This window comes from Mustela erminea, chromosome X, assembly GCF_009829155.1.
Source record: "Mustela erminea isolate mMusErm1 chromosome X, mMusErm1.Pri, whole genome shotgun sequence".
NCBI lineage: Eukaryota > Metazoa > Chordata > Mammalia > Carnivora > Mustelidae > Mustela > Mustela erminea.
This window is the reverse complement of record NC_045635.1, coordinates 51492367-51564455: the sequence shown is the minus strand read 5'-3', so window position 1 is coordinate 51564455 and position 72089 is coordinate 51492367.

The following is a 72089-nucleotide window of genomic DNA, read 5'->3' as shown; positions in this document are numbered from 1 at the left end:
TGAGAGAGAGAGAGAGAGAGAGAGAGAGATGTGTGTGTGTGTGTGTGTGTGTGTGTGCACGTGAAATCATGGGAAAATGTAAGTTTAAAGGAAACAGATGAAATTCTAGAATAAAGGTAAGTGGCCTATTTATTTTCTTTCTTTATTTATTTTTAAGATTTAATTTATTTGACAGAGAGCTAGAGAGAGAGAAACAATAGGGCGGGGGTGGGGCAGGCAGAGGAAGAGGGAGAAGCAGGCTCCCCACTGACCAGGAAGCCCTACTTAGGCTCAATCCCAGGACTCAGATCATGACCTGAATTGAGGGCAGACGCTTAACTGACTGAGCCACCTAGAAATCCCTGGACTATTTCTGCAAATAAAGAAAATAAGATTGTTGATGAGTTCTATGTCTCTAAAGGCATTGTTTAACTTACGAACCAGGAACATCTCATCAAATTTATTGGAAGCACACACACATCAAAGATGGTAGACGAACAAGAGTAAATTTAGTAGATCTGGGTTGCTAAATTCTTATATATTCCAAAGGAAAGCCATCTTCAGAACTGGCCTTTGGATGGCTCCTGAGAAGCAACCTCAGAACTCTTATGATACTTTGTTTGAAAAAAGTATTTTTTGTATGCCTGTAGGCTTGGGTCATACTCTACTAATCTGACCAGGGGCTTGTCCTAACAATGTAATTTATGATAAATGTCTGTTTTTGGTTTGGGGTAAAAGATGGCTGGAGTCTGAGAAGTTGAAGTCAGTCACATGGGAATATTTTGCATATATCATAATGCCCTGTTACTAGGGCATACTTTTCTGTATGACTCCATTAGTTAGTGGCACCTGAAAGCTTCCACTGATTTATCTGAACTTCATTCACCCCACGCATCTTTTTACTTTGTTGATTTTAAACTGTCTTTTTGTGTGATAAACTATAACCATGGGTATGAGGGTTTTTTTTTTTCTTTTTAAAGGACTTCTTTTATTTAAGATTTTTATTTTATCCATTTGACAGAGACAGACAGTGAGAGAGGGAAGACAAGCAAGGGGAAAGGGACAGCGAGAAGCAGGCCTCCCACTGAACATGGAGCCCAAAGGGGGAGGGAGTGATTGATCCCTGGACCCTGGGATCATGACCTGAGCCAAAGGCAGAGGCTTTATGACAACCACCCAGGTGCCCCATAAGAGTTTTCTTTAAAGACTGGTGAGTCCTAGCAACTTATGGAGACTGAGGTAGGTCTCAATGTGAAGGAAAAAGTCCATAGATGAGGAAAAGAATATTATAGTATAATGACATCTATTTTTCTCTTACTTACAAATAAAATGTATCTTGCTTAAAGAAATTCCTAGGTTCCGATTACTGATTCCATGAAAACTTAACATCAGTCAGTCAATTAAAGTTAACCAAAAATTTAGAGCAGTGATTTTTTTTTCTCCCTAGTTCTGTATGCTATACACAAAAAACAAAGATAATCACATTCACTCAAAAATAAAAGCATTAGGGAAATTAGGGCACCAGGGACTTTTTGTCCCATAATAAAATTTGATACAGATTTTTTCCTATTTCTCACAGGAACACACCTTTAAATATATAATATAAACAGCAACTGGGTCTTATATACACAATTTCAATTTATAGTAAACTTTACAAAATTATTTTTAAAGATGTGACAGAAATGTTGTATGTATTGATGCTTAGCAGCCACCGTGTTTCCTTCTAGTGTGCATTCATATTTGGAGAGGTTCAAGAACTGCACTTCTTAGATGTCTCTGCAGCTGGTTTTCTGGATGCAATTTATTTGCTCAGGCAGATAAACTTACATGAAATAGACTCAGAACTGAATTAAAAGCAAAGGGATATGAAACTTGAGGCATCCCTTCTGCTGCCCCAGATCAGGACAGAGAGAATGCAGGTATGCCATCTCTGCTCTCTGATTCTAAGTTGTTTGTTTGTTTCTGAAATGGAGAACATGATTATGGTAAAGGTAGTTTAATTTGGAAGGTGAAATCATTCCTGGAAGTGTGGCCAGGATCTTTTATAACCTACTTCCAATAATTTTATATCTTCCTAATATTTGCTAATAAATCCCTTTTGGTTTAAATGTGCTAGGAAAATTTCAATTGCCTGAAAGCAAACCCCAAATTCAAGGGATTCAATATTTGGAGGAAACAATTCACCTTTAATTTATGCTGTTTCACGGCTTTGCTTGAAAAACTTTAAAAAAATCAATATTTCACCGAATTTTCATGCCAGTGTTTTCTTCTTCTTCAATAGAAGCACAACCAATTGCAGTGCCAATTTACCTAATAAATTCCCAGCCTACCAGAGTGAGCTCCACTCACATAAAAGGCACAGTCAAAACCTATGCACAGCTTTGTTCCAAGAGGTTCTTTATGTTTAGTTTAACAATGCAGGAAACTCAAGATGAAATGAGATTATTAACTGGATATAGATAGTTCTCTATTAAAACCATAAAACAGTTATGCCAACAGGAGAGCCACTTTTATATACCCACCTCAAACCATTTATTTCTTCACCTCTGTCAGCATCTCTAGAGAGCATCAACATCGATACAGAACAGATCAATCCCATTTTCTGTAGCCGACAACAAAGAAAACAGCCAGGAACACATGCTGAATCATAGGCCAGCAAAACTCCTGCTATTCACTCTAACTCTTTCCTGCCTTAGGCACTTGCTAACCTAGAATTCTGAGTGAAGGACAACAAGAATTCATAATTCTGCTTCAGGTAACTCCAAGGATTTAAGAATTTGTAAAGCATCCAAGGAGTCAGATTGTTGATAGGTCCAAGTCTCCCAAAAACTCATATTCATAAAGGAATTTGCATTTCTATTTCTGTGACCTGTAAATAAAACAAAAGAGTCACTAGAATGAAAACATGTTATCTTTGGGAAATTGTTTTATAAAATCGGCATGAGAGGGGCCTGAAGCTGAAGGGTCCTTGCAATTTTTTACTTTATGTTTTATAATCTTGTTGTCAAAAGAAGAACATGTTTATTCATGTTCTATCATTTATTTATACAAGAATTATTGTTAAAATTAGGTTCTGAAAATAATAAATGTAAGACTTTAAAATTCAGTCTCCAATATATATTTAATTGCACTGATGAATGAGAAAAACACCTATCAAGGAAGCAGAGGCAGTTTTAGTTACCAGATAGAAAAAAAAATAGAAACTACAAAATGTAATGAAAAAGCAAGATGGCAAAATAGAGCTGTAATCTTTAAACAACCCAGGTAATGTATGGGAGTTGAAAAAAAGAACAGTGTTAAAATATGTGGAAATAGTGTTTGAACATTTGTTTGTCTCTCTAAGTAACAGAGAATGTAAGAAAAATGGTATGTGTGCATCATCCCAACTCTAAGAATAAAGTGTATGTGCAATTGTCTTCAGTTTCTGATCACCATATCATGCTATAAAGTGTCTCTTCCTCGTGTAAGTCCCACTTTAAGTTGAGCTGAAAAATCATTCAGATACATTTGCTTTGGATTTCCCCCCAGAATATAAGTAATGTTATATTTTATTTAAGGGAGGAACTAAGGGAAAGAATTGATTAAGATACTAGATAAGAGAATAAAGCAGTAACAAGTCAAAGAAGAGATCATAAAATCTAAAATTCCAGTAGCATTAAGCCTGTATTTAAAAAACAAAGGCAGTTCATTTTTGTCTTGTGTTATGTGCTAGACAAAGTACATAGGTCAATAAAGCATTTTCCTGGTTTTCACATTTTGAGAGTGAGGACAGGAGAGCTGATACTTTTCCTTCCCTGGAAGCTCACACAGCTCCATTTGGCCATCAGATCTCACCTGAATTTCTTCAGAAACTTCAGATCTGGGATCCTTGCCTCTGTCTCATGCTGCTATCTCTGCACAATACAAACAAAGTAAAAAAACATTTCTCTGTTGCTCCTAGCATTCTCCTTTCAAATAAATAACAAGTAATTATATCAGTTACAGTTTATTAAAATCCATCTATGGAACCCAAGTTTCTGGAGAATAGATGCCGTTATTTGACTTGGTTACACAAATGGCATTGTCACTTAATCCCATACTCATTTTGGATTGTTTGAGTTGTGTGTTGAAGTAGCAACGGTTTTGTTTGTTTGTTTGTTTGTTTGTTTTTTGTCATGAAAACCCATACTTACTTGAAAGTATGATTGATAGGTAAACTAGGGTTATACCTATTTGAGTATTAATACAGTTTATTCTTTTTTAAAAATCAAAGGAGTGCTCCTTTCACTTTGAGGAAAGAAAGTAAAAGAGTTTGAAGTTAATGGTAATTTTAAGGTTTTCAGTATATTTTAGAATTTTGAGAAACTCATAATCTCCCACCAAAATCTTTATATTTTTAGCCCCTTAAAGATTTTAATATGATTTTGTATTATTCTATAAAATCTCTACATTTGGAAGATCTGTGTACTTTCAGTGAGTCAATACTTTCCAGATAACCAATTCAAGATGTTAAAAGTAATTAGTATAGATAAATAATCAAATAAAAGTCCAAGGTAGACCAATGGGTTGTTAATTTTACTAAGGTTATTTTTTAAGAGATGTTTTAGGTTCACAATAGGGGAACATACAGGGAGTTCCCTTATGCCCCCTTCCCACCCCAACATGTGCATAGCTTCTCCCATTAGCAACATCCCCTACCAGAGTGGTACATTTGTTACAATTAATGAACCTACATTGTCACATCATAATCACAAGAAGTTCCTTACTGACCATTCATTCTTGACTTTGTGCATTCTATGTGCTCATGGATGAATGTCTAATGACATTTCCGTCATTATGGCATCAGAGTATTTTCTGAAAATACTCTGAAAATCCTCCATGTTCTACCTATTTATCCCTCTCCTCCACCATCCCTAACAACCACTGATCACTTTATTATATCCATATTTTTCCTTTCCCTGAATGCTATGTATTTGGAATTATACAATATGTGGACACTTCATATTGGCTTCTTTAACTTTTACTAAGTTACTTACTGATGCATTTAAGTTTCCTCCATGTCTTTCATGGATTTATAACTCAATTTCTTTTACTGCTGAGTAGCATCTTGTTTTCTGGATGTATCACAATTTATCTGCTCACTTACTGAAAGATCTTGGTTGCTTCCTAGTTTTTTCAAGTATGAATGAATAAAGCTATTATAAATATCTGTGTGAAGGGTTTTTTTTTGTGAACATGTTTTTAACTTCCTAGGGTAAATATCAAGGAGTACAACTGTTAGATTGTATGATAAGAATGTATTTAGTTTTGCAGCAAGTATTTTATGGATATCAACAAACTTATTCTAAAGTTTATATAGAGAGGGAAAATATCCAGAATAGCCAACACATTATTAAAAGGGGAAGAATGAAGAACGAAGTTGGAGGACTGACACTATCTGCCATTAAGACTTACTATAAAACTACACTAATCAATACAGTGTAGTATTGGTGAAAAGTAGACAAACAGATCAATAGAAAAGAATCAAGAACCCAGAAATAGACCCCCATAAATATAGTTAACTCATGTCTGATAAAAGATAAAAGGTAATACAATGGGGAGCAAAGATAATATATTTAACAAATGACACTAAAATGTGCACATACATGTAAAAATATGACCTGTAACTTACACTGATCACATAAATTAACTCAAAATGGGTCACAAATATAAAGCACAAAACTGTAAACGGCTAGAAATTAATGTAGGGGAAATACTCAATGACTTTTGATATCAGGATGACTTTTAATTCAGACAAATAAATCTGATTAAAAAAATGACCCAAGACCTTAGCAGATACCTCATCAAAGAAGATGACAAATAAGCATATGCAAAAATGTTCCATATAATATATCATCAGGGAAGTTCAAATTAAAATAACAATTGGATATCATTACCCACCTATTCGAATAGCCAAAATCTACAACTCCGACAACACCAAATATTGGTGCGGATGTGGAACAACAGGAAATCTCAATCAATGCAAAAAGATACAGTCACTTTAGAAGACTATTTGGTAATATCTTACAAAATGAAACACATTTCTACCATATAATTCAGCAATTAATCTCCTTGGTATTCATCCAAAAGAATTTAAAATGTACAAAACCCTGAACAAGGTGTTTATAACAGCTTTCTTTATAATTTCTCAAATTCGAAAGCAACCAGGATGCCCTTCAGTAGGTGAATGGATAAATAAACTGTGGTACATCAAGATAGTGGAACATTCAGCACTAAAAGTAAATAAGCTATTAAGCCATGAAAAGACAAAGAGGAACTATAAATGTGCATTACTTATGTTAACAAGCCAATACAAAAAGCCTATACTTTGTATAATTCCAACTATATGACATCCTGGAAAAGAGGATAATATGGATATTATGAAAGATCAGTGATTTCCAGGGGTTTAAGGAGTGGCTGAAGAGATGACTAGGCAGAATACAGATTTCTTGGTCAATGAAAATACTCTGTATGCTATTATAATGATGGATATATGTATTGTATGTTTTCCAGGACCATAGAATGCACAGCACCAATAGTGAACCCAAAGGTAAACAATGGACTTTCAGTGATTATGATGTTTCAGTAGAGATTCATCTTTGGTTAAAAAAAAATACTATTCTGATAAGTATCATTGACAATGGGGAAAGATATATATCTATATAGAGAGATATATAGGGACAACGTGGAAAGATCTATATCTATAGATATAGATATAGATATATATCTCCATTTAGATATATAAAGGAACGAAGTATATGGGAGATCTCTGTACCTGCCTTTCAATTTTGGTGTAACCTTAAACATCTTTAAAATATAAAGTTTTTTTAGGGGTGGCTGGGTGGCTTAGTGGGTTAAAGCCTCTGCCTTCAGCTCAGGTCATGATCCCAGGGTCCTGAGATTGAGTCCCGTATCAGGCTCTCTATTCGGCAAGGAGCCTGCTTCCCGCCCACCCCCCCCGCCATCTGCCTCTCTGCCTACTTGTGATCTCTGTCTGACAAATAAATAAAATCTTTAAAAATACATAAATAAAATAAAATATAAAGCATTTAAAAAAATACTTTATATTCCAGGGCTCAAGGTGTGCCTGGATGATTCAGTTGGTTAAGTGTCTGCCTTTGGCTTAGGTCATGGTTCCATGATCCTGGTATTGAGCCCATGTCATGTTCCCTGCTGAGCAGGGAGTCTACTTCTCCTCCTCCCACTGCTGCACTCCCTACTTTTGTGCTCTCTCTTTCTCTCAAATAAATAAAATCTTAAAAAAAATACTTCACATATATTTTTTTAAGATATATACATATTTACATGTATAAATACTTACGGGTATATTTTACATGAATCACCTATCATAAACTGGTCATGTCAGTCCCACCCGATGGTAAGATTGGGCATGACAAGAAGCAATTTATCATTAATATTGAAATGGTACATATAAGAAGTGACCTGAGCAGGTCCAGAAGTCAAAAAGAAACCAGTGGAGGAGGAGGGACAAGATGGCAGAGAAGAGCCCCTGTTTCAACCAATCCCCTAAAGAGAGCTAATTATCTAACAGAACATTCTGAACACCCATGAAATAAACCTGAGATGTAGGATTATACACTTCTCAATCTCTACAGGGGCAGAAGACACCAGTGGAGATGTAAAGCAGATTGGGAAAGCCGGACTGATATCGGAGGATTAACAGAAGTGGGAGAGAGCCACCAGAGTAACGCATTAGAAAGTAATATCCCAATATGAGAATGCCCTGCGAATGGGCACCAGCATTAACTTGGAAACTGGCTAAAAGTACTCAAAAAGAGCAAATGATTGAAAGGGGCAACTGGTGGAATCAGGTGATTAAGGGCATGGGGCTAAGCCCATGGAACCATGACGGCCACCTCTGGTGACCATCTGGGGAAGAGAGAGTACAGCAGAGCTTCCAGTTCCTGGTCCCTGAGTCCCCAGGGCTGTGCAGCACAGCTTGCATTACCACTTGGCTGGGCACATTCGCATCCCCACATGAGGAAGTCAGGTGTGGATGCCAGCCTGTGCTCTCTAGAACTACAGCCTTTTGCAACTCTGTGAGTACTGCAGGACCAAGCTCTGACCCACTCCCCACTCTCACCTGAGAAAGCTCCATGTGGCCAGTAGCCAGTGGTCTCTAGGAGAAGCAGAGGGTCTGGATGTTCCAGACCCTCCTGAAGGAACCCATCTGGATCTCTGGTTAGTAGCCCTCTGTGGTGACCTGTGAAACCCTGAGGTCTGGACCCCAAACAGCTGTCCTGGCAAAGAAACCACCATAAGTGGCCTCCCTGGACCAGTATTACTCATGGTTTTAGTGGCATGGGGGTGCAAAGATAAGCAGGCACTTTGGGCGACCCCTGGGATGGTGCCAGGGGATGTGCACTGCCTGTGGGAGGTAACAGCGTTTAGCAGAGTTTGCAGAGGGAGACTCTGTGTGTTTTGGACCACCCAGATGGGTGCAGACAGGCTTCTCTCTGAGACAGAGTTCTGGGTGCAGTTTGCTTTCCACTAAACCTCTGAAAAGCGACAAAAGCTGCCAAGAAAAAAACTTCCAGAGAACAAAAGCCTGAAAAACCTGTATCCACAGAGCCAAGCCCCTTGATAGGGGACAGGAGACCTCAACCCAAGCAAGACTGACTGAAAAACATGTGGCAGTCCCCTCCCCCAGAAAGCAAGCCAAAAGAACTAGAGGACAACCATCACAGGATTTCCATAAGAACGTAAAACCCCAACATCAGGGGAAAACAATATATTAAGCTCCCAGTATTGCCCTAAAACCTGGATATTTCCTAGATGCAACTTTTATACTTAATTTGTTCTCACTATTGATCTTTTTAATTTTTTAACCTACTTATCATTACAATTAGAGGTTTAATACAACATATTCCATAATAACCTTTTAACTTGAGCTTTTTTAAATACATATACCTGTGTTTTTCTTTTTTTCCTAATTTTAAAAATATACATATAGATATAAGCTGCAAGGTAATCCTCTTTCCCTAATCAATACTACCCCTATATATAAACCAGTTTTAACCTCTTTTATCTTTGAAAAGTTGAGTCCTTTAACAAAGATATCAATATAAACCAGGAAGAATCAAAATAACCTTCTTCACCCACACTGAGGATTTATAAGCACCCTACTATCTTTTTCTTCTGTCAGTGTTTCTGTGCATTTGTTTTTGTTCTGGTATTATATAAATCTTATCTCTGGGGTTTATTTTGGCTGTTTTTTGTTTTGTTTTGTTTTGTTTTTTGTTTTTTCCTTATCATTTACATTGGTCACTCTTTTGTTTGTCCATCTTTGTTTGTTTACCTTATAAGCCTTACCATTTGGGTCCATTCTAGCTGGGTCTTCTCTTCTCTCTCTCTCTCTCTTTCTTTCTTTTTGGTGGTAACTTATCATTGCTCAGAAGCATTTCAAAGTGTACTTTGCCTAGAGCATGGTTGATATATTCAGCTATACCTCTCCTCAACCACCTTTCACCAAAATGACTAGAAGGAAGAACACCCAACAGAGGAAAAATTCAGAAACTGTGTCCTCTCCATCAGAACTATTGGATATGGACATGAACAGTATGTTGGAAAGGGAATTCAGGGTAACAATTATCTAGGCAATGGCTAGGTTGGAGAAGACCATTAGTGACAATATAGAATCTCTAAGGGCAGAAGTGAAAGCTGCCTGGGAAGAAGTTATAAATGCTATCAATGAGATCCAATCAAATATAACTACTCTAATAACTAGAGTATCCAAGACAGAAGATAGAATTAGTGATCTAGAGGACAAACACATAAAGAAAAATGATCAGGAGGAGGCATGGGAGAAACAAATTAGAAGCTATGAAAGCAGAACTAGGAAAATAAATGATGCCATAAAACATTCCAGCTTCAGAATTATTGAGATCCTGAGAGTGTAGAGAAAGAGAGAAGGCTAGAAGATATAGTTGAACAAATTCTCCATGAAAATTTCCCTAACCTGGGGAATGGAACAAGTGTTCCTGTCCTAGAGGCAGAAAGGGTACCCCCAAGATCAACAAATCTAGAAAGACCTCAAGGCACTTGATAGTGAGACTGATGAATCATAATTTAGACAAGAGCTTCTGAGGGCAGCTAGGAGGAAGAGATTCTTTAGGTACACAGGAAATTCCATCAGAATAATGTCAGACCTGTCCACAGAAACCTGACAAGCCAGAAAGGACTGGCAAGACATATATTCAGGGCACTAAATAAGAAGAACATGAAGCCTAGAATATTTTATCCAGCAAGGCTCACATACAAAATGGATGGAAAGATAAAGAGCTTCCAAGACCCACGATGTTTAAAAGAGTATGTGACCACCAAGCAGGCACTACAAGAAATGTTAAAGGACGTTCTATAAAAGAAGAAACCAAGAGTGACATAGAACAGAAATTTATAGAGCCAATCTATAGAAACAAGGACTTCTCAGGAAATATGATGTCAATAAAAACTTATCTTTCAATAATCACTCTCAATGTGAACAGCCTAAGTACTCCCATAAAGCAGCACAGGGTGGCAAACCAGATAAAACGACAGGACCTGCCCACATGCTGTCTACAAGAGACACAACTGGAACCTAAAGATACATCTAAATTGAAAGTGAAGGGATGGAGAACCATCTAAAATCAACAAGTCAGGAAATGACAGATGCTGGCGAGGATGCAGAGAAAGGGGAATCCTCCTACACTGTTGGTGGGAATGCAAGCTGGTGCAACCACTCTGGAAAACAGCATGGAGGTTCCTCAAAATGTTGAAAATAGAACTGCCCTATGACCCAGCAATTGCACTACTGGCTATTTACCCTAAAGATACAAACGTAGTGATCCAAATGGGCACGTGCACCCGAATGTTTATAGCAGCAATGTCCACAATAGCCAAACTATGGAAAGAACCTAAATGTCCATCAACCGATGAATGAATAAAGAAGATGTGGTATATATACACAATGGAATACTATGCAGCCATCAAAAGAAATGAAATCTTGCCATTTGCGACAACATGGATGGAACTAGAGCGTATCATGCTTAGCGAAATAAGTCAAGCAGAGAAAGACAACTATCATATGATCTCCCTGATATGAGGAAGTGGTGATGCAACATGGGGGCTTAAGTGGGTAGAAGAAGAATCAATGAAACAAGATGGGATTGGGAGGGAGACAAACCATAAGTGACTCTTAATCTCACAAAACAAACTGAGGGTTGCTGGGGGGAGGGGGTTGGGAGAAGGGGGGTGGGGTTATGGACATTGGGGAGGGTATGTGCTTTGGTGAGTGCTGTGAAGTGTGTAAACCTGGCGATTCACAGACCTGTACCCCTGGGGATAAAAAATATGTTTATAAAAAATTAAAAATTAAAAATTAAAAAAAAAAGGAAAGAATTGCCACACTACAGTTCTCATTATTTGGGTCTGTCCCGACTTAATAGAATGAAATGGCAAATTTTCCATTGTTCAGTTTATATATAAAGTACAGATTTTCTGACTGGGTTATTTACCCAGTCAGATTGACCAGCATTAGCAGACTGGTTAAACTTTCAGATTAACTCCATTGACTAGATTAGGAAGCTCATGACACTACACTACATTAGGAAGTTCTGGCTGACAACTTACCTAGAAGAACTGGAGTCAACGCCACCAATATACTTTTAAAGGATTTTAGAAATATTTCTCTATAAATATTCATTTGCATAATTTTCAGCTCATAAATAGTGGTTATTCTTCCTTGTTTTCTTAAGTAGTACTATTGAGTAGTAGGTGATAAACTTGATACACTCACAAAAATCTCCTTATCCACAATTTCCACAATAATAATACAGCTATTAAAATTTATTTCTGTTATTCCTTATAAGAGAAATTAAATTTAATCACGTTACCCAAATAAGGTAGAGATATAATAGTCTTTAGGTATTGTAGAGACATCCAGATTTGGTTTGACCTCACCTTTAGGCTGTGAGGAACTTAGGGTATGAGAAAATAAACAATACTATAGTCTCTAAGACAACAAAAGAAAATAAGTAGGTAATGTACCTTGGATATTTACACAGATTAATGAGACAATTCATAAAAAGCAATGGCTCTAGCAAAGTCCCTCCTCCATAGCTCTCGGATTGGTTTATCATAGAAGATGGCACGTTAGCCCTTAGCACCAAGGTTATTTTTCCCGCTTGAGTTCCAGGCCCAAGAGAGAAAAAAGTGAGAGAGCAACTCAGATTTCTCCACTTCCCCATCCCACTTTAGTAATCTCTTCTTCTATGCTTCTATGCTTAATAATCTCTTCCTCAATGCTTCTATGCTTTAGATGAGAAAAATCCTCGTCTAGTGTTTGAAACCATCCCCCACAGGTGGTGGCCTCTTGGGCTTTAGCAGAATAACTATGCCTTCAGACAGCACCACCACCATATTCATGTAGAAGATATGAAGCCACATGGCTTGTGTGTGCTAATCCTGGCTTTGCTCCCTGTGATCTGCAGAAATGCAATGAAAGCAGACTGCTCTAAACTTGACATGCTTTGCTAACTCCTAGTGTGTAAGTTTGCTACACTATTTTAGAATATATACAAAATGGGGTACTAGAGAAAACAACCACTTAAAAATAAAATTTGGGGGTGTCTAGGTGGCTTAGTCGGTTAAGCATCTGCCTTCGGCTTGCATCATGATCTCGGGGGTCCTGGGGTTGAGCCCCACACTGGGCTCTCTGCTCAGCAAAGAGTCTGCTTCTCCCTCTATGCTCTCTCTCTCTCTCAAATAAATTTAAAGATTTAAAAATAAATACATAAAAACAAAAGTAAAATTTTATCAAGTTCATTGGATGTCTGGTATACTCTTCCCCAATTGCATCTACTTAACTTCCTGATAAGAATTAATGCTATTTTGTATTTGGTATGTATCACTACTATGCATTTATTTTTTCCTTATTCAGCCTTTTACACTGGCTAAAAATTCTCACATGTCTATATTAGGATGATTAATTTTATTTTATAATAAACTAAATAAAAGGAGTGAATTTTAATTAAATATGAAAAAATATTTCTATAGACAATAACATGTTATAATAACTTTGCTAACAGTCTTTAAAAGTATCCAAATATTCTATTTTGGAAACTTAATCTTATGCTAAATATACTGCCCGTTAGATCACATCACTTAGTTATTCTTTTAATCCAATTTGCAATTTTAGCAAATTTTGTGTCGCGGCCGGTGTGACAAATTGACCAGGAACCTGAGGGTAAGAGGATGGTGAAGAGAAATTAAGAGACAAAGAGATGGGGACAGGAGGAGGATGTCCAACAGTGCCAATTTTATTCCACATCTTATAATCATTTATAAGGCAGACCACAATAGAAGGAGTAATACATCACTATCTAGTCAGATAACCGTGAGTTCCTATAACAAGTTTGCAGTAACTACAAACAAATCTTGTGATGCCAGGTAGTCACGGCTGATGCCATTAGCTACTATTGATGCAAGACAATCAACCAGGGAGTGGGTTATGGGAAGTACAGGAACAACAAGGACCAACTAAGAATTCATGACCCTTACCAAAATGTTCCCTTCTGTAGGGAGAGCATATGGGAAGTCACGTAGGCGAGCGCACGACACATAGCACAGACCCTTTCTCAGTACTATTCAACCTTTCCTGTCCGTAACCCTTTATTAGGGTATTTGGATTTAAAGGGCGACAAGTCAGGGCCTGGTTTGGTCCTTGTCTCAAGCCTTATCGTGGCCTCCCACACTTTTGAATGCTAAATCACACAGAGTTTTTAAAAGGAGGAAAACTAACATTAAAAAAAAAATCTTATTTCTGAAAGAGCTGCCTGGTATGAAAGAGAAAAATAGAATGATCTAGAATTAGAGAAAGGTGTATTTAGAAAAAATTAAATACAAATAAAATCTAAATAAAAAATAAAATCTAATTCATTTAAGAGCAAGTAAGGTGACTATGAACATATATTTAAGCCAAAATATAGGTGATTAGAAACCACTTTATTTTAGCAGTGTTCTTCCAGAAGGTTTTATAAAAACAGAAAATTAAATGAAAAGAAATTCAGAATAAGTGCTTATCAATACTCTTTGAAATCCATAAAGGCAATTCCTTTCTAAACGTCATTTACCTTTTCTCATGAAACATTCCAAGAACAGACTAGGAGTTATTGAAATTATTTATGATTTTGCCCCTTTGGAAAAGCAATGCCACTTTAGAGTGGAAGTGTGGTGAATTTCCACTTATTAGAGCTGGGAAATCAGAATTTCCAAGCTGGACTGTGCCTTTTAATAACTGGCTCCAGCCCAGCACTCTAGACCTTTTTAAAAGTTGTGTGGTTGAGCAGAAGAGGCACTGGGTCTAGCAGGGCTTTGGAAGAGGTTGACATAAAGCTAGAAGTTCACCCCACTCTATTTGATGGGAAGTGTTAATTTCTTACTCGGCTGCTTTGTGTAAACATAAAAACTCGGTGACGATAAAAAAGAAAAAAGGTTTTCAGACGACCAGAATAAACATAAAAAATGAAAATTATCTGGAATATATGATGAATTTGTTTTTTCTTCATTCAACTTCACTGGCTTCACCTTTTTCTTCCCTTTCATTCTTCTCACCTTTGCACATATAAATGCATCTATTGAAATGACTACAAGACTTAAACAAAGTTTACTTCCTTTGAACATAGGCTTACACTGAAAACTTGACTAAGGAGTATGTATTTTAAAACACTGAGAGGCTATTTAGGACTGGGCTGTCCTAACGTCAACTCATAAGACATTATCATTCATGCACATCTCAGAGGTGTGGTACAAATAAACTTAAGTATGGAAGTAGTATTTGCTTTCACATTAGTCACTGCTCAGTTCCTCAGAGATGTAAATTAGAAAGAACATCTCACTTGTAAAATTACCTTACCTTTTCTAATTGGACTGTGAAATATCCAGCTCCATTTTGAAGTAATCTTAAGGCAAAACCTGAGGGCCACATAAAACTGTGGCTGCTGCTCAGGGATGCTGCCTCCTGTGGAACTGAGGTGTTTCCTGGTTGATGTCACCAGACTAAGCATCTGTGGTGTGTAAGCTGCAGTGGGGAAATGTTAAAAATCATGGTACAGGGGTGCCTGGGTGGCTCAGTGGGTTAAGCTGAGGCCTTCGACTCAGGTCATGATCTCAGGGTCCTGGGATCGAGTCCCGAATCAGGCTCTCTGCTCAGCAGGGAGTCTACTTCCCTCTCTCTCTCTCTGTCTGCCTCTCTGCCTACTTGTGATCTCTGTCTGTCAAATAAATAAATAAAATCTTAAAAAAAAGAATCATGGTACAAAGGTTAATGCATTTAGGCAAGCAATACAGGGAATGGATTAAAATTGCACTTCTTTTAATGAGAAAAAGTTTGTCACACACCCACAGAATTCATGAGGAAGTTCTGAAAGAATATTATACTCCCTGAATTTAGAATAAAAGCAATCCTAGTTATCATATTTTTCACAACATTCCTTTGTAGGTAGGAAAACAGGTCTAAATTGGTGAAGCCAGGAGTCAAATGAGGACTATGGAAAATTCAGCATTTCTCTCTCACACCTGGAAATCTCATGTCTAAAGATATCTACCTCCCCACAATTCTCACCCAGGATTAGGAAAATGTAACTGGGAAATTTACATTTCACACTGTTCTCATATGGAAAGAATGCTTTTCATGCCCCATGCCATTGTCTCACCAAGAGAGCATCATACATTTTTGCAATGTTATACTTGTGTGAAATAATTAAAATCCATGGTTTTGAGGGTCATGGGCTTGTTTTATTTTTAATTAAAAAAAAATCAGAGCACTCACCATAGCACATGCCCTCCTCAATGCCAATAACCCCACCACCCTCTCCCGACACCCTTCCCCCCAGCAACCCTCAGTTTGTTTTTGTGAGATTAAGAGGCCCTGATGATTTGTTTCCCTCCCTATCCCATCTTGTTTCATTTACTCTTTTCCTACCCCCAAACCCCCCACATTGCATCTCCACTTCCTCATATCAGGGATATCATATGATAGTTGTCTTTCTCTGATTTATTTCCCTCGGCATATTACCCTCTAGTTCCATCCATGTCATCACAAATGGCAAGATTTCTTTTCTTTTGATGGCTGCATAGTATTCCATTGTGTATGTGTGTGTGTGTGTGTGTGTGTGTGTAATCCATTCATCTGTTGATGGACATCTAGGTTCTTTCCATAGTTTGGCTATTGTGGACATTGCTGCTATAAACATTCAGGTGCACGTGCCCCATCAGATCACTACATTTGTATCTTTAGGGTCAATACCCAGCAGTGCAATTGCTGGGTCATAGGGTAGCTCTATTTTTAACTTTTTGAGGAACCTCCATGCTGTTTTCCAGAGTGGCTGCACCAGCTTGTATTCCCACCAACAGTGTAAAAGTGTTCCCCTTTCTCGGCATCCTTGCCAGCATCTGTCATTTCACAACTTGTTAATTTTAGTCATTCTGACTGGTGTGAGGTGGTATCTCATTATGGTTTTGATTTGTATTTTCCTGATACCAAGTGATGTGGAGCATTTTTTCTTGTGTCTGTTGGCAATCTGGATGTCTTCTTTGCAGAAATGTCTGTTCATGTCTTCTGCCCATTTCTTGATTGGAGTATTTGTTCTTTGGGTGTTGAGTTTGCTAAGCTCTTTATAGATTTTGGATACTAGCCCTTTGTCTGATATGTCATTTGCAAATATCTTCTCCCATTCTGTCAGTTGTCTTTTGGTTTTGTTAACTGTTTCCTTTGCTGTGCAAAAGCTTTTGATCTTGATAAAATCCCAATAAGTTCATTTTTTCCCTTGCTTCCCTTGCCTTTGGCAATGTTCCTAAGAAGAAGTTTCTGAAGCTGAGGTCAAAGAAGTTGCTGCCTGTGTTCTCCTCAAGGATTTTGATGGATTCCTTTCCAAAACCGTAAGATACCTAGGAATAAACCTAACCAAAGAGACAAAGAATCTATACTCAGAAAACTATAAAGTACTCATGAAAGAAATTGAGGAAGACACAAAGAAATGGAAAAATATTCCATGCTCCTGAATTGGAAGAACAAATATTGTGACAATGTCTATGCTACCTAAAGCAATCTACACATTTAATGCAATCCCTGTCAAAATCGCATCCATTTTTTCAAAGAAATGGAACAAATAATCTTCAAATTTATATGCAACCAGAAAATACCTTGACTAGTCAAAGGAATATTGAAAAAGAAAGCTAAATTTGGTGGAATCACAATTCCAGACTTCAAGCTGTATTACAAAGCTGTCATCAACAAGATGGTATGGTACTGGCACAAAAACAGACACATTGATCAGTGGAACAGAATAGAGAGCCCAGAAATAGACCCTCAACTCTATGGTCAACTGATCTTTGACAAAGCAGGAAAGAATGTCCAATAGAGAAAAGACAGTCTCTTCAACAAATGGTGTTGGGAGAACTGGACAGCCACATGCAGAAAAATGAAATCGGACCATTTCATTACACCATACATGAAAATAGACTCAAAATGAATGAAGCAGAGAAAGACAACTATCATATGATCTCCCTGATATGAGGAAGTGGTGATGCAACATGGGGGCTTAAGTGGGTAGGAGAAGAATCAATGAAACAAGATGGGATTGGGAGGGAGACAAACCATAAGTGACTCTTAATCTCACAAAACAAACTGAGGGTTGCTGGGGGGAGGGGGTTTGGGAGAAGGGGGTGGGATTATGGACATTGGGGAGGGTGTGTGCTTTGGTGAGTGCTGTGAAGTGTGTAAACCTGGTGATTCACAGACCTGTACCCCTGGGGATAAAAATATATGTTTATAAAAAATAAAAAAATTTAAAAAAAAAGAATGAAGGACCTCAATGAGAGAAAGGGCTTGTTTTCTTCTTACCATGACTTCTGTTATTGCTCATCATGAGATCTCACGTGAGTACGGAATGTAGCTTTTGGCTGTCTTACATCCTGTATCTAAAATACAGACAAATGTGACAAAAAAAAATTCTGAAAACCCAGCCCTGCTAAAGGCAAAACAAACAAAAAAAAGAGACTTCAGTGACTGCTCTCTGTTTTATGTAAAAATAATTCCAGCTTTTTTTTTTCTTCCATTATAATTTCTTTGCTCCTCCAGGCAGATGTTTGAAACAGAGCCCATGTTGGACACAAGCCATATCTTGGCGTTTGTTGTCATGTGTAGGATGTTCAGAAAATCTGTTTTGGTTTATTTTGCATGATGTCATATTACATGAAACAGTCTTAAAATATAGCTATTATGAGAAATTTCCTGAGAGAAGTTATAAAATGTACACATGACTTGAGTTAACTATTGAGGCTTAAAAGTTTTTTTTTTTTTTTTACAAAATTAAGACAAAACTTTTCCATTAAGTTAAAAAATAACCCTGAGGCATGTACAGCCTTGGCCAGCTTTGATGATAATTACTCCGGTCTCTGATCTTTCAGTGGGGTCTGACCATGCTGGCATCACCAACAAGAAAAGATCCAAATTGTACTTTCAGTGAATGGCCTTTTGAGTGAATAAATGTAGGTAAGATTTGATGATCAAACCTAGAGTACATCCTGTATGAAGTAATAAGTCTTAACAGTCATTGTCTCGAGGCTTTTGGTAGCATTTCTGGGATATTACTGATAGCTCCTGCTCCAGGGAAGTGACAGCTACTGTTCACCATGTGTCGTCCTAAATTGCCAACTGCAGTTGGCCTTGTGGAGGCTTAATTTCTTCTTAACATTTTGTCAGGCTCCCTTTCAACAATTTATGTACTTGACGAGTTGTGATTTTCTTGGTGTTTTGTGATTATCACTGAATGAGGGAGAGAAGGTTTGTCCTTCTAAGGCCCTGATAAAGGAGAGTCCCATTGACAGAAGAAGAGAGGACAAGGGGATTGACCTGAGTAACCCATCAGTGGATTATGATTTAGGGGGCAAGAAGATGAAAAATAGTTCTTTTGTAATCCAAGGAAGCTTGTGTGATAAACAAAGGAAAAAATATCTTAGGGTTTACTCTTCTATGAAAAATAGTACAAGGGAACCTCCAAGAAGGTAAAATTAAAGATACCTCCTGGATCCTTTAACTTTGACTGTCATTCAAGAGATAAATAAGCACATGCGTGCTCCTACCTGGCTCTACTCTAGCACTGTGGCAGAAATTCAGGATAAATAACAATTAGACTTTTAGAAAGATATTACTGATGATGTGCTGGAAGTCGATTTACTTCTCATAACTGTTCTAGAGTGAACTCCTTGTGTATTCTTGTGTGGGTAGATGTTTTCATTAAGATCACCATATCCAAGACTTTACTTGCATCCATGCTTGTCTCATTTTTCTAAGGTAGCACATTCCGCTCTCTTCTGGGGAGTGTCTTATTTCAGTATGGCAGGGCTTACTTCTTTCCTGTTCCTTTTCCATCACATTGGATCCCTTGGCCCATACAGATCCTATCCCACAGATGTTTAGGTCTCAATTGGCCTTCCTGGTTGGCTCTTCCTGAAAAGTCACATGAAGGCCTGAAAGTGCCTTAAAAGCCTATATGTGTCACTTCTTTCCAATTTAATCATGACTGGTTTCCTACTTTACTCCTTCCCCCACAAAAAAAGGTGGGGGTAGAAGAAGAATGATCAAAAGATTCCTGATGACTTCCATACTGTGGTTTTAGGTCTACAGATTATGTTAAGGTTGGACAGCTTCTGATTTATTTGGTGTCTTGTGATTGCCATTGGCCATAAAGAGTTCAGGTGTCATTGAGAAGTTCTAAATAGGAGGGAGGGTAGCGTCATGAATCAGGAGGAGGTGGATAAGGAAGTTAGCATTTGGCTGGAGACCCACAGAGGGTTGTGTTTGACTGGCTGTTGACCACAAAAGCTCATTCCAGGGCATAAAGAACAATCCAGACACATTGCTTGCTCTTTTATGTCACCTACAAAGTATAAGAGGTAGATGCAGGCTGGGATGCAATATAGGTAGATGTAAGCATCAAGGCTGGGAAAAAGCTATGCATTTGTTGACATCTACCCCAACACAGAATATGAATTCCAGGAGCCAGCAACACTGCCAGGGACATTCATGTAAGGGGCAGCTTTCCTTTGTGATCCCACAAGTTGGCCAGAGAGATGTAATATTTGTAAACATCACTTCAATTCACTCTACAGCATCCATGGTATTGAGGAGATTAGAAACAAAACAGGACAAAAGCAAAAGCTGTAACTATTGCTGCTTTTGAATCATTTCCGTTGAAGAGGGTTGGCCTGACCATGTGTGTAGAGAGACCAGCTGCTCCAACAATGTCAGAACTCTGGTGTATATTTCTACTTTTAATTAGTCTTTTGGCAACACATTGAAATAAGTTTAGGTAGCACGCTCACTTCTATACATAACGTCCAAGAAATAGCTTATCAAATTGCAAAAGAAAACAAAGTCAAATATGTTAAATTTTGTCTTTAGGAAGAGAAAAATTTTAGCCTACAAAAATTGTCCTGGTTGATACATGACAGGCTTCCCTTTTATAGCTGCACTACCTCAGGCCTTAAAATTGTTTCAGGAATTACTGTACAAAGTTCACTGGATCATTTTTCTCCAGAGACCCTCTCTGACCAATGCAATCTATCTCCTGATTCCCTCTGTCTGATAAGATATGTATATTATGTACACCTGTATACATATACACACACACACCAATATAACCCTCACTCAGTCATTGTGAAGATAAATTTTTCATAAAGCTGAACTACGCTACAAAGTCCTAACATTTTAAAGAAAATACTTGAAGCTATTTAAAGCTGCATATCTCTTTTACAAAATAAGCATAGCATCTAACTTAAAAATTATTGTACAGATTTGAGTAATATATGTAAAGCACTTAGGTCATTCTCTCACTGCTGGCAGATGCTATGTAAATCACAAGTCATTGTTATATTATTAAAATGTTTTCCAGTGTGCAAGTAAGCCCCATCATATAGAGCACCTCCAAGCTAAGTGATGTTTTGTGAAATTACCATTTCTGTTATACCTAGTATGTTCATCATTACACATGCAGATTTATGCTGAGCATACATTTCTGTGGGCCATGGTCAAAAATCTTTGAGACCAATTGAGAGAGAATAGGGTGGAGAAGTAGCAGGCTGGAAGATGTGTCTAGAGTCTCATAGCAAGGAATCGTGTGGTCCTTCCAGCTTTGCCCTTTGTAGGAAACTGGAAGACAGGGCTTTCCGAGGCCAAAAGCCTATTCTCTGCAGGTGTTTCTGTGGCTGAACACCAGGGAAAATAGAGAAACTCAGCCTTGGACGCAGTGGTCTAGGTGGTGCCCAAGCTCAGGGCCAACCAATAGAGTGGCCATACACATGTCCACAGACCCTAGAGTGTTTGGGATGGGTGGGCCAACTGCCAGGTGCTCTTGGTGATCCTGCTGCTGATACAGTTGCCAGGAAGCTCTAGAATTTGCCTATGAGGTTCCTGATCCAGGATTTGCACACACTGTCAGTGACACTGGAGGAGAAGCTGGGAGGAAGAGAGATCTAGATCTGTGGTTGGAGGCATCAAAATATGTGTTCCTCTTGCCTGTGCATCAAAGGCTGTGGTGTTAGTTCTTTCATGGGGCCAAAGCAAAAATCACATTCTCTGTATTTTCTGGCTGAGAAAAGAAGGAGACAGATGTTTTGTAAATTCCAAAACAGGGGTGAGATCCAAAACCCTACAGCGTTCTAGGGAAAGAATGTTTAATCAGGACACAAGCAACAGAAAGTGATGAATGTCAGGCATTATCAGAAAATGTAATAGTATTGTTACCATCCAAGAAGGTGGAATTGTCCTTACTAACAAAAGAAACACTCAACCAAATGAAGAACTCGCATGTGAGAGGTTTCTGTGGGAGTGCGGGCAAAGCTCAGCATACTCCTCGTGGTCAGTAAGCCAGCTCTTTTCACATCTTGGGCCCTCGGGAAGCTGAGGCTCTCAGAGGAACCAGCACAGAGGGGAGGCAGCTGGCTCACCTCAATGTCAAGAGATGATGCCCTGGGACATTCTGAGCACCACTCAGCTTTAGCCTCAGCTTCAGTTTTTAAGTCCACAAGAGCAATTACTTGAAGTTTAGAGTCTGCCCTGGTGCCCAGTGCTTTGGAAATTATGGGGAAGCAAAGCTAGGAGGCCCCATGTGTGGAGCCAGCCCCATCTCCTCGCTTCTCCAGACTTTAATCACAGACCCGTCAGGCTTGAGCAGCCCCCGCCACTGTGCCGCCATCTTACTGCCTTTCTTCTGCTTTGTTTTCTGAATACTTCTCTCCTCCCTTCTCTCCTCTGGCTTAGGAGGAAACAGAAGAGAGAAGGGGGGACACACTGGTTGCATGAAGAGTCACGGAACACCTGTAATCATCCTGCTGTGAGTACGTTTCCAGAAGTTGTCTGGGTATTCCTTCAGAAACCCTGAAATCACTCATTCCTGGTGTCTGGTGACTGAGAGTAGAGCAGAGAGGAGAGGAAGCCCACAGACGATGCCACCGTCCCTACTTGGGAGGATGAGAGTGCTTTAGTTTCACCCTCTTCTCCTTCCAATTGCACAGGTGTGTGCCCCCACCACTCAGGAAGGTTATTAGACATCTAACTGGGTAAAGGGAAAAAAAAGTGACTAACCTTGCAGATGTAAGTGAAATTCATGCATCTGCATCATAGAAAGTGATTAGAGAATGCATCATTGGCATAGAGTTGCTCCATTTCCCAAAGCATGTTGCTAGAAGGTGTTTTACGTGCATGCATACACACAAGCACCGTGTACACTCCCCTAGCCACTAGAAGAAGCTTTTCCAAGTTACACGTCAGAAATCCTGTATTATTCAGGGTGATATTTGTGCAATTGTGCAACTGGCTGCCCCTTGGGCCACTCCACAAATTTCACTCATAATTAACTTTTGATCACAGGGCAGTCATACCAGGAGTTGGCTGTGTATTTTTAGTCCTAGACATTTTTGAATAAGAAACAATTCAACTTCTTGTAGATTCTGTATATTAAATTATCCTGCTACCCACCTTTTTATCTTTTTTGATACATTTCATGCTTCAAATCAAGGGACATTTTTGCCAGAAATTTCCCTTATAACTTCTTTAAAAGTTTATGCATTTGGAGATAAATGTGTTCCCAAGTTACTCTATCTTTTTCTTTTAAATCAAATTGTTATTCTCTTTAAAGTACTTGATCACCAATAAGTTATATGAGATTTTTAAAAAGCCTTTCTTTTATAGTAAAAGGAAACCACATTTTATCAATAACACAGTTAGTTATAGAGTCAAAGTTGCATAAGGACTTCTGAAAATACATTGCTTTACTATTTATCTTTAATAAATTAGGCTAGAGAATTTTGGGAAACTCACCAGTTACTGTCAGAAAAATGCACACTATTTTTTTTCTTTTCACAGGTTAAAAGCTCAGTTTTTTGTTCATAAGATTTATTTTATCTTCTCATTACAGTGATTTTCAAAAAGAAATTGGTTTCTAGCTCTATAGTTAGAATCCATTGAAAACAAGTATGTAATGTAACTATCTTATATTTGAGTACATATGCACATAAAGACCTTTACAGAAAACCCCTAAATCTGTAAACCTGAGCACACAGTTTGTATTTCAAAGTTATAAATACATAATACAATAAAGGAAGTAACTCTCAGATAATGAGCTCCCTAAAGGCATGAAGAATGTCTTCCTTATTATGATATCTATGCATAGTAGGCCTTGTAAAATATTTGGTGAACAAAGAAAACATGATTAAAAATAACAGGAAGAAACGTAGTTACAGCAGAGTCTGGTTTTAGACTGCAGAAGGATGGCAGCTGAGCAAGGAGGACTATGTCAACAGGATACAATAATAAGACCAAGCCCTACTTTAATCCATCTGCAAAATGAATTGAAAGTACATGGTGGAGGGCAAAAAGGAGCTGATAATGTGTTCAATCACGCAGCTGTTCAGCCTGTGTCCTTCCCAGCACCTTCCTTTTTGTGAAGAGGAGCTGGGCTGGACTTGGTTCCAAGCCTATAAGTTAATTTATATTCAAATATCTAGTGTTAACATAATTGGTGTGCTTCAGAGGTAAATATATTTCTGTTTGTCTACAAAGAAATATATATATATATACATATATATATAATATATATAAATATAGACAACTTTAATGTAACAAATACATATTTGTTCATGTATGTTTGTTCAGTATATATTTTTACATTCTGTGTATAAATTTGGGTATATATAACAAATTAGATTTGTGATGTTATATAAATTGCTCTATATAGAGAGATTTACAATATTTATAAAGGAGACCAATATCATTGCAGTTCACAAAGTCCTTTTCTATCATATATTATTGACCCAAAGAACATTCTTTTTTTTTTAAGATTTTATTTATTTAGTTGACAGACAGAGATCACAAATAGGCAGAGAGGCAGACAGAGAGAGAGGAAGAAGCAGGCTCCCTGCTGAGCAGAGAGCCAGATCGATGCAGGACTCGATCCCAAGACCCTGGGATCATAACCTGAGCCGAAGGCAGAGGCTTTAACCCACTGAGCCACCCAGGCGCCCAGAACATTCTTTTCTTATAGACTTTTCAAGGAAGCTGGTGATGTTCTCTGATGTCTGAGGTTTACTTGTACCCAAACTTTATGTAAATTCCTAAAGAACATAACATGAAACTCCCTAGGGACATTTAGGAAATGTGAACTCTCCCTAATTGATAGAATCAAATTTCTAGAATCACAGAAGAATAAAGAAAACTTGTTTGAAGGCTACATTCCTTACCAAAGATTTTAGGTGGATTATTTTTTTAAGCCGCAAAGACTATGAAGTGGAAACCAAAATGGGATCTGAGCTCCAATTATGCTTTCCCAAGGACTACACATTCCTGACTTCTAAACACAAAGTCATAGATAAGAGTTTCAGGCTCATGGAATTCTAAGCTTACTGTCTCCACAAAACCCACATTCACCTTTACAAAAATTGTATTTGTTGATTCCTAATGTAGACATTGTGAAGGATAGTTAAATGTGTAAGCCATTTTTTGGTGTTAAACACCTGATATCCTAATGGCCCATACTTAAAACTATTATAATCTTTCTTCTTCCATGTTATCTTTTCTCTTATGCTAAAGAACCTGGTGATTCTGCCAAGACAAAGACACGGACAACTCCCCCCACACATGCACACACCTCGCAGCAATAAACAAACAGGCAGAACTTGGAGAAAGTTGTGTAGTATAAATGTGGAGGAAGGAATCTATGAAAAAACAGGAACTGATATACTTTGCTATGGGACAGGTCATCAAAATGCAAATAACAGAAGAATTGAAAATGCTATTAATCATTCAAACCTGAGTGGATATTAGCTTATTCAGAGATGGTGTTATTCTCATTAAAACCAGCCTCATCTTTTAGTTTTTCTTATTGCCCATTCCTCCAAAAAGTTTGCAGTGATGGGGTAGACCAGCAAAAATTCACTGTGGGGTGGGAAGTTGGAATGAATAAAAACAGTACCACAAAGTTTGGGACATATATATTGGCTTTTCTGGTTCTGAAGAGCAAACAATGTTGACAGAAAGCCCCACCCCATGATTCATGTGTCAGAGAAGGCCTTAAATCATTCTTCAGTAGAAGAATTTCCAACATTGTTCCTTCCCATAAGCTTTATATTTAAGATATTCTGCTATTCCCATGGTAACCAAATGGGTGGGGGGGAAAACATAGTTCAAATGTCAACTGTTATGCTGTTGAGTCCCAAGCACTGAGTGACCCTCACCAGAGCAGTGTCTTCTGGATGGCTTCAGTATTTCTCATTTGATTCTGGATATGACTTATTTTTTAAAACAATGAAAAAAATACTGCAAAGAAATAACAAAATACATATGTTCTGCATGCAGCATAATAAAAGTTAGATTTTTGCATCTAGCTATATTGTTTAATTTTAAATAATCTGAGGGAATTGTGCAGCAGGAAGCTCTCCTAGGAAGAACACAAGTGATTTAAGAAGATTTTTGAAATAACGAGATGAAGAAATGCAATGAATTATTCATTGAACTGGGTTGCTGAGACTAATAAGGCATGGGAAAGGGAATATTAGTAGTAAACAGGAAATATTAAGACAGGAGAGGAAAAAACACCTAGGTTATATAGGCCATTGGTCCTACCAATTCTTTTTTCTTCAAAGAAAACATAAGAAAGTGAGGCAAACAAATCAAAACAAAAAGACTGAGAAGGACAATAAAGCATATGCCTTGTCTCTGTTTATTAAATGGGTCTATGTTTCTGGTATTAGAGTTGGCTCAGGTCTCATTATCTGTTATGGGAATGTTATGGGTGGGTGTTTCCATAAAGTTCTGCCCCATTCTGGCAAAGAAACAATGGCACAACCTAATCAACACAAGACATTCAATACATCTATTGTGTCCTCAGGATGCTTGACATTGTATAAGGCCCACAGTTGGGTGTAATTGAGTCCTTGTTCTCTGGGAACACACAGCTTAGCTGAAGAGCTAAACACCTTAGCTCTTCTATCTTTTGTTGTAATTGGATTTCGTTTTTGGTGCTTGTACAAGGGATGAAGTGAGAGTATGAAGGACAAAGAATTCATATCTATTTGGAAAATTCAGAAATTAGTTATTTGGAGACTTTCCTTGAAAGAGTAGAAAGGGCAGGATTTGCATAGGTGGCAACAGAAGGGCAGCTTATTACAAGCAGAGGACATAGCACCAGCAAAGGTGTGGGAGCTGGTAGTGGTCCTAATGAGTTTGGAGTTAGTGTTCTAGAAGGGGTAGATCACAGGTCGGAGAAAATTAGTCAAAAAATAAGTAGAGTCATTCTATGGATAGCCTAAAATGCTGATTCAGTAAGAATGCATTTCAATCTGTAGATAATTGAAAGTCATTAAATGGCTTGTTAAAAAGGTTGAGTTTTTAAAAATGCAGTCCTGACCATATTGTATCTTGAACACAAGGAACATTGTCTACAGTAAGTGCAAAGTGGGGGTTTAAGAGGAGGTGATCTTCAGAAGGATCTATGTGGGGAATGGACTGGACTGTCATCTCCTTAGTCTTTATGTTGCCCCACATTTCTTTCTTCACTCTGAATGGCCCCCCAGCCAGTTTTCCTGTGCTGGCTGTCCAGATAAGCCCCTCCAACATTGATTCTATTCTAATGGGAGGGTTTCATAAACAGTGCATGTGCTGGGCCACATATCTGTTTCTCCAGGCATTTAGATAAGGAACCAGGAGACAATTAGCCTGGTATCAGCAGATGATTTCTGGCTAGTCTAGTGGTTAACTGCAGAGAAATGTTGTCTACATTTCATTGTTTCCCCATAGCCCTACCTCTGCCAAGAAACCTCATGGACATTCCTGGTACTTCCTAATGCTGAGAGGTTATAAAGTGAAATGCACCATGGCTGAGAAGGCTGTGGGGTGAGGCACACAGGAGAATATCTCAAGTAGAAAATCTAAAGGCTAGAGACCCTTGCTTATGTCAAACTCAGAGCCAGTCGTAACTTGGAGACACAAATCCACAGAGTGTGCCAATTATTGGGGATGATATCACCTCCAAAGGGTGAAGATTGGTTCTTAGGAAGGAAAAGCCTCATATTTGTGGTATGTATAAAACACAGAAACACATACGGTGTATAAACAGAATGGTATATCAGTGGTATTAAAGTATCATGAGGGAAATTTAATTAACTTACTAATTTTTTTAAACATTTTATTTATTTATTTGACAGAGAGAGATCACAGGTAGATAGAGAGGCAGGCAGAGAGAGAGAGGGAAGCAGGCTCCCTGCTGAGCAGAGAGCCCAATGTGGGACTCGAACCCAGGACCCCGAGATCATGACCTGAGCCGAAGGCAGCGGCTTAACCCACTGAGCCACCCAGGCGCCCCAATTAACTTACTAATTTATTAAGGAAAATTTAAAAAGCATGTCTTACGAAGCACCTTAGGAGAACAAGGATGAAAAAAAGATTGAGAAGCACTATCATAGAAGCATAGGAGCCTCAGACTTGCCCCTGTGGAAATGGGCCGTGGGAGACAGGGAAATCTGTAAGCCCACATTGATTCTATCCTCTGAGCCAAGGCAGAACTGTCCTGATACTTAACATCTTCTCTGATAAGGCTGAGGTAGGTGTTCAGAGAGCTGAGGGCAGGATATGAGCTACCCGGGTCTTCCCAGGCTCTGGAGTGAGCTGGCTGAGCCTCGGATGAGGAAGGGGCAGGCTCCGCCAGCTTACAAATGTGTGTTCAACTTGAAGGTGGGAATTTTCTAGGGCCCGCATTAGAGTTCAGGCTTACAAGACAGGGCTGGGTTTCCCCGATATTGCTCTGTACTTGGGGATAAACGTGCAATGCTGAGCTTAGCCATGAATGCTCTCTCTCTCCAGAACCAGCAAGTCTCCCTTCTCATGGGGTAGGGAGAGATTCAAGAAGCAGGCTGGAATGGAAGAACATTTTGGTAACCAAATTCGGCATGGAGTGATGACATAGTCTCTTCTTTGTAACTGAGGGACAAACAAATGGAGATAACCAGCAGAGGTCTGGGGCCATTCATGACATCAGACAGGGAGTCTTCTTTGTTTCTATTAGAATTTCTATGTAACTGTTTTGTCCACCTACAAACAGCTGGAGTCTTGCCCAGTATCTGAGACTCGAGAAGAGGGTGGGAGAATGAACAGAAGCGGAGAGGGAGGAGGAAGGTGGGCCTGCAAGGAAGGCATAAAATATTAAGCATGGTGGAGGAGAGCTGACAGCGGGGAGTGGGGAAGAGTCAGACTGCTGAACATGGAGGTTGCCGTGTGCTTGTAGAGCTATTTTAGCTGACGAGAAAGAAAATATGAAGAAAATTGCTCTGAAGACTAATTGGCTAGATATGTAATAGGCTCTAATGATGTTGTAGGAGAAAATTATGCATATTTCTATATGCCGAGACTGTATATCCCATCTAGACATGCAAACACATGTATATCTCGTCTTATTAGAATGTGTGGGATATCTGGATATGTAATTTTCTCATTGATAATTATTTGGTGAAGTTCTTCTTTCAAGGTGCCTTCCTTTGAATTTCTTTTTGTGTTCCTGTATGTGAAGCAGAAAGTGAGAGGATACTTCCGAAAATGGAAATGCATCCAGGTAAGCAATGAAAACTTGATAAGGCTGTCATCCCTTAGATCTTAAAGGGATTTCTTGTGAAGGGTTGAATAATACGCAATATAATTACTTGTGGAAGGATTAAAATTATATTTTATTTATTATATGTATTAAGATTATATTTATTATATATTATATGCATTATTATGTACAAATTATATTGTATTGTATCTAGTTAGGATACACAGGTAAATGCATATGGGCTTGTGCTGACAAGCTCAAGAGAGGTAAAGAAGTTTTAAGTTGTATGGGAGGAGAAACAGGTCCATAGAAGAACATACTAATGTTATCCCACGTTGTTTAATGTGGGATCATCTTAGAAATTTACGTTCATGCCGTTTACGCTGAAAAAAAAAAAGGTGACTTGATTTACATTTGTAATATGTGCTCAAGTTCATATACTGATAAGTTCAGCTAAGTCACATGCCCATGTCTTCCTAAGACAGGTGCCGATGAAACTAAGGCTTTTCTAAGTTGTTCAGACCAGCTTTGTAGCTATGCCTGCAGAATGCAGTAGAAGGACAGAGATTTTTACCCTGTGAAGTTCAAGAAGGAGAAGACCCCAATTTTCCACATGTCTGATGTGTTTGAAACTAGGTTGTCCACACCAAGTAACGACTTTGGGAAAAAAGAATTCTGGCACTGCCAGAAGCCAGGCTCATTCCTAACAGCACAGGGGCTCTGGCTTTCAGGTGCTGATTCTTGCCTTCAAGGGCATACATACCTAGAGATGAAATCTCTTTGCGTGAGATGTGCCTCACAGCTTGTGCTTCTAAATATGCTTTTCTTTCTTTGGTTGGTGTCTCGTGTTCACTGCTAGTCTGCACATAGCCTATGTGAAAGAGTCCCATAATGTCAATTCTCAATGAAAATTTAAGTCTATCAAAGCTAAATCATGGAAGATAAGTGGGTTTGATCCAGGCTCAATAAATGTACTCTGCCATTTCTTTGCAAACATTCCTAAAGAGTTGTTTGCAATGAAGACCCTTTGTTCACAATTTTTCTGATGCGTTTTTATTGATGAAGGAACAAGGGTTAAAAGAGATGAGCAAATGCCAAGACTAATTTTCCCCCCTTTTTGGCTGCATTTTTTCTTTTGTTATTTCAAGAGTTTGGGGGTGGTTTTGTTGTTGTTTTCTGTTTTCAAAGTCCAGTTGATGCAAACCCTCTTCTAATTGCAGAATTTGGCTTTGATGTCATTTGGTGTCATGTCATGAGCCATTTCTAAGGAACTACAAAGTAGAAATAAGTGAAGAGTTATGCTTCAGTTACTAAATAATGTTTCCACTGTGATAAAGCCCCATATATGGTAAAATAAAAATCATCAGTTCTGTATGCAGTGAGAGAAAATAAGGTCTCTAAAAACACTAAAAAATGTCCACATGTAACATTGTGATATTTGTGGCTTTCAGTATAGGATCACTCATTATTCAGAAGAAATATTTTGATGAACAAACAATTTTCCAGATACAAATATCTATACAAGAAATATATCTTTTCTAGAAATTGTTAGGTTTAAACATCCAGCACCAGTACTGATGGGCTTTCTTTTAATTAGTCAGACATTTGCCCCTCCCTGAGGAAAAACTAACTGCATGAATTATTGGTTTTCACAATATTCCACTTTCATTGGAATTGAAGCTAAAGAGACAAGCATAAGAGTCAGATTCGAATTGTCCTTTTTTCACACCTGGGTCACTATGGCCACCACAAAAACAAGGTCAGAAGATCCTGAATCATAGAGGAATGAGCGCCAAATGTTTTCTCTCCACCTGAGGAGACATTTGAATAGGAAACAATAGCTTGTAAAGTATGCCATATGCCCTGTGTAATCTGACTAATGTATGAAAATATTCAGTTGTAAAAAGGTCACCAGAAGAAAACCTATTTCTTCCATACCAAACCAATAAATAAATAAGTAGAAGCAGAATATCACAAAAGAAAAACAGGCATCTCATTTGCTCTAAATAAAAGGACTGAACCTATAAATGTGGAAGAATTTCCATTTCTGCAAGGGGAATTGCAATGTGACTGAGAATTATTGGCAGGCAAAATACCCACTGAGCATCTTACACCATGGAGTGAATGGTTCATCATGCATTTGAAAGCTTTACAAAGTGACCTATGCTGTAGGAGCCCACTCAACCAAAGCTTATTAAAATTTAGCGTTAAAAAATATTTTTTAAGATTTTTAAAATATTTATTCATTTGAGACAGAGAGATACAGAGAGAGAGAGAGAGAGAGAGAGATTGAAGGGAAGCAGTGGGAGAGAGAGAAGCAAACCCTCCACTGAGCAGGGAGCCTGGACCTAGAGATCATAACCTGAGCTGAAGGCAGACACTTAGCTGACTGAGCCACACAGGTGCCCCTAAAACTAAGCTTTTATGATGTTGCTGCAATGTGCATTTTTTAAAATTCAGGCAGCCATTGCAAAATATATTCTAGAAAGATCATTCCACAAGGTTATTCCCTATTCATAATAATCACCCTTTAGTTGACTGACCTGGTGACCCTTCCCATGTTCTTCCAATACAGTCTTTTACATGGACTGCTTCCAAATATTGACACAATCATTAGTAATAATCTTTGTAGGATAAAAGAAAACCCTTGCAACACAGAATTGAAAATCTAGATGGTTCTTCAAGCTTCCTTACTTCTTATCTTTTATGTAGATGATGCCTACAAACAGCTTGCTCAATTCCAAGCTGGTCTTTAAAGTCAGCAGATCAAATTGCCCAAACTCATACAGCTATTTGATAATCAGTAACAACCACTAGCCATCTATTCCTTCATATGTAATATTAGAAGACTAAATGGATTGACCTTAAAAATTCTTTCCAGGTTTACAGTTCTTGTTCTAACAGCAAAAGAAATACAGAAGAGTTTCAAACAACGTTGGATGGGAAGCTAATATTTGTAATGTCACATGGAGAGATTAGCTCAGCAATTTCCAATTAATAGGAGTCATATGGTGAAATCCCCCAGAGCTGTTTAGAAACAAATCTCTCATTGCTTAGAAGTATAGGTAGAGCAAGTTTACTTGGACTTTTTATAATTATTATTAAAAAATTCAAGGTATTCAAAGGTTATTTTCTGTCTTTCTAGGGATGGGTAAAAGATATTTAGAAAAGAAAACTTGCCAAGGTCAGCACTTTACCTTCTACATGCAGCAGAAGTTTCCTTGAAAGTCTTTTTCAGATGAATACTGGAAAAGAACTGAACCAAGCAGGGGATGGGGTAGAGAAGAATGGAAAATGCTATAAAGGTCACAGGAGCAGAAGAGGGCTGTGGATTGCCATGCAGTAAGTGTTTCAGTGCCTTGTGGTTTCTTGTTGATGGTAGGCTAGCCTTCCAATTGTATTTCACACCTCAAATAATGGAAGAGGTTTTGAGATACTATGAGCGGTTGGAGTCATCACTTTATGAGTTTGTTGTGGAATAGTTCATGCAAGACAAAGCAAATGCCAGAGTCAGAGAAGGGGAGCCAATAAAAGAAAGTTTTCAGTGATTTAAAAGAAACACTTTATCATACTTTCCTCCTTTAAAGTGGGGATGTTTAGATGGAGGGACTGTGTAGGGTGTTGGGAGGGAAAGTTATTTTTCATATAACATGATTTGATAAATTGTTCCTAGAAAATATTGCTAGATGGGTCATATTTCGGTAAATATGAAGAATTTCAGATTATTAAAAATTATTAAGTTTGAAATATTAGAGTATTTTATTTTCTATTATGTTCAATTAGCTAACATATGGGACATTATTAGTTTTTGATGTAGTGTTCAATGATTCCTTAGTTGTGTATAACACCAAGTCCTCATCACCTCGCACATGCCTCCTTAATACCCGTCACCTGTTTACCCCATCCTCCCACATCCCTCCCTTCTGTGACCCTCAGTTTCGTTCCTGGAGTCCAGAGCCTTTCATGGTTTGTCTCCTTCTCTGATGTAGAACGAATACTTTAAAAGTGAAATAGGTTTTGTGTTTCACATTCATATGACTCACTCTTTAATTGTTCTTTAAAAAATCTACATGATTTAATGGCAATAAGATACATACACTTTGAAGAACTTGCTTACTAAAATTTTGAGAACAATTTTTAAAAATGAAATATACTAAGGTGTTGCAAAATATATTTGATCCATACACTATTAGCATATAATAAGAATTCAACAATTGAGGCAAACTCATGTGTCCAAAAAAGTTAATAACTCATAGAAATCACAAACTAGCTCTTTCCTCTCTCTGAGTTCTTCTCTGATAATGATAACCCACAGGTATTTTTTGGCATTCATTCTTCCCTGTCTCCAATGTATATTATGTTATAAATTTATTTTAGTGAACTTGTGCTATTTTCAGGTCTATCTCCTCCTTGTAATAGGTGATCTTTATTATCAGGGCTCATCTTTCTACCTTAGTATCCTTTGTGATTACCAAATATACTGGGCCTTCAATAACAATTTGCTCAATAGCTTAGTTTTGCTTTGAGTTATTTTTAATGCAGAAAAAGAGAAAAGTCTGTTTTAATTAAGCTTTTTCAAGCTCTGGATGGTGATATTAGGACACTTAAAAGGACTCTGAAAAACAATCTGAGGGGTTTGAAGTGGCGGGGGAGTGGGAGGTTGGAGTACCAGGTGGTGGGTATTGTAGAGGGCACAGATTGCATGGAGCACTGGGTGTGGTAAAAAAAATAATGAATACTGTTTTTCTGAAAATAAATAAATTAATTTAATTTAAAAAATAAAATAAAATAAAAAGATAAAAAAAAAACTTAAAAGAAAGACAATAGCCTGGAATAAAATATTTGCAGAGTATGTAATAAAAGGATTACACCTAAGAAACCAATAACTATAAAATAACAAGAAAATCACAAACAGCCCAATGGGAAAATAATAATAATTGGAATATATGAATTTAAAAATATCAATGGCTAGTAAGCATATGAAAAGAAGATAAACCCCACTAATAATAAAAAAAAATTGAAAAGAATAGTGAGCTTATCATGTTTGGTGGTTTATGACAAAGAGCTTTAAAAGATTAGTCATATCAGCAATTGGTAAAATGTGGGGCAATGACTACTTATCTATTTTTAGTGTGAGTGTAAAACAGTACAGCCCTTTTTTGGGGAAGGAATTTTCACTTTCTAATCTATTAAAATTTAAAACACATCTAACCTTTGAACCAGCAATTTTATATCTTGAAATTTACCTTAAGAAAATATTTGTACAAAAAAGCATGTGTCTGAATGTTTCTGGCAGCATTTGTTGCATTAGTGAAAAATTGGAGGCGATCTAAATATCTGTTAGTAAGGTGCAGGTTAAATAAATTGTGTTCTGTCCATCTGCAGAAATCTGTACAATTATAAAAAAGACTAAGCTGATCATGTGTTCATTGATAAGGAAGTATATCTGTGACATGGCCTTGTGGGAAAACAACAGTTGTGAAAGAATATAGATAGTATGATTTTTTTTTAGTAAAACATAATCTTAATAAAAAGTATGCATACTAGAGTTTGAGAAGATGCATAATGAAAATAGTTACTGACTCCTGAGCAGGTAGGAGGTGGCCAGAGGCTTTGATTTTACTTCCCTATACTTACTTTTGCATTGACTGATATTGCCATGCAATTAAATTCTTTTGAGGATTTTATTTATTTATTTAGAGGGAGAGAGGGAGAGTGGGAGGCACAGAGGGAGAGAGAGATAGACAAGAGAGAGAGAGAGAAAATCTCAAACAGACTCCACGCTGACAATAAAGCCCCATGCAAGGCTCAATTCTCAGACCCTGAGATCATGACCTGAGTGAAAACCAAATTCATTTCCCTAAACCGACTGAGCCACCCAGGCACTTCGACACTTAATTAAATTTTTAAAAACACAATGTTCTAAAAATAAAAATGCAGAGGTAGAGCTTTGTGTGCTTAAAGTTAGCAACATTAAACATACCACTTTTTTTCTCAAGTATTTCTAGTGAATGTAATACATGCATATACTTAAAAAAAAATCACATCGTACATCAGGAGAAGGTCCTTCTTCCTTCCATCTGCACTGGTTGCTCTGTGAGCCCGCTGGGCAGTTGCCCTTCTTGGTCTTCCTTCAACTGTTCTCCTTTTTTGGATACACTTGAGTTCAATCTTTTGTTTTTTCTTGGTCCCATCTCTCATTTTGTGGAAGATAAATCCTTGAAAACTTCTGAAAATTTTTGCTTGGGAAATGGAATCTGAAAAGAGTTTTATTAAATTTTGTTTTTAATTTAATGTGATATATACTAAGAAGTTGCAGATGAGATGTGAGTCATATAGTATTCGTATATAGTAAAAATTCAATAGTCAAGGCAAACTGATGTGTATAAAATATTAAGAACTTTCCTGCCTTGGGGCTTTTGCCACAGGGTTCCAGCCCTGGAACTCCCATCTGAGGTGGCGGGGGTGCCAAGTGAGCCTCAGCACCAGCAAGACGCTGTGGGGCCTGCCCACTCCTGTACCTTCAGACTGACTCACAAAAAGGCACTGGTCGTGATGTGCTAATATATATATATATATATATATATATATATATATATATATATATCATAAAATTTTTTTAATCATAAAATTAATTAAATAAATAAATAAATAAATAAATAACTCTCAGAAATAACAAACCAGCTCTTTTCCCTCTATGACTTCTTCTCTGATAATCCATAGGCAGTTTGTTACACTTACAAATTAAAAACACAAAAGACAAAGAGCCTGGGTGAAAATACTTATATATAAAAAAAAACCCAAATATTTCTAAGAGATTTAAAAAAATACAAAACAGCAAGAAAACCACAAACAGCTAAATAAGAATATAGTTTTAATTGAAAGATAGGAATAAAAAATACAAATGGTTAATAAGCACATGAACAGAAGATAAATTCCACTAATACTTAAGACAGTAGTGAGCTATCAGGCTTGCCCATTGCATAGAACAAAACATGTATTCAACCCACCTTCTGGAAACAAAAGTCACAGATAAGCTTCCAAAGAAAAACTTTCATTTCCATTTTTTTTTAATTAATTTTTTATTTTTTATAAACATATATTTTTATCCCCAGGGGTACAGGTCTGTGAATCACCAGGTTTACACACTTCACAGCACTCACCAAAGCACATACCCTCCCCAATGTCCATAATCCCACCCCCTTCTCCCAAACCCCCTCCCCCCAGCAACCCTCAGTTTGTTTTGTGAGATTAAGAGTCACTTATGGTTTGTCTCCCTCCCAATCCCATCTTGTTTCATTTATTCTTCTCCTACCCACTTAAGCCCCCATGTTGCATCACCACTTCCTCATATCAGGGAGATCATATGATAGTTGTCTTTCTCTGCTTGACTTATTTCGCTAAGCATGATACGCTCTAGTTCCATCCATGTTGTTGCAAATGGCAAGATTTCATTTCTTTTGATGGCTGCATAGTATTCCATTGTGTATATATACCACATCTTCTTGATCCATTCATCTGTTGATGGACATCTAGGTTCTTTCCATAGTTTGGCTATTGTGGACATTGCTGCTATAAACATTCGGGTGCATGTGCCCCTTTGGATCACTACGTTTGTATCCTTAGGGTAAATACCCAATAGTGCAATTGCTGGGTCATAGGGCAGTTCTATTTTCAACATTTTGAGGAACCTCCATGCTGTTTTCCAGAGTGGCTGCACCAGCTTGCATTCCCACCAACAGTGTAGGAGGGTTCCCCTTTCTCCGCATCCTCGCCAGCATCTGTCATTTCCTGACTTGATGATTTTAGCCATTCTGACTGGTGTGAGGTGATATCTCATTGTGGTTTTGATTTGTATTTCCCTGATGCCGAGTGATATGGAGCACTTTTTCATGTGTCTGTTGGCCATCTGGATGTCTTCTTTGCAGAAATGTCTGTTCATGTCCTCTGCCCATTTCTTGATTGGATTATTTGTTCTTTGGGTGTTGAGTTTGCTAAGTTCTTTATAGATTCTGGACACTAGCCCTTTATCTGATATGTCGTTTGCAAATATCTTCTCCCATTCTGTCAGTTGTCTTTTGATTTTGTTAACTGTTTCCTTTGCTGTGCAAAAGCTTTTGATCTTGATGAAATCCCAATAGTTCATTTTTGCCCTTGCTTCCCTTGCCTTCTGCGTTGTTCCTAGGAAGATGTTGCTGCGGCAGAGGTCAAAGAGGTTGCTGCCTGTGTTCTCCTCAAGGATTTTGATGGATTCCTTTCGCACATTGAGGTCCTTCATCCATTTTGAGTCTATTTTTGTGTGTGGTGTAAGGAAATGGTCCAATTTCATTTTTCTGCATGTGGCTGTCCAATTTTCCCAGCACCATTTATTGAAGAGGCTGTCTTTTTTCCATTGGACATTCTTTCCTGCTTTGTCGAAGATTAGTTGACCATAGAGTTGAGGGTCTATTTCTGGGCCCTCTATTCTGTTCCATTGATCTATGTGTCTGTTTTTGTGCCAGTACCATGCTGTCTTGATGACGACAGCTTTGTAATAGAGCTTGAAGTCCGGAATTGTGATGCCACCAACGTTGGCTTTCTTTTTCAATATCCCTTTGGCTATTCGAGGTCTTTTCTGGTTCCATATAAATTTTAGCATTATTTGTTCCATTTCTTTGAAAAAGATGGATGGTACTTTGATAGGAATTGCATTAAATGTGTAGATTGCTTTAGGTAGCATAGACATTTTCACAATATTTATTCTTCCAATCCAGGAGCATGGAACATTTTTCCATTTCTTTGTGTCTTCCTCAATTTCTTTCATGAGTACTTTATAGTTTTCTGAGTATAGATTCTGTGTCTCTTTGGTTAGGTTTATTCCTAGGTATCTTATGGTTTTGGGTGCAATTGTAAATGGGATTGACTCCTTAATTTCTCTTTCTTCTGTCTTGCTGTTGGTGTAGAGAAATGCAGCTGATTTCTGTGCATTGATTTTATATCCTGACACTTTACTGAATTCCTGTATAAGTTCTAGCAGTTTTGGAGTGGAGTCTTTTGGGTTTTCCACATATAGTATCATATCATCTGCGAAGAGTGATAGTTTGACTTCTTCTTTGCCGATTTGGATGCCTTTAATTTCCTTTTGTTGTCTGATTGCTGAGGCTAGGACCTCTAGTACTATGTTGAATAGCAGTGGTGATAATGGACATCCCTGCCGTGTTCCTGACCTTAGCGGAAAAGCTTTCAGTTTTTCTCCATTGAGAATGATATTTGCGGTGGGTTTTTCATAGATGGCTTTGATGATATTGAGGTATGTGCCCTCTATCCCTACACTTTGAAGAGTTTTGATCAGGAAGGGATGCTGTACTTTGTCAAATGCTTTTTCAGCATCTATTGAGAGTATCATATGGTTCTTGTTCTTTCTTTTATTGATGTGTTGTATCACATTGACTGATTTGCGGATGTTGAACCAACCTTGCAGCCCTGGAATAAATCCCACTTGGTCGTGGTGAATAATCTTTTTAATGTACTGTTGAATCCTATTGGCTAGTATTTTGTTGAGTATTTTCGCATCTGTGTTCATCAAGGATATCGGTCTATAGCTCTCTTTTTTGGTGGGATCCTTGTCTGGTTTTAGGATCAAGGTGATGCTGGCCTCATAAAATGAGTTTGGAAGTTTTCCTTCCATTTCTATTTTTTGGAACAGTTTCAGGAGAATAGGAATTAGTTCTTCTTTAAACGTTTGGTAGAATTCCCCCGGGAAGCCGTCTGGCCCTGGGCTTTTGTTTGTTTGGAGATTTTTAATGACTGTTTCAATCTCCTTACTGGTTATGGGTCTGTTCAGGCTTTCTATTTCTTCCTGGTTCAGTTGTGGTAGTTTATATGTTTCTAGGAATGCATCCATTTCTTCCAGATTGTCAAATTTATTGGCGTAGAGTTGCTCATAGTATGTTCTTATAATAGTTTGTATTTCTTTGGTGTTAGTTGTGATCTCTCCTCTTTCATTCATGATTTTATTTATTTGGGTCCTTTCTCTTTTCTTTTTGATAAGTCGGGCCAGGGTTTTATCAATTTTATTAATTCTTTCAAAGAACCAGCTCCTAGTTTCGTTGATTTGTTCTATTGTTTTTTTGGTTTCTATTTCATTGATTTCTGCTCTGATCTTTATGATTTCTCTTCTCCTGCTGGGCTTAGGGTTTCTTTCTTGTTCTTTCTCCAGCTCCTTTAGGTGTAGGGTTAGGTTGTGTACCTGAGACCTTTCTTGTTTCTTGAGAAAGGCTTGCACCGCTATATATTTTCCTCTCAGGACTGCCTTTGTTGTGTCCCACAGATTTTGAACCGTTGTATTTTCATTATCATTTGTTTCCATGATTTTTTTCAATTCTTCTTTAATTTCCCGGTTGACCCATTCATTCTTTAGAAGGATGCTGTTTAGTCTCCATGTATTTGGGTTCTTTCCAAACTTCCTTTTGTGGTTGAGTTCTAGCTTTAGAGCATTGTGGTCTGAAAATATGCAGGGAATGATCCCAATCTTTTGATACCGGTTGAGTCCTGATTTAGGACCGAGGATGTGATCTATTCTGGAGAATGTTCCATGTGCACCAGAGAAGAATGTGTATTCTGTTGCTTTGGGATGAAATGTTCTGAATATATCTGTGATGTCCATCTGGTCCAGTGTGTCGTTTAAGGCCTTTATTTCCTTGTTGATCTTTTGCTTGGATGATCTGTCCATTTCAGTGAGGGGAGTGTTAAAGTCCCCTACTATTATTGTATTATTGTTGATGTGTTTCTTTGATTTTGTTATTAATTGGTTTATATAGTTGGCTGCTCCCACGTTGGGGGCATAGATATTTAAAATTGTTAGATCTTCTTGTTGGACAGACCCTTTGATTATGATATAGTGTCCTTCCTCATCTTTTATTATAGTCTTTGGCTTAAAATCTAATTGATCTGATATAAGGATTGCCACTCCTGCTTTCTTCTGATGTCCATTAGCATGGTAAATTATTTTCCACCCCCTCACTTTAAATCTGGAGGTGTCTTCGGGCTTAAAATGAGTTTCTTGGAGGCAACATATAGATGGGTTTTGTTTTTTTATCCATTCTGATACCCTGTGTCTTTTGACAGGGGCATTTAGCCCATTAACATTCAGGGTAACTATTGAGAGATATGAATTTAGTGCCATTGTATTGCCTGTAAGGTGACTGTTACTGTATATGGTCTCTGTTCCTTTCTGATCTACCACTTGTAGGCTCTCTCTTTGCTTAGAGGACCCCTTTCAATATTTCCTGTAGAACTGGTTTGGTATTTGCAAATTCTTTCAGTTTTTGTTTGTCCTGGAAGCTTTTAATCTCTCCTTCTATTTTCAATGATAGCCTAGCTGGATATAGTATTCTTGGCTGCATGTTTTTCTCCTTTAGTGCTCTGAAAATATCATGCCAGCTCTTTCTGGCCTGCCAGGTCTCTGTGGATAAGTCAGCTGCCAAACTAATATATTTACCATTGTATGTTACAGACTTCTTTTCCCGGGCTGCTTTCAGGATTTTCTCTTTGTCACTGAGACTTGTAAATTTTACTATTAGGTGACGGGGTGTGGGCCTATTCTTATTGATTTTGAGGGGCGTTCTCTGAACCTCCTGAATTTTGATGCTCGTTCCCTTTGCCATATTGGGGAAATTCTCCCCAATAATTCTCTCCAGTATACCTTCTGCTCCCCTCTCTCTTTCTTCTTCTTCTGGAATCCCAATTATTCTAATGTTGTTTCGTCTTATGGTGTCACTTATCTCTCGAATTCTCCCCTCGTGGTCCAGTAGCTGTTTGTCCCTCTTTTGCTCAGCTTCTTTATTCTCTGCCATTTGGTCTTCTATATCACTAATTCTTTCTTCTGCCTCATTGATCCTAGCAGTGAGAGCCTCCATTTTTGATTGCACTTCATTAATAGCTTTTTTTATTTCAACTTGGTTAGATTTTAGTTCTTTTATTTCTCCAGAAAGGGCTTTTATATCTCTCGAGAGGGTTTCTCTAATATCTTCCATGCCTTTTTCGAGCCCGGCTAGAACCTTGAGAATTGTCATTCTGAACTCTAGATCTGACATATTACCAATGTCTGTATTGATTAGGTCCCTAGCCTTCGGTACTGCCTCTTGTTCTTTTTTTTTGTGTTGAATTTTTCCATCTTGTCATTTTGTCCAGATAAGAGTATATGAAGGGGCAAGTAAAATACTAAAAGGGTGGCAACAACCCCAGGAAAAAATGCTTTAACCAAATTAGAAGAGATCCAAAATCGTGAGGGGGGAGAAAGGGGATAAAAAGAGGTTCAAAAAGGAAGAAAGAAAAAAAAAAGAAAAAAGAAAAAAGAAAAGAAAAGAATTAAAAAAAAAGGAAAACACCTAAGAAAAATGTAAAAAAGAAAAAATATATATATTAGATAAACTAGTAAAAAATCGTTAAAAAAGAAAAAGGTAACAGTTAAAAAAAAAAAATTTTACCCGAGGGCGAGAGAAAAAAAAAAAACAAAAAATGAAAAAGAAAAAAATTAAATTAACTGCAAGACTAAAAACAAATCACAGGGAAAAAGCCATGAGTTCCGTGCTTGGCTTTCTCCTCCTCTGGAATTCTGCTGCTCTCCTTGGTATTGAAACCGCACTCCTTGGTAGGTGAACTTGGTCTCGGCTGGATTTCTTGTTGATCTTCTGGGGGAGGGGCCTGTTGTAGTGATTCTCAAGTGTCTTTGCCCCAGGCGGAATTACACCGCCCTTACCCGGGGCCGGGGTGAGTAATCCGCTCGGGTTTGCTTTCAGGAGCTTTTGTTCCCTGAGCGCTTTCCGTAGAGTTCCGGAGGACGGGAATACAAATGGCAGCCTCCTGGTCTCCGGCCCGGAGGAGCCGAGAGCCCAGGGCCACACTCCTCAGTGCGCCCTCAGAGAACAGCGCCCAGTTTCTCCCGTCTGCCTGACCTCCGGCCGCGCTCCGAGCTCACCGAGCCTGCGACCAGTTCAAGGTAACACCGAGCTGTGAGCTTACTGTTGGCTCTGTCTCTGTAGCCGACTTTCCCGTTCCAATACCCGCAAGCTCTGCGACACTCAGACACCCCCGATCCTTCTGTGACCCTGCGGGACCTGAGGACACGCTGAACCCGCGTGGGCTTCGCCCCGGTTTAGCCTCTGGAGCGATGTCCCTCAGCGGAACAGACTTTTAAAAGTCCTGATTTTGAGCCGGCCCCTCCCCCCGGGGTCTATCTTCCCGTCGCTTTGGATTCACTTCTTCGCCGGTCCTACCTTTCAGAAAGTGGTTGTTTTTCTGTTTCCAGAATTGCTGTTCTTCTTCTCTTCGATCTGCCGATGGATTTTCAGGTGTTTGCAATCTTTAGATAAGCTATCTAGCTGATCTCCGGCTAGCTGAAGCAGTCTCAGCCTGCTACTTCTCCGCCATCTTGACTCCTCCTTCATTTCCATTTTAACATTATATTTACAGAATGCACCTTGTCATGCAATATGTGTTATGTTTTTACCAGAACTCCTTGAGAGAGACAGAATTCTCTCTAATTTAAAATTAAAAATGAGATGCAGTCAGATTGAATTCCTCAAGGGTAAAACACTGGTTAGAAATGCAAAACCAAGGACTGTAATTCCTCTGTCAACAACAACATTCAGAGATCACAGCTTTAGAGATGTGCTTTCAATCACTAGTGTGTTTTAGGATGCATGCTGGTGTTGTGTAAAAAGCCCAGGGCGGGAAGAGTCAGAAAGCCTACGATCGAGCCTCATTTCTCCTAACTAGTCCACCACACTACCATGGACTTTTATTTCCTCATCTGTAAACTGGCATTCGGTCGGATGTGATGACATTGCCAAAGTTCCTTCTGGCTGTCATGGTTCATGTTTCTATATATCTAGTGACCATGTCACCAAAGGATCTTGTTTGTGACTTATTCAGCATGACTGTCGAGGTGTTTTCCAAGCATGTTGTGCCTTTACAATGCCCTGTCCTTAGTGGGATGGGTTTCCTCAAGACTTTCCCAGGGCACCAAATTACATCTAATAATATTTAATAGGGAGGACCCTTGCCTACTTGGGATAGTCATGCTCACTTAGTTGAGATGCCTCTAGATGACTGTGTGGTATTATCTAAAGAACGTGGGGTGACTGAGCACTGGTGAGGCCATGGCCTTCAAAGAATTCTGTTAATGCCATGCCAGCGGAGAAGCACGGAGGGCAAACTCTTCCCCAGCAAAATCATCTCGCCTAGTTGAGCAGAATCACTTCTCCCAGGAAGATTACTCTTTAGTGCTCTAGAAAAGATCAAGTAGTAGAGGGCACTCTTGCTTCCAGAGAGAAGGTACGCATGGATAACCAGGTCTGGTGTACTGAGTGCTCAATGGAAGTGTGTACCACAGCACACAAAGTTCTAGGGTGTCTGCCAGAGAGAATTTTGTAATCTACATTAAAAGACAAATCCATATAAAGGAAGGAGGGAGGAGCTGAATCTGAGGCCTAATGAAATTCTTCATTGTGCACGAACATACACATACGATTTAGCCAGAATTTGAAGGAAAAACACAGGGCCATAGATTCTTCTTTACCAACTCTGTACCCTCAACAGAAGGTGCTGAATGGAACACCTGACTGTTGTTATTCATCAATCTCTCTCTTGGATTAAATGAGGTCTCTGTTTCTTTGGTTTCTTGAGGTGTTCTAGTGAGGTTTGTTGCCTTCGTATTACAAAAACTTAACACTTTTTAATACAGTTTAGTATAGTTTGAATACAGTTCAATATAGTTTGGATATAAATCTTGACTTTCCCTCCACTTGGCCTTTATGATAATATTTTCCTTCCAAGTGGCATTAAAGGAAATTTTGTAATAGAGAATTTTATTATTTTAGGACCCAAAAGAAAGCACATTTAATTTTTTCTTACTGTTTTGGATGTACAGTCTTGTGAATTGTGAATTGTTTCCTTTCTGGGGAGATTTTGGCTTTATCTGATATATATTCATATCATTTAATAGTGAACATGTCCTAGAAGACTCATAATATTTTCTCAGTGGTTGAACACTCCATGCATACAATTTATTCCTCCCATTCAAGTACTAACCAGGCCCGACCCTGCTTAGCTTCTGAGATCAGACGAGATCGGGCGCGTTCAGGGTGGTATGGTCGTAGACCATACAATTTATTCCTAATCCAAATACTCCCAGACTGCATGTCCCATATACTCACTGCAGTTGCCAACAGCAGACTTCTGCTATTTAATTTATGTTTTTTCAGAGAGAGGGGTGGAGTTTTTAGATCAGTCACTTAACAGTTAAAGGTGTAAGTTTAATTATTGATTTTTAGCAGTTTACATTACATTTAAGCTCAGTAACAACTTGGAGATTTCTGCCACACAAAGCAAGAATGCCCCATGGCCTTGATTTAACCACCTCTGAACCAGGTGCTTATCTACACTATTAGCGAAAGTACTTTACAACACACAGCTAATCCCCAGAGTTACTTCTCTCCACTCTCTCACCAAGGCACTCAAACCGAGGTAAGAGACAAATGGCAGTTAAGGGAAAGAGTATGGTGGGGGCAGGTGGATTTTAGCACCCCAAAGAGAGACCTGAGTAACTCTTTAGCAAGGACAGCACTTATTTAGAGCTCTTTCTTTTCCCTTGGTACCTTTTCACCCCCATGTTTGACCTATTCTGAATAGTGAATTGACAGCGGTCACTACAATGGAACTCAGTGATTTGGGATGGAATAAAATATCACTGTCTATGATTTTCATTTTAAAATTTTAAGGGGTGCCTTGGTGGCTCAGCTGGCTAGGCAGCTGCCTTTGGCTCAGGTCATGACATCAGGGTCCTGGGATGAAGTTCCATGTCAGGCTCCCTGCTCAGTGGGGAGTCTGCTTCTCTCTCTCCCTCTGCTTCTCCCCCTGCCTCTCCCCACACACTCATGCTCTCTCTCCCTCTCAGGCCCAACCTCTCTCAAGTAAGTAAAACATTTTAAAAAATAAGTAACATTTTAATTATTTTGCCCTTCTTATGAAATCCTTTGTTTATAAGACAATGCATATATGTTTCATATTAGTTTAAAATACTTTAAGTGACCTTGGAAGGTTGTCTCAATGTGGAAAGCAGAGCATCTATGCATTTTTATATTTGATACTGTTTCCTAGTAGGTACTCCATCAACAGCAATTATCGATCAGATAACTGCTAGAAATGTATTTTATAAAATAACCCCTATAATACTTTCTCATTATTCTGGTCTATCTGATGAGTGTTAAACATGCCAGCAATTCAAGTATTAAATAACTTGCTTCAGTCCAGAGTTGATGCCTTTCTCTTCAGGGCTGTATATGATCACATTATTTGTTCTTCTAAATAAGGTCATCTTGTGATCCATCTTGTGCCTAAGAATCTCTACTCACCTAAAAGTTCAGATTTATTGGATCAATATATAAGGTCAAAGTTGTTCCACTACTTCCCAGCACAAGAATTTCTCCTGCTAGAGGCTCGGGTTATGCTTTGGATGCATTCCATGGAAGGGTTTTACATTTAATTCTTGACCATGAAAGAACATGGGTATGAGAAAGGATTGTGGGTGAATTAATGAGGAAGGCAAAGTTCAGTGAGAGTCTGAAAGCTGATCAAGTTTGCAGAATTTACTTATTTGTCTGTGATTTTCCTTGGACCTCGGGTTCACAAGCTTTACAGTTTTCAGGAGGTACCGAACTCAATTTCTCTGGCCTTACAAGATGGTGCTCCTGTTTCTTGCTACCCATACAGTTTTTTTAACGGCACTTTATAAAACTATGGTGATCTTTTTTTTTTTTTTTAATATGGTAACTCTATTTTTTTTTTATTTCCAGCATAACAGTATTCATTATTTTTGCACCACACCCCGTGCTCCATGCAATCCGTGCCCTCTATAATACCCACCACCTGGTACCCCAACCTCCCACCCCCCGTCCCTTCAAAACCCTCAGATTGTTTTTCAGAGTCCATAGTCTCTCATGGTTCACCTCCCCTTCCAATTTCCCCCAACTCCCTTCTCCACTCTAAGTCCCCATGTCCTCCATGCTATTTGTTATGCTCCACAAATAAGTGAAACCATATGATAATTGACTCTCTCTGCTTGACTTATTTCACTCAGCATAATCTCTTCCAGTCCCGTCCATGTTGCTACAAAAGTTGGGTATTCATCCTTTCTGATGGAGGCATAATACTCTATCCCCAGGGGTACAGGTCTGTGAATCACCAGGTTTACACACTTCACAGCACTCACCAAAGCACATACCCTCCCCAATGTCCATAATCCCACCCCCTTCTCCCAAACCCCCTCCCCCCAGCAACCCTCAGTTTGTTTTGTGAGATTAAAAGTCAATTATGGTTTGTCTCCCTCCCAATCCCATCTTGTTTCATTTATTCTTCTCCTACCCACTTAAGCCCCCATGTTGCATCACCACTTCCTCATATCAGGGAGATCATATGATAGTTGTCTTTCTCTGCTTGACTTATTTCGCTAAGCATGATACGCTCTAGTTCCATCCATGTTGTCGCAAATGGCAAGATTTCATTTCTTTTGATGGCTGCATAGTATTCCATTGTGTATATATACCACATCTTCTTGATCCATTCATCTGTTGATGGACATCTAGGTTCTTTCCATAGTTTGGCTATTGTGGACATTGCTGCTATAAACATTCGGGTGCATGTGCCCCTTTGGATCACTACGTTTGTATCCTTAGGGTAAATACCCAATAGTGCAATTGCTGGGTCATAGGGCAGTTCTATTTTCAACATTTTGAGGAACCTCCATGCTGTTTTCCAGAGTGGCTGCACCAGCTTGCATTCCCACCAACAGTGTAGGAGGGCTCCCCTTTCTCCGCATCCTCGCCAGCATCTGTCATTTCCTGACTTGATGATTTTAGCCATTCTGACTGGTGTGAGGTGATATCTCATTGTGGTTTTGATTTGTATTTCCCTGATGCCGAGTGATATGGAGCACTTTTTCATGTGTCTGTTGGCCATCTGGATGTCTTCTTTGCAGAAATGTCTGTTCATGTCCTCTGCCCATTTCTTGATTGGATTATTTGTTCTTTGGGTGTTGAGTTTGCTAAGTTCTTTATAGATTCTGGACACTAGCCCTTTATCTGATATGTCGTTTGCAAATATCTTCTCCCATTCTGTCAGTTGTCCTTTGATTTTGTTAACTGTTTCCTTTGCTGTGCAAAAGCTTTTGATCTTGATGAAATCCCAATAGTTCATTTTTGCCCTTGCTTCCCTTGCCTTTTGCGTTGTTCCTAGGAAGATGTTGCTGCGGCAGAGGTCAAAGAGGTTGCTGCCTGTGTTCTCCTCAAGGATTTTGATGGATTCCTTTCGCACATTGAGGTCCTTCATCCATTTTGAGTCTATTTTTGTGTGTGGTGTAAGGAAATGGTCCAATTTCATTTTTCTGCATGTGGCTGTCCAATTTTCCCAGCACCATTTATTGAAGAGGCTGTCTTTTTTCCATTGGACATTCTTTCCTGCTTTGTCGAAGATTAGTTGACCATAGAGTTGAGGGTCTATTTCTGGGCCCTCTATTCTGTTCCATTGATCTATGTGTCTGTTTTTGTGCCAGTACCATGCTGTCTTGATGACGACAGCTTTGTAATAGAGCTTGAAGTCCGGAATTGTGATGCCACCAACGTTGGCTTTCTTTTTCAATATCCCTTTGGCTATTCGAGGTCTTTTCTGGTTCCATATAAATTTTAGCATTATTTGTTCCATTTCTTTGAAAAAGATGGATGGTACTTTGATAGGAATTGCATTAAATGTGTAGATTGCTTTAGGTAGCATAGACATTTTCACAATATTTATTCTTCCAATCCAGGAGCATGGAACATTTTTCCATTTCTTTGTGTCTTCCTCAATTTCTTTCATGAGTACTTTATAGTTTTCTGAGTATAGATTCTGTGTCTCTTTGGTTAGGTTTATTCCTAGGTATCTTATGGTTTTGGGTGCAATTGTAAATGGGATTGACTCCTTAATTTCTCTTTCTTCTGTCTTGCTGTTGGTGTAGAGAAATGCAGCTGATTTCTGTGCATTGATTTTATATCCTGACACTTTACTGAATTCCTGTATAAGTTCTAGCAGTTTTGGAGTGGAGTCTTTTGGGTTTTCCACATATAGTATCATATCATCTGCGAAGAGTGATAGTTTGACTTCTTCTTTGCCGATTTGGATGCCTTTAATTTCCTTTTGTTGTCTGATTGCTGAGGCTAGGACCTCTAGTACTATGTTGAATAGCAGTGGTGATAATGGACATCCCTGCCGTGTTCCTGACCTTAGCGGAAAAGCTTTCAGTTTTTCTCCATTGAGAATGATATTTGCGGTGGGTTTTTCATAGATGGCTTTGATGATATTGAGGTATGTGCCCTCTATCCCTACACTTTGAAGAGTTTTGATCAGGAAGGGATGCTGTACTTTGTCAAATGCTTTTTCAGCATCTATTGAGAGTATCATATGGTTCTTGTTCTTTCTTTTATTGATGTGTTGTATCACATTGACTGATTTGCGGATGTTGAACCAACCTTGCAGCCCTGGAATAAATCCCACTTGGTCGTGGTGAATAATCTTTTTAATGTACTGTTGAATCCTATTGGCTAGTATTTTGTTGAGTATTTTCGCATCTGTGTTCATCAAGGATATCGGTCTATAGCTCTCTTTTTTGGTGGGATCCTTGTCTGGTTTTAGGATCAAGGTGATGCTGGCCTCATAAAATGAGTTTGGAAGTTTTCCTTCCATTTCTATTTTTTGGAACAGTTTCAGGAGAATAGGAATTAGTTCTTCTTTAAACGTTTGGTAGAATTCCCCCGGGAAGCCGTCTGGCCCTGGGCTTTTGTTTGTTTGGAGATTTTTAATGACTGTTTCAATCTCCTTACTGGTTATGGGTCTGTTCAGGCTTTCTATTTCTTCCTGGTTCAGTTGTGGTAGTTTATATGTTTCTAGGAATGCATCCATTTCTTCCAGATTGTCAAATTTATTGGCGTAGAGTTGCTCATAGTATGTTCTTATAATAGTTTGTATTTCTTTGGTGTTAGTTGTGATCTCTCCTCTTTCATTCATGATTTTATTTATTTGGGTCCTTTCTCTTTTCTTTTTGATAAGTCGGGCCAGGGTTTTATCAATTTTATTAATTCTTTCAAAGAACCAGCTCCTAGTTTCGTTGATTTGTTCTATTGTTTTTTTGGTTTCTATTTCATTGATTTCTGCTCTGATCTTTATGATTTCTCTTCTCCTGCTGGGCTTAGGGTTTCTTTCTTGTTCTTTCTCCAGCTCCTTTAGGTGTAGGGTTAGGTTGTGTACCTGAGACCTTTCTTGTTTCTTGAGAAAGGCTTGCACCGCTATATATTTTCCTCTCAGGACTGCCTTTGTTGTGTCCCACAGATTTTGAACCGTTGTATTTTCATTATCATTTGTTTCCATGATTTTTTTCAATTCTTCTTTAATTTCCTGGTTGACCCATTCATTCTTTAGAAGGATGCTGTTTAGTCTCCATGTATTTGGGTTCTTTCCAAACTTCCTTTTGTGGTTGAGTTCTAGCTTTAGAGCATTGTGGTCTGAAAATATGCAGGGAATGATCCCAATCTTTTGATACCGGTTGAGTCCTGATTTAGGACCGAGGATGTGATCTATTCTGGAGAATGTTCCATGTGCACCAGAGAAGAATGTGTATTCTGTTGCTTTGGGATGAAATGTTCTGAATATATCTGTGATGTCCATCTGGTCCAGTGTGTCGTTTAAGGCCTTTATTTCCTTGTTGATCTTTTGCTTGGATGATCTGTCCATTTCAGTGAGGGGAGTGTTAAAGTCCCCTACTATTATTGTATTATTGTTGATGTGTTTCTTTGATTTTGTTATTAATTGGTTTATATAGTTGGCTGCTCCCACGTTGGGGGCATAGATATTTAAAATTGTTAGATCTTCTTGTTGGACAGACCCTTTGATTATGATATAGTGTCCTTCCTCATCTCTTATTATAGTCTTTGGCTTAAAATCTAATTGATCTGATATAAGGATTGCCACTCCTGCTTTCTTCTGATGTCCATTAGCATGGTAAATTATTTTCCACCCCCTCACTTTAAATCTGGAGGTGTCTTCGGGCTTAAAATGAGTTTCTTGGAGGCAACATATAGATGGGTTTTGTTTTTTTATCCATTCTGATACCCTGTGTCTTTTGACAGGGGCATTTAGCCCATTAACATTCAGGGTAACTATTGAGAGATATGAATTTAGTGCCATTGTATTGCCTGTAAGGTGACTGTTACTGTATATGGTCTCTGTTCCTTTCTGATCTACCACTTGTAGGCTCTCTCTTTGCTTAGAGGACCCCTTTCAATATTTCCTGTAGAACTGGTTTGGTATTTGCAAATTCTTTCAGTTTTTGTTTGTCCTGGAAGCTTTTAATCTCTCCTTCTATTTTCAATGATAGCCTAGCTGGATATAGTATTCTTGGCTGCATGTTTTTCTCCTTTAGTGCTCTGAAAATATCATGCCAGCTCTTTCTGGCCTGCCAGGTCTCTGTGGATAAGTCAGCTGCCAAACTAATATATTTACCATTGTATGTTACAGACTTCTTTTCCCGGGCTGCTTTCAGGATTTTCTCTTTGTCACTGAGACTTGTAAATTTTACTATTAGGTGACGGGGTGTGGGCCTATTCTTATTGATTTTGAGGGACGTTCTCTGAACCTCCTGAATTTTGATGCTCGTTCCCTTTGCCATATTGGGGAAATTCTCCCCAATAATTCTCTCCAGTATACCTTCTGCTCCCCTCTCTCTTTCTTCTTCTTCTGGAATCCCAATTATTCTAATGTTGTTTCGTCTTATGGTGTCACTTATCTCTCGAATTCTCCCCTCGTGGTCCAGTAGCTGTTTGTCCCTCTTTTGCTCAGCTTCTTTATTCTCTGCCATTTGGTCTTCTATATCACTAATTCTTTCTTCTGCCTCATTGATCCTAGCAGTGAGAGCCTCCATTTTTGATTGCACTTCATTAATAGCTTTTTTGATTTCAACTTGGTTAGATTTTAGTTCTTTTATTTCTCCAGAAAGGGCTTTTATATCTCTCGAGAGGGTTTCTCTAATATCTTCCATGCCTTTTTCGAGCCCGGCTAGAACCTTGAGAATTGTCATTCTGAACTCTAGATCTGACATATTACCAATGTCTGTATTGATTAGGTCCCTAGCCTTCGGTACTGCCTCTTGTTCTTTTTTTTTGTGTTGAATTTTTCCGTCTTGTCATTTTGTCCAGATAAGAGTATATGAAGGGGCAAGTAAAATACTAAAAGGGTGGCAACAACCCCAGGAAAAAATGCTTTAACCAAATTAGAAGAGATCCAAAATCGTGAGGGGGGAGAAAGGGGATAAAAAGAGGTTCAAAAAGGAAGAAAGAAAAAAAAAAGAAAAAAGAAAAAAGAAAAGAAAAGAATTTAAAAAAAAAGGAAAACACCTAAGAAAAATGTAAAAAAGAAAAAATATATATATTAGATAAACTAGTAAAAAATCGTTAAAAAAGAAAAAGGTAACAGTTAAAAAAAAAAAATTTTACCCGAGGGCGAGAGAAAAAAAAAAAAACAAAAAATGAAAAAGAAAAAAATTAAATTAACTGCAAGACTAAAAACAAATCACAGGGAAAAAGCCATGAGTTCCGTGCTTGGCTTTCTCCTCCTCTGGAATTCTGCTGCTCTCCTTGGTATTGAAACCGCACTCCTTGGTAGGTGAACTTGGTCTCGGCTGGATTTCTTGTTGATCTTCTGGGGGAGGGGCCTGTTGTAGTGATTCTCAAGTGTCTTTGCCCCAGGCGGAATTACACCGCCCTTACCCGGGGCCGGGGTGAGTAATCCGCTCGGGTTTGCTTTCAGGAGCTTTTGTTCCCTGAGCGCTTTCCGTAGAGTTCCGGAGGACGGGAATACAAATGGCAGCCTCCTGGTCTCCGGCCCGGAGGAGCCGAGAGCCCAGGGCCACACTCCTCAGTGCGCCCTCAGAGAACAGCGCCCAGTTTCTCCCGTCTGCCTGACCTCCGGCCGCGCTCCGAGCTCACCGAGCCTGCGACCAGTTCAAGGTAACACCGAGCTGTGAGCTTACTGTTGGCTCTGTCTCTGTAGCCGACTTTCCCGTTCCAATACCCGCAAGCTCTGCGACACTCAGACACCCCCGATCCTTCTGTGACCCTGCGGGACCTGAGGACACGCTGAACCCGCGTGGGCTTCGCCCCGGTTTAGCCTCTGGAGCGATGTCCCTCAGCGGAACAGACTTTTAAAAGTCCTGATTTTGAGCCGGCCCCTCCCCCCGGGGTCTATCTTCCCGTCGCTTTGGATTCACTTCTTCGCCGGTCCTACCTTTCAGAAAGTGGTTGTTTTTCTGTTTCCAGAATTGCTGTTCTTCTTCTCTTCGATCTGCCGATGGATTTTCAGGTGTTTGCAATCTTTAGATAAGCTATCTAGCTGATCTCCGGCTAGCTGAAGCAGTCTCAGCCTGCTACTTCTCCGCCATCTTGACTCCTCCTTCATTTCCATTTTAACATTATATTTACAGAATGCACCTTGTCATGCAATATGTGTTATGTTTTTACCAGAACTCCTTGAGAGAGACAGAATTCTCTCTAATTTAAAATTAAAAATGAGATGCAGTCAGATTGAATTCCTCAAGGGTAAAACACTGGTTAGAAATGCAAAACCAAGGACTGTAATTCCTCTGTCAACAACAACATTCAGAGATCACAGCTTTAGAGATGTGCTTTCAATCACTAGTGTGTTTTAGGATGCATGCTGGTGTTGTGTAAAAAGCCCAGGGCGGGAAGAGTCAGAAAGCCTACGATCGAGCCTCATTTCTCCTAACTAGTCCACCACACTACCATGGACTTTTATTTCCTCATCTGTAAACTGGCATTCGGTCGGATGTGATGACATTGCCAAAGTTCCTTCTGGCTGTCATGGTTCATGTTTCTATATATCTAGTGACCATGTCACCAAAGGATCTTGTTTGTGACTTATTCAGCATGACTGTCGAGGTGTTTTCCAAGCATGTTGTGCCTTTACAATGCCCTGTCCTTAGTGGGATGGGTTTCCTCAAGACTTTCCCAGGGCACCAAATTACATCTAATAATATTTAATAGGGAGGACCCTTGCCTACTTGGGATAGTCATGCTCACTTAGTTGAGATGCCTCTAGATGACTGTGTGGTATTATCTAAAGAACGTGGGGTGACTGAGCACTGGTGAGGCCATGGCCTTCAAAGAATTCTGTTAATGCCATGCCAGCGGAGAAGCACGGAGGGCAAACTCTTCCCCAGCAAAATCATCTCGCCTAGTTGAGCAGAATCACTTCTCCCAGGAAGATTACTCTTTAGTGCTCTAGAAAAGATCAAGTAGTAGAGGGCACTCTTGCTTCCAGAGAGAAGGTACGCATGGATAACCAGGTCTGGTGTACTGAGTGCTCAATGGAAGTGTGTACCACAGCACACAAAGTTCTAGGGTGTCTGCCAGAGAGAATTTTGTAATCTACATTAAAAGACAAATCCATATAAAGGAAGGAGGGAGGAGCTGAATCTGAGGCCTAATGAAATTCTTCATTGTGCACGAACATACACATACGATTTAGCCAGAATTTGAAGGAAAAACACAGGGCCATAGATTCTTCTTTACCAACTCTGTACCCTCAACAGAAGGTGCTGAATGGAACACCTGACTGTTGTTATTCATCAATCTCTCTCTTGGATTAAATGAGGTCTCTGTTTCTTTGGTTTCTTGAGGTGTTCTAGTGAGGTTTGTTGCCTTCGTATTACAAAAACTTAACACTTTTTAATACAGTTTAGTATAGTTTGAATACAGTTCAATATAGTTTGGATATAAATCTTGACTTTCCCTCCACTTGGCCTTTATGATAATATTTTCCTTCCAAGTGGCATTAAAGGAAATTTTGTAATAGAGAATTTTATTATTTTAGGACCCAAAAGAAAGCACATTTAATTTTTTCTTACTGTTTTGGATGTACAGTCTTGTGAATTGTGAATTGTTTCCTTTCTGGGGAGATTTTGGCTTTATCTGATATATATTCATATCATTTAATAGTGAACATGTCCTAGAAGACTCATAATATTTTCTCAGTGGTTGAACACTCCATGCATACAATTTATTCCTCCCATTCAAGTACTAACCAGGCCCGACCCTGCTTAGCTTCTGAGATCAGACGAGATCGGGCGCGTTCAGGGTGGTATGGTCGTAGACCATACAATTTATTCCTAATCCAAATACTCCCAGACTGCATGTCCCATATACTCACTGCAGTTGCCAACAGCAGACTTCTGCTATTTAATTTATGTTTTTTCAGAGAGAGGGGTGGAGTTTTTAGATCAGTCACTTAACAGTTAAAGGTGTAAGTTTAATTATTGATTTTTAGCAGTTTACATTACATTTAAGCTCAGTAACAACTTGGAGATTTCTGCCACACAAAGCAAGAATGCCCCATGGCCTTGATTTAACCACCTCTGAACCAGGTGCTTATCTACACTATTAGCGAAAGTACTTTACAACACACAGCTAATCCCCAGAGTTACTTCTCTCCACTCTCTCACCAAGGCACTCAAACCGAGGTAAGAGACAAATGGCAGTTAAGGGAAAGAGTATGGTGGGGGCAGGTGGATTTTAGCACCCCAAAGAGAGACCTGAGTAACTCTTTAGCAAGGACAGCACTTATTTAGAGCTCTTTCTTTTCCCTTGGTACCTTTTCACCCCCATGTTTGACCTATTCTGAATAGTGAATTGACAGCGGTCACTACAATGGAACTCAGTGATTTGGGATGGAATAAAATATCACTGTCTATGATTTTCATTTTAAAATTTTAGGGGTGCCTTGGTGGCTCAGCTGGCTAGGCAGCTGCCTTTGGCTCAGGTCATGACATCAGGGTCCTGGGATGAAGTTCCATGTCAGGCTCCCTGCTCAGTGGGGAGTCTGCTTCTCTCTCTCCCTCTGCTTCTCCCCCTGCCTCTCCCCACACACTCATGCTCTCTCTCCCTCTCAGGCCCAACCTCTCTCAAGTAAGTAAAACATTTTAAAAAATAAGTAACATTTTAATTATTTTGCCCTTCTTATGAAATCCTTTGTTTATAAGACAATGCATATATGTTTCATATTAGTTTAAAATACTTTAAGTGACCTTGGAAGGTTGTCTCAATGTGGAAAGCAGAGCATCTATGCATTTTTATATTTGATACTGTTTCCTAGTAGGTACTCCATCAACAGCAATTATCGATCAGATAACTGCTAGAAATGTATTTTATAAAATAACCCCTATAATACTTTCTCATTATTCTGGTCTATCTGATGAGTGTTAAACATGCCAGCAATTCAAGTACTAAATAACTTGCTTCAGTCCAGAGTTGATGCCTTTCTCTTCAGGGCTGTATATGATCACATTATTTGTTCTTCTAAATAAGGTCATCTTGTGATCCATCTTGTGCCTAAGAATCTCTACTCACCTAAAAGTTCAGATTTATTGGATCAATATATAAGGTCAAAGTTGTTCCACTACTTCCCAGCACAAGAATTTCTCCTGCTAGAGGCTCGGGTTATGCTTTGGATGCATTCCATGGAAGGGTTTTACATTTAATTCTTGACCATGAAAGAACATGGGTACGAGAAAGGATTGTGGGTGAATTAATGAGGAAGGCAAAGTTCAGTGAGAGTCTGAAAGCTGATCAAGTTTGCAGAATTTACTTATTTGTCTGTGATTTTCCTTGGACCTCGGGTTCACAAGCTTTACAGTTTTCAGGAGGTACCGAACTCAATTTCTCTGGCCTTACAAGATGGTGCTCCTGTTTCTTGCTACCCATACAGTTTTTTTAACGGCACTTTATAAAACTATGGTGATCTTTTTTTTTTTTTTTAATATGGTAACTCTATTTTTTTTTTTATTTCCAGCATAACAGTATTCATTATTTTTGCACCACACCCCGTGCTCCATGCAATCCGTGCCCTCTATAATACCCACCACCTGGTACCCCAACCTCCCACCCCCCGTCCCTTCAAAACCCTCAGATTGTTTTTCAGAGTCCATAGTCTCTCATGGTTCACCTCCCCTTCCAATTTCCCCCAACTCCCTTCTCCACTCTAAGTCCCCATGTCCTCCATGCTATTTGTTATGCTCCACAAATAAGTGAAACCATATGATAATTGACTCTCTCTGCTTGACTTATTTCACTCAGCATAATCTCTTCCAGTCCCGTCCATGTTGCTACAAAAGTTGGGTATTCATCCTTTCTGATGGAGGCATAATACTCTATCCCCAGGGGTACAGGTCTGTGAATCACCAGGTTTACACACTTCACAGCACTCACCAAAGCACATACCCTCCCCAATGTCCATAATCCCACCCCCTTCTCCCAAACCCCCTCCCCCCAGCAACCCTCAGTTTGTTTTGTGAGATTAAAAGTCAATTATGGTTTGTCTCCCTCCCAATCCCATCTTGTTTCATTTATTCTTCTCCTACCCACTTAAGCCCCCATGTTGCATCACCACTTCCTCATATCAGGGAGATCATATGATAGTTGTCTTTCTCTGCTTGACTTATTTCGCTAAGCATGATACGCTCTAGTTCCATCCATGTTGTCGCAAATGGCAAGATTTCATTTCTTTTGATGGCTGCATAGTATTCCATTGTGTATATATACCACATCTTCTTGATCCATTCATCTGTTGATGGACATCTAGGTTCTTTCCATAGTTTGGCTATTGTGGACATTGCTGCTATAAACATTCGGGTGCATGTGCCCCTTTGGATCACTACGTTTGTATCCTTAGGGTAAATACCCAATAGTGCAATTGCTGGGTCATAGGGCAGTTCTATTTTCAACATTTTGAGGAACCTCCATGCTGTTTTCCAGAGTGGCTGCACCAGCTTGCATTCCCACCAACAGTGTAGGAGGGCTCCCCTTTCTCCGCATCCTCGCCAGCATCTGTCATTTCCTGACTTGATGATTTTAGCCATTCTGACTGGTGTGAGGTGATATCTCATTGTGGTTTTGATTTGTATTTCCCTGATGCCGAGTGATATGGAGCACTTTTTCATGTGTCTGTTGGCCATCTGGATGTCTTCTTTGCAGAAATGTCTGTTCATGTCCTCTGCCCATTTCTTGATTGGATTATTTGTTCTTTGGGTGTTGAGTTTGCTAAGTTCTTTATAGATTCTGGACACTAGCCCTTTATCTGATATGTCGTTTGCAAATATCTTCTCCCATTCTGTCAGTTGTCCTTTGATTTTGTTAACTGTTTCCTTTGCTGTGCAAAAGCTTTTGATCTTGATGAAATCCCAATAGTTCATTTTTGCCCTTGCTTCCCTTGCCTTTTGCGTTGTTCCTAGGAAGATGTTGCTGCGGCAGAGGTCAAAGAGGTTGCTGCCTGTGTTCTCCTCAAGGATTTTGATGGATTCCTTTCGCACATTGAGGTCCTTCATCCATTTTGAGTCTATTTTTGTGTGTGGTGTAAGGAAATGGTCCAATTTCATTTTTCTGCATGTGGCTGTCCAATTTTCCCAGCACCATTTATTGAAGAGGCTGTCTTTTTTCCATTGGACATTCTTTCCTGCTTTGTCGAAGATTAGTTGACCATAGAGTTGAGGGTCTATTTCTGGGCCCTCTATTCTGTTCCATTGATCTATGTGTCTGTTTTTGTGCCAGTACCATGCTGTCTTGATGACGACAGCTTTGTAATAGAGCTTGAAGTCCGGAATTGTGATGCCACCAACGTTGGCTTTCTTTTTCAATATCCCTTTGGCTATTCGAGGTCTTTTCTGGTTCCATATAAATTTTAGCATTATTTGTTCCATTTCTTTGAAAAAGATGGATGGTACTTTGATAGGAATTGCATTAAATGTGTAGATTGCTTTAGGTAGCATAGACATTTTCACAATATTTATTCTTCCAATCCAGGAGCATGGAACATTTTTCCATTTCTTTGTGTCTTCCTCAATTTCTTTCATGAGTACTTTATAGTTTTCTGAGTATAGATTCTGTGTCTCTTTGGTTAGGTTTATTCCTAGGTATCTTATGGTTTTGGGTGCAATTGTAAATGGGATTGACTCCTTAATTTCTCTTTCTTCTGTCTTGCTGTTGGTGTAGAGAAATGCAGCTGATTTCTGTGCATTGATTTTATATCCTGACACTTTACTGAATTCCTGTATAAGTTCTAGCAGTTTTGGAGTAGGAGTCTTTTGGGTTTTCCACATATAGTATCATATCATCTGCGAAGAGTGATAGTTTGACTTCTTCTTTGCCGATTTGGATGCCTTTAATTTCCTTTTGTTGTCTGATTGCTGAGGCTAGGACCTCTAGTACTATGTTGAATAGCAGTGGTGATAATGGACATCCCTGCCGTGTTCCTGACCTTAGCGGAAAAGCTTTCAGTTTTTCTCCATTGAGAATGATATTTGCGGTGGGTTTTTCATAGATGGCTTTGATGATATTGAGGTATGTGCCCTCTATCCCTACACTTTGAAGAGTTTTGATCAGGAAGGGATGCTGTACTTTGTCAAATGCTTTTTCAGCATCTATTGAGAGTATCATATGGTTCTTGTTCTTTCTTTTATTGATGTGTTGTATCACATTGACTGATTTGCGGATGTTGAACCAACCTTGCAGCCCTGGAATAAATCCCACTTGGTCGTGGTGAATAATCTTTTTAATGTACTGTTGAATCCTATTGGCTAGTATTTTGTTGAGTATTTTCGCATCTGTGTTCATCAAGGATATCGGTCTATAGCTCTCTTTTTTGGTGGGATCCTTGTCTGGTTTTAGGATCAAGGTGATGCTGGCCTCATAAAATGAGTTTGGAAGTTTTCCTTCCATTTCTATTTTTTGGAACAGTTTCAGGAGAATAGGAATTAGTTCTTCTTTAAACGTTTGGTAGAATTCCCCCGGGAAGCCGTCTGGCCCTGGGCTTTTGTTTGTTTGGAGATTTTTAATGACTGTTTCAATCTCCTTACTGGTTATGGGTCTGTTCAGGCTTTCTATTTCTTCCTGGTTCAGTTGTGGTAGTTTATATGTTTCTAGGAATGCATCCATTTCTTCCAGATTGTCAAATTTATTGGCGTAGAGTTGCTCATAGTATGTTCTTATAATAGTTTGTATTTCTTTGGTGTTAGTTGTGATCTCTCCTCTTTCATTCATGATTTTATTTATTTGGGTCCTTTCTCTTTTCTTTTTGATAAGTCGGGCCAGGGTTTTATCAATTTTATTAATTCTTTCAAAGAACCAGCTCCTAGTTTCGTTGATTTGTTCTATTGTTTTTTTGGTTTCTATTTCATTGATTTCTGCTCTGATCTTTATGATTTCTCTTCTCCTGCTGGGCTTAGGGTTTCTTTCTTGTTCTTTCTCCAGCTCCTTTAGGTGTAGGGTTAGGTTGTGTACCTGAGACCTTTCTTGTTTCTTGAGAAAGGCTTGCACCGCTATATATTTTCCTCTCAGGACTGCCTTTGTTGTGTCCCACAGATTTTGAACCGTTGTATTTTCATTATCATTTGTTTCCATGATTTTTTTCAATTCTTCTTTAATTTCCCGGTTGACCCATTCATTCTTTAGAAGGATGCTGTTTAGTCTCCATGTATTTGGGTTCTTTCCAAACTTCCTTTTGTGGTTGAGTTCTAGCTTTAGAGCATTGTGGTCTGAAAATATGCAGGGAATGATCCCAATCTTTTGATACCGGTTGAGTCCTGATTTAGGACCGAGGATGTGATCTATTCTGGAGAATGTTCCATGTGCACCAGAGAAGAATGTGTATTCTGTTGCTTTGGGATGAAATGTTCTGAATATATCTGTGATGTCCATCTGGTCCAGTGTGTCGTTTAAGGCCTTTATTTCCTTGTTGATCTTTTGCTTGGATGATCTGTCCATTTCAGTGAGGGGAGTGTTAAAGTCCCCTACTATTATTGTATTATTGTTGATGTGTTTCTTTGATTTTGTTATTAATTGGTTTATATAGTTGGCTGCTCCCACGTTGGGGGCATAGATATTTAAAATTGTTAGATCTTCTTGTTGGACAGACCCTTTGATTATGATATAGTGTCCTTCCTCATCTTTTATTATAGTCTTTGGCTTAAAATCTAATTGATCTGATATAAGGATTGCCACTCCTGCTTTCTTCTGATGTCCATTAGCATGGTAAATTATTTTCCACCCCCTCACTTTAAATCTGGAGGTGTCTTCGGGCTTAAAATGAGTTTCTTGGAGGCAACATATAGATGGGTTTTGTTTTTTTATCCATTCTGATACCCTGTGTCTTTTGACAGGGGCATTTAGCCCATTAACATTCAGGGTAACTATTGAGAGATATGAATTTAGTGCCATTGTATTGCCTGTAAGGTGACTGTTACTGTATATGGTCTCTGTTCCTTTCTGATCTACCACTTGTAGGCTCTCTCTTTGCTTAGAGGACCCCTTTCAATATTTCCTGTAGAACTGGTTTGGTATTTGCAAATTCTTTCAGTTTTTGTTTGTCCTGGAAGCTTTTAATCTCTCCTTCTATTTTCAATGATAGCCTAGCTGGATATAGTATTCTTGGCTGCATGTTTTTCTCCTTTAGTGCTCTGAAAATATCATGCCAGCTCTTTCTGGCCTGCCAGGTCTCTGTGGATAAGTCAGCTGCCAAACTAATATATTTACCATTGTATGTTACAGACTTCTTTTCCCGGGCTGCTTTCAGGATTTTCTCTTTGTCACTGAGACTTGTAAATTTTACTATTAGGTGACGGGGTGTGGGCCTATTCTTATTGATTTTGAGGGGCGTTCTCTGAACCTCCTGAATTTTGATGCTCGTTCCCTTTGCCATATTGGGGAAATTCTCCCCAATAATTCTCTCCAGTATACCTTCTGCTCCCCTCTCTCTTTCTTCTTCTTCTGGAATCCCAATTATTCTAATGTTGTTTCGTCTTATGGTGTCACTTATCTCTCGAATTCTCCCCTCGTGGTCCAGTAGCTGTTTGTCCCTCTTTTGCTCAGCTTCTTTATTCTCTGCCATTTGGTCTTCTATATCACTAATTCTTTCTTCTGCCTCATTGATCCTAGCAGTGAGAGCCTCCATTTTTGATTGCACTTCATTAATAGCTTTTTTGATTTCAACTTGGTTAGATTTTAGTTCTTTTATTTCTCCAGAAAGGGCTTTTATATCTCTCGAGAGGGTTTCTCTAATATCTTCCATGCCTTTTTCGAGCCCGGCTAGAACCTTGAGAATTGTCATTCTGAACTCTAGATCTGACATATTACCAATGTCTGTATTGATTAGGTCCCTAGCCTTCGGTACTGCCTCTTGTTCTTTTATTTGTGTTGAATTTTTCCGTCTTGTCATTTTGTCCAGATAAGAGTATATGAAGGGGCAAGTAAAATACTAAAAGGGTGGCAACAACCCCAGGAAAAAATGCTTTAACCAAATTAGAAGAGATCCAAAATCGTGAGGGGGGAGAAAGGGGATAAAAAGAGGTTCAAAAAGGAAGACAGAAAAAAAAAAAAGAAAAGAAAAGAATTAAAAAAAATGGAAAACACCTAAGAAAAATGTAAAAAAGAAAAAATATATATATTAGATAAACTAGTAAAAAATCGTTAAAAAAGAAAAAGGTAACAGTTAAAAAAAAAAAAATTTTACCCGAAGGCGAGAGAAAAAAAAAAAAACAAAAAATGAAAAAGAAAAAAATTAAATTAACTGCAAGACTAAAAACAAATCACAGGGAAAAAGCCATGAGTTCCGTGCTTGGCTTTCTCCTCCTCTGGAATTCTGCTGCTCTCCTTGGTATTGAAACCGCACTCCTTGGTAGGTGAACTTGGTCTCGGCTGGATTTCTTGTTGATCTTCTGGGGGAGGGGCCTGTTGTAGTGATTCTCAAGTGTCTTTGCCCCAGGCGGAATTACACCGCCCTTACCCAGGGCCGGGGTGAGTAATCCGTTCGGGTTTGCTTTCAGGAGCTTTTGTTCCCTAAGCGCTTTCGGTAGAGTTCCAGAGGACGGGAATACAAATGGCGGCCTCCTGGTCTTCGGCCCGGAGGAGCCGAGAGCCCAGGGCCACACTCCTCAGTGCGCCCTCAGAGAACAGCGCCCAGTTTCTCCCGTCTGCCTGACCTCCGGCCGCGCTCCGAGCTCACCGAGCCTGCGACCAGTTCAAGGTAACACCGAGCTGTGAGCTTACTGTCGGCTCTGTCTCTGTAGCCGACTTTCCCGTTCCAATACCCGCAAGCTCTGCGACACTCAGACACCCCCGATCCTTCTGTGACCCTGCGGGACCTGAGGACACGCTGAACCCGCGTGGGCTTCACCCCGGTTTAGCCTCTGGAGCGATGTCCCTCAGCGGAACAGACTTTTAAAAGTCCTGATTTTGAGCCGGCCCCTCCCCCCGGGGTCTATCTTCCCGTCGCTTTGGATTCACTTCTTCGCCGGTCCTACCTTTCAGAAAGTGGTTGTTTTTCTGTTTCCAGAATTGCTGTTCTTCTTCTCTTCGATCTGCCGATGGATTTTCAGGTGTTTGCAATCTTTAGATAAGCTATCTAGCTGATCTTTGGCTAGCTGAAGCAGTCTCAGCCTGCTACTTCTCCGCCATCTTGACTCCTCCCCCAAAACTATGGTGATCTTTTGACCTCAACAGCTGGTGATGTAACAAAACTGACCTTCAGATTTATAATGTATCTAAATATACTTTATAAGTATAAGACTAGTAGTGTCAAGCAAAGATGCAGAAGTATTTTATCATTAAGAAAAATCCAGTAAAATAAAAAAAAGTCAAACCATATATAGCCATGAATTTAAATAATTGTTTTTCTTTAGAAAAACGCATTAAGAAATTGAGACAATGTCAATAAATCTCCATATTTATTATTGGCTATGGATTAATTATGCCCCCCAAAGTAATATATCAAAACCCTAATGGCCCATGTGACTGTATTTGGAGATTGGTGTTTAAGGAGGTAGTGGAATCATAATGGTGGAGCCTTAATCGGATGGGATTGATAGTCTTGGAAGAAGAGATAGAGATTTCTTTCTCTCTGTCTTTCTCTGCAAACAGAGGAAAGGCCATGTGAGGATCCAGTAAGAAGATGGTCACCTAAAAATGAGGAAGAGAGGCTTCATCAGAAACAGAACCCTGTCAGACCTTGAGCTTAGACTCTCCAGTCTGCAGAGCTAAAGGAAAATAAATTTCTACTCTTTAAAGTCATATAGTCTGTATCGTTTTGTTATGGCAGCCCAAGCCTTCAGAATAGCTGTCATGTGGTTCTGTCTAGAATGCTTGGCTGTTGTAAATCATGACATGGAGCTCTAAAAAATCACTTTATTGGGTGATCAGAAGGAAGCTCTAACCATGGTATAGCTCTAATTAGCATAAGACATTGTGGGATTAATATTCCAGGAACGTAAACCAAATGCATCATTTTAAACTAAACAATGGCCCAGTCTGTCTATTCACCACCACTGAAGAGGATTCTTTAGGATTCATTTTGCCCAAGATAGAGAGAGCTGCTCCCTCCAGCCTGAGAACACTGTAGGAGAGCTGTGCAGTTATAACATCCTCAGGACCAACTCTCCTGGATTTGCAGAGGTTGTTCTGCCTTCTTTCATGCGAGTAAGCATAGAGACAAACAGAAAACATTTACAGAAGTCAGAGATGATTACTAGAAACAAAAGAATGTAATTGAGTCATCATCCACAAGCACAGAAAACCTAAAGGTAAAGTGACTTGCCCACAGTGCTCATTCACAGGAAATAGTCAAAATCTGCAGTCAAATGCTCTGCCACCAAGCTATACCCCCAGAAATAGTCAAAATCTGAAACCCAGTCTCTTGACTTACATCGTCCATGCTCTTACCCATCCACTACACATAACTCCTCTAGCTACATGAAGTCTATGACTGAGCATACAAAATCTGTGCCACAGATTCCATGGCCTAACAAAATGCTTCGTAATATCATATAATGGGTGCATGTTACCCAATGTAAAACAACCTGAAATTTGAGATATTTTTTAACACTGAAGCCATTTCAAACAGCTGCATATTAGCGTGTAACTGTTTTCCTTCCTTTATAAATTATCTGGGAGGTGGACCAGTCGAATGGTCCTCATGTATATTCAGGAGAAGTCAACAAACGTATTTACTTTCCTTGGCTGGTTCTTATTTTGTTATCTCTTATAGAGGTACATTCTTGAAAGAAAAATAATGATTTGGGTTGTGCGATGTTTGTTAAAATCATTTGTAAACACTCTTCCATAATGAAAAGAAACAACCTTGAAATAAACTAAAACAGAGTTATCTTTCTTGACTGAAAGCACATGCCTAAAAAAGAATTTCAATTCACTTTCAACTATTAAGGATGCTATATTCTTTCAGTTTTATTGAGAAATAATTGACATACATTACTGTATAAGTTTAAGACCTACAATATGATGGTTTGACTCACACGTACCATGAATTGATAACCACAATAGGTTCAGCTAATGTCCGTCATCTCGTATAAATAAAATAAAAAGAAAAGAAAGGGGGAAGGGGAGAAATTTATTTTATTTGTAGCATAGGATCTTTGGGGAAGAAAATAAATAACAACAAAAAACATTCTCTGAATTTCTAAGATCCTTATGATTGCTCCAAATTTATATTCTGAACTTAAATAATACAGATTTTAATGTTAATTGAACTTGCTTTCCATTTAAAAACTTTGTCTCAGAAGCAAAATCCACCACAGGTAATGACTTCTAATTGTACTTTTTCATGTAGTTTGTAGTATCTAGGGTTTTTGTTTGTGTGTTTGTTTTTCCATTTCCTCAGTAAACTGGCAACAAATTATTATTTTGAACAATTCAAATCTTAGCAATTTAAAATTTTGCTATAGCATCCATCAATAATTCCATTGGCTGCTCACAGGCAGTGTCATATTCGCCAACAGATCTTGAGCAACCAATGGAGCACTTAGGTAAATTGTCTCACCTAACACCAGAGCCCTGTAGTTCACAGTAGAAGATGAAAGCTGAAATCATAAAATAAAGGCTCAACAGGGAGTAAGTTCACTCTGGGAATGATGTTGGACTGTAACAGATTTTCTCAGTTACCACACTAATAAGTAATGATTCTCGCTGCATAAAATAGTTTTCTTATGTGTTTCCTAAATTCTTCCAGTTGCACTTTATTGTGCATTTTCTCCCATTTAGTCCTCAGTAACAAATGAAGCTCCTTATTAGAGGAGATGAAGAGTGTCTAGTTACCAACCTTTAAATAAGAAATTTTCATAGGCTTGCTGATAGATGTTGTATATAATCTAAACATTTTCTTCTCTAAAATAAACAATCTCACTTCCCTGCATCTTTCCTCATCTACTCTCATTTCAGAAACCCTTAGTTCACTCTGAGAATTGGAAGGAACAACAGATAAGAAATTGAGAGGTAAGGCTGTGGTCACAGTTCTCCACAAATTAACTGTCTGCCCTTGGATAATATACTTCCACTTTGTGAGCTTTGTCATCAGTGAAATGTGGAGTTTGAACACAATTACCTTTAACTATTCATCCATTTCTAAAACCAAATTTCTGATGTTTCCCTGAAATCTGTCTAGTTTGTCCATCTTAGTTAGGGAAGCTGCAACTGGACACAGCATGCTGGTGCTGAATACAGAAATTAGTTCATCACTGTGGCATGCTGTATTACTATCTCTGAATCCTGGTCTCATAATATTTTAAAATTATTGGATGTAAAGGGTGAAAGAATTATTTAAGATCCATGTGGACCTTTTCCTGATAATCTCCCTCAGCCTTAAACTTTAAATTTTTTCAACTTTGTTTTTATGTGTATCAGCTAAAGACATATCTAATTAACATTCATTTTGTTTGCTACATATTATTTCTCCAACGTATTGTTTTATTTTTATAATCTGGGCAGCCATGGGCTAACAAACCTTTCCACCTGGCAGCAATAATTTACTGCCATAATTATTATTCTCACAAATCACCAAGGAACATATTTAGCAGTGTCAGGGCTGGTGTTGGCCTCAGAGTAGTACCACCAATGTTGACACTGATCCACTGATAAGTCCTCTCTGCAAAATGACCATGAGTTGTGTGATCCACCCTAGACTAAGTTCCTAATTCACTTATTTTTCATTTACCTACTTATTTGATTATATTTAAGACATACGTGTTGTATTGATCTACTTTTCTTGAGAGAGGGAGAAGCAGCCTAAGCCAAGATAGGTTCCAAGATGACACCTAGGAACCTATTTAGATAATATATGACAAAAGGAAACTTACCATGGAAAGATAAAGGAAAAAAAACAGTAATGCACCCAATTGAACTATATTAATTCCTATATTAAATATGATTGTATTAAAAATGGCAATAAAAAACAGATTATCAGAATGAATAATAATATAAGACTGAAATGTATGTTACCAATATGAATACACACTTATAATAAGAAAATTAACAACTTTGAAAGAATCAAAAGTTGGTTTTTCTAAAATATTAATAAGATTAATAAACTTCTATCAAAACTAATAATTTTTGTAAATGCCAAAATCAAGAATGAAAGCGGGACTATCACCACAGATCCTTAGAAAGAAAATAAGAAAATAAGCTATGAAAAGCTCTATGCCAACAATTTTGATAACATAGATTAAGTGGAAAAATTCTTTGAGAAATATTATTTCCAAAGTGCATACAAGAAGATATCTAATCTGAAGAAAAGCATCTAAGTTAAAGAAATTCAATTTGTAATTCAAAATTTCCTCAAAGAAAATTCCTTACTCAGACACCTGGCTCAGGTTAAATTCTATCCAACATTTAAAACAAAAAAATATGTATCACACAAAACTTTCTGGAAAATAAGGGGGAAGGGATGCATCTCAATGTGTTTTATAAGGCCAGAATAATCTTCTAACTGAAATTTGAAGATGACACTATAAGAAAAGTAATTATAGACCAATATTCCTCATGAACACACATACCCACACAAAACCTTAACAAAATTCAGCAATATATTCAAAAGATAATACATTATTAGCAAATAGCATTCACCTGAAGAATGCAATATTGGTTTAATATTTAAACATCTACAACTGAAATCACTGTATTAAACTAAATGAGAAACTCACCCAATAATTTCAAGAAGTATAGAAAAAGCACTTGATAAAACCCAACAAACTCAGCAAACCAGAAACAGTAGGAAACTCCTTAATATGATAAAGGACATTTATGAAAACCTAAACACTAATAAAAAGAAAGCAGGAATAGCTACATTAATTTCTGACAGAGCAGACTCCAGAGCAAAGAAAGTTTTCAGAGATAAAGAGGGGCATTACATAATAATAAAGCAGTCAATTTTCCAAGAAGACTTAACAACTCTTAAAATATATGTGTCTAACAACAGATGTCAAAATGCCTGAGGCAAAAACTACTAGAACTACAGGGAGAAATAGATGAATTCATTATTACAGCTGAAGAATTCAACACCCTCTTCAGAAATCGGAGGATCTGGGTGCCTGGATGGTTCAGTTGGTTAAGCAACTGCCTTTGGCTCAGGGCATGATCCTGGAGTCCCAGGATAGAGTCCAAGGATCGAGTCCCATATGGGGCTCCCTGCTCAGTAGGGAGTCTGCTTCTCCCTCTGACATCTCCATTCTCCTTCTTTCTCTCAAATAAATAAATATAAATAAAATCAGAAAAAAAAAGAAATGGGCAGAGCCAGTAGAAAACCAGTAAGGACATAGTTGAACACCATTAGTCAAGTGGACCTAGTCAACATTTATCAACTATCCCATTCAAACACAACAGAATACACATTCTGGATAAAGAACATATATAAAAAATCCCCCATAATTAACATTACACTTAATGGTGAGAAACTATAAGTTGTCCTGCTAGATTAGGAACAAGACAAGAGTGTCCCTTCTCAACACCATATTGGAGGTCTTAGGTAATGCAATAAGACAATAAAAGGAAATAAAAATTATACTGATTGGGAAGGATGAAATAAAACTGTCTTTGTTTGTAAGTGACATGATCATTTATGTAGGGAACAAAACTGTCAAAAAATTCCTGGAAATAATAAGCAATTATTGCAAAGTTCCAGTATACAATGTTAATATACAAAAGTCAATCACTCTCCTGTATACTAGCAATGGAAAAATGGAATTTGAAATTAAAAACACAATACCATTTACATTAGCACCCCTAAAATGAAATGTTTAGTTATAAATCTAACAAAATATTTATAACATCTATATGAGGAAAATTATAAAACCCAAAGGTAATATGTCAGAACAGCTAAATAAATCAAGAGATATTCCATGTTTATGGATAGGAAGACTCAATATTGTCACAATGTCAGTTATTCTCACCTTGATCTATAGACTCAACAAAATCCAAATAAAAGTTCCAAAAAGTTATTTTGTGGATATCAACAAACTGATTCTATATTTCATGTAGAGATGTCAAAGACTCAGAAAAACCAACACAAAACTGAAGAAGAGCAAAGTCTTACTGATAAAAATCAACTACAAGACTTACTACAAAGCTATCAAGACAGTACGATTGGCAAAAAATAGACGAGTAGATCAATGAAACAGAATAAACAGCTCATAAATATACCTACATAAATATAGTCATATAGTCAACTGATCTTTGACAAAGAAGCAAAAATATTCTTTTCAACAAATGGTGCTGGAACAACTGGATAACCACATATATTTAAAATTTCCCTGATGCTAAGTGATGCGGAGCACTTTTTCATGGGTCTTTTGATCTCTTGTATGTCCTTTTGGTAGAAAGTTGTGTTCATGTTTATACCTACGTCTTCATCTAGGATAGGGGTGGTCCAAGGAGCATGGAAGGTGTGATCTGCTTAGGTGTGGAGACCTTCACAGACGTCTGAATTGAGGGCTAGAGTTAAGAAGAGTATCAGGCTCAGGCTTTGCATTCAGTATGGTTTGGAACTATAAATAAGCAGGGATTGGTTCAAGATTTCATTCAGATTTCTTCTCTAAATCCTTTCTGCATTTCCAAAAGGCATGATTTCTGACTTTGTTGTAGGATGAGCCCTCTGCTTTGCTTAGGTGTCCCCATTCCCTGGGGATCTGGAGCCAGGCCTCTGGGCATGGTCCTTTAAAAAGCCAATCTAGGGTAAGGGTTGGGGCCTAGGATCATGGCAGGTTCAATCTGCCAGCTGTGTGGCAAGACTACTGAAGGGCTGAGTTCAGGGCATGGTCAGGGTGAGTGTCAGGCTCCAGGTTTGAGTCCAGCCAGCACTGAATGTGGGGGTTGCTTTAGGTGGGCATGCAGATTTCTCCTGCTCTGAACCATTTCTGGAGTTCCAAATGGCATGGTTTCCTTCTGGGTGGCAGGTGGAATCCTCTGGATTTGCTCAGGTGTCCTTAGTCCCTGGGGCTTTGGCATCAGGTCTCTGGGAACAGACCCCTCTGAGCCCAACCTAGGGTCAGGGTTGGGGTCAAGTTTACAGTCAGGGTTTAGGGTCACAGGTTAAAGTCAGGGGTTAAGGTTAGGGGTTTGGAGTAGGGTTAGGGTCAGGGGTTGAGGTAGGAGTAGGTTTAGGGTTGTGCTAGAGTTAATTTTTTTGCCACTCCTGTGGGACCGAAAGCACGCTACTGTATTATATCCTCCTTGCACACTGTGGCTAACAAAGGGGAAGCATACGCTAACCCTCATAAGTTCACACTTACACCTTTGTTTCTGCGCATCACTATCATGTACAGTGAATTCCTGTTGGGCTGCAGACATGTAGATGTGCCATTTTAGGTTTAAATAGAGGAGGATGGAGATGGAGTTCTGGCTAAAAGGATGGAAGTCCTTGCCTCTGGGGGTGAAGAAATTACATTTTACCCAGAAGGCGCTATGCTCTGTTCAAAGAAGTGACATGATCCTAGGACCTTTGAGACCAGGGATCGACACAGACCTTTCCATAAGGTCTCTGTAAAAATTTTCTGTCAGGTTTGCTGTCCATGTGGTGTCTCTGACAATGACTCCACTCTTGCACTGTGGCTTGAGAGCAGCCACAGACCATCCATAACTCATGTTCCAGCCACACTTTATTGACAGAATACAGGGAGAGGTCCCATTTGGCCCATGGGTGATAGTTTCCCACACTCCAGATCTGCAACATGATGGATGATGGGGGAGAGGGCTCTTCTTTTCCAGTGGCAGAGTGGGAGTACACTGGGACATATCCTGCCTGACCCTGGCCCCTCCACTTGAAAGGAAAAAAAGATGATAATGAGATTGGCCAACAATGAAGGCCTCAGGAATTCTCCTGCCTTTCTCTGTAGGCCTCAAGTTTGCCACAAGACGTTTGTCTGTGGTTGAATTCCATGTAGGTATTGTTTGGCTGAGACAGTCCTCATTGCCTGGTGGGTATATCTTGCAGGTTATATACCACATAGATGGTCATCTTGTTCAGGCCAAGACCATGAGCACATTTAGGGTTCTCCTGAGTTAGCAGAGGTTGTAGCATGTGTGGGCTTCAGGACAAGTCTGATTCAGCCCTTAGCAATGTAATAGAGCATCTGGATTCCTGAGCTCTCTGTGGCACTGGCACAAGCCTGGCTGAGGCCACTTCTGCAGTCATGATGGAAAACCCCCCTGGCCTGGGCAGTTCACCCCATCCTTGGCCCTGCAGGCTAAGACCCAAGGTTCCTCCCACCTCATTGGCTGGGACCAGGTCACATGCCCATGAATGAACCAATCCCTGGAGCCAGGGAGTGGAGCCATGGAGGTTGGCACATGTTGTTAGGACCTCTGTTGTAATGACTTTTCTAATGGCTGTGGTGGCAAGATCTTATGGGATGCATCTGTTAATAAAATGAATATTAATTTCTGATAGTAAGTGGGTCCAAGGTGCTGGCTTAGCACCTAGCACCTCAGTCCCAGCACCTCAGTACTGATGTACTTCTCTGCAGAGACAATGGCTGAGGAGCAAAGTGGATGGAAACTGGCCCAGAGTGCACAAGAGAAGTGTGTGTGTTTAGGGGATTGGGGATAATAGCTCTGGGCAAGCTATAGCTCCAACTTACCTAGGTTCAAGAAGGTGCAGGGAATCTGTGGTGTTTCACCATCCATCATTTTGCCGATGGAGAATATGCCTTTGCATAGAGTCTCGCAAGACTTGTTCCAAGTCTTCTCTAGTTGGTACGGAAGTCGGGAAGACAGTACCCCCCATCTGCTGGGATAGGCATGAGAGGCTGAGTGCTCTCAAGAAAATGTCTGGCTTTCTGTGAGCCTGCACACAGGCCTGATGAGGACAGTTCACGGTTTTGTTCTGAGGAGGGAGTGGTGCCACGCGTGATCCCGGGAAGAGAACAGACCTGGAGTCCGCTGTAGAGCTACTTCATGGGAGTGAGGGTGATCTGAAGCATCTGCCCCATGGGATGTCTGTCCTTTATTGAGTTCTGGGTATGGTTTCTGTGACTGTGTCCTAATGGCTGGGATTTCCAAGGAGCAGGATTTTTTGGCTTTACATTAAGAGTTGGTCCACCCGGACTGGGCAAGTCCCATTCTGCTGCTGAGAATTGTGTCTCCAGTGGTTGGAGTGTGTATTACAGGCCTAGAGGTCAATGGTGGAGTGGTTACAGTGGTCAGTAGACTACTGTTATTGATGATTTTTGTAAGTGAAATCTATAGGATGATATGTTAGATCTTATGGTTAGGGATCTACATTAGGTGCCCATAAATGGTGCTTTTTCTGAATTTCATATTTGGTATCTTTTTACTACTTCTAATAGCCCTCCTTGTACTTGGCATTCCAAGAAACAATGCATTGCAAAGTCGCCTGCATTGCATTGATGGGAATTTGAGCATGAAAAGGTTGTCAGTGCTTCCACAAATTGTCCACTGGAACAGCCAAAAAATAAAATTTTATTTTTGACACTAAGTAGGAAATATCCTGCTGTAATTCTTAATTTAAACCAGGGGAGGGGTCCTCTTTTGGTACTGG